This window comes from Salmo salar, unplaced genomic scaffold (genome assembly GCF_905237065.1).
Source record: "Salmo salar unplaced genomic scaffold, Ssal_v3.1, whole genome shotgun sequence".
Lineage (NCBI taxonomy): Eukaryota > Metazoa > Chordata > Actinopteri > Salmoniformes > Salmonidae > Salmo > Salmo salar.
Window position 1 is genome coordinate 17,129 of NW_025550267.1, and position 61,364 is coordinate 78,492.

The window sequence follows — 61,364 nt, forward strand, 5'->3', positions numbered from 1 at the left end:
TGAATAAGGATGAGAGCGAAGCCACACCCGATCACGAAGCTGGAACTGCATGTCTCGTCTCTTCTTATCATAATTTCTCTTCTGCCTGAGTCGAGCCTGGATCATGTTCTTTGAGACAAGAGCTCTCAAGTCGTGGAGATGGACTACCTGGTCATAGCAAGCAGCGTCTGGAGTAACCTGCTGGGGCTGTAGCACCATCTCCAAGGGTCCTCGGAGGGGACGACTCAGGTTCAGCTCTGCAGGTGTGACTCCAGTGGACTCTTGCACAGCAGAATTCAGGGCAAATCGAAACTCGTGAAGGTGCTTGTCCCAGTGTTTGTGCTGGGTCCCTACATAGGAAGCAACCATTGTCTTCAAGGTTCGATTAACTCTCTCAGTGAGGTTGGTCTGTGGGTGATAAGCCGTGGTCAACTTCTGTCTCAGGTTCCATCTTTGGCAGGTCTCCTCAAAGAGATCAGAGACGAATTGGGAACCTCGATCAGACAGGATGTAATCAGGCACTCCCCAGCGAGTCAGGATCTCTTTCGTAAGGATGTTAGAGACTGTCCTTGCTGTGGCCTGACGCAGGGCAAAGAGCTCCACCCACTTGGAATAGTAATCAACAAAAACAAGCATGTACACATTCTGATTGGAGCTTCTAGGAAATGGACCCATCAAATCCACTCCTAACATTTCCCAAGGTCGGGTAATCACAGTTTGCTGCAACTTGCCAGCAGGCTTTCTACCTTCTGGTTTGTACATTTGACAAACCTGACAGTTTCGGATGTGTGACTTTACATCCATGCTCAGATGTGGCCAGTACAGTAATGCTTGCAACCGCTTGTAGGTTTTGAACCTGCCCAAATGACCAGCTAACGGGTCTTCATGGAAATGTTGAAGCAGTTGAAGGCGTAGAGTTTCAGGTATGTACATTTGGTATAGTGTTCTGTGAGGTAGTTGTACAACTCGGTAGACTTTGTCTTCAATGATGGTCAGCTTGGTGGTAGGATTGACCATCTTTTCTCTATCTTCCAGGATAGTCTGGTACAAAGCCTGTACTTCTGGATCATCCTGTTGGGCTTTCCAAATGGCCTCATCAGAGATGGGAAAGTCAGTTTTGGGTGAGTCTCGACTGCTTGACAGGACAGTAGCACATGTAAGATGAGGGCCACCATTACCACCAGCAGGAGCTCTGGATAAGGCATCTGGAATCATCATCATCTCACTTGGCTCTGTCATATCCTCACATGGTCTCTCCTATCATTGCTATGCAGACGACACACAATTAATCTTCTCCTTTCCCCCTTCTGATAACCAGGCGGCGAATCGCATCTCTGCATGTCTGTCAGACATATCAGTGTGGATGACGGATCACCAGCTCAAGCTGAACCTCGGCAAGACGGAGCTGCTCTTCCTCCCGGGGAAGGACTGCCCGTTCCATGATCTCGCCATCACGGTTGACAACTCCCTTGTGTCCTCCTCTGTTACGTTCCCCAGTTTCTGTGTTGTAGTTTGTATATTTGTTAGTGTGTTTCAGGTAATGGCTTCCTGAAGTTCTCCAAGCAGCTGATTGGTCGGCCCCATTGCTGATTGGAGAGCTGACCCCGCCCCCTCGTCAGGACGCAGCTGTCTCAATTAACAACCCCAATATAAGCCAGTGTGCTGTTGCTCAGGGAGAGGAGAGAGAGAGATTTTTGCTGAGAGAGGAGGTTGATGGCAGAGAGATATATATAATATATATATATGTATATGTTGGTTGTTTCTCAGAAAGAGAAAGGGGTATGTACTTAGTTAGTTGTTGCTGAATAAGCTTATTGTTCTGTGTTTAGTGCTCAGAGCTTCTTTAATGTCCTGGGTTAGTGTTTTCTCAGGTTTTGTTGTGAAGTAGTTTGTACATTTGTGTTATTCTGTTTCCTTTGTTCCCAGGGGGGAAGGGGAAGGCACCTAGGGAGTGTTTAGGCAAGAGGCCCGCGGGCATACATATACCCGTAGTAGTTTACTGTCTATGCACACTAGGAAAGACCTGGGCGGACCATCCCCTGTATTTTGGTTAGTGCACCAGGTGGTGCTAGTTAGGTAAGTAGTGGGTAGGCAGGTAAGGTAGGAGAGGGGGTTTTGATATTTAGTTTCTTTACTTTGGTTCCGTCCAGCCCCTTTTCCCCAACCTTACCGCGTGAAGGAATAAATTCCCTGTTAACGGTATTCTCTGCCTTTGTGTCATCCTTGCTCACGCCTACACTTCCATACCTCTTTCACAACACGGAGAGTTAAGTTGTAGCAGGGTGTTGCGTTCCCTCTTTCTAGAGGCGTGCGTAACATCCTCCCAGAGTGCTAAGAACCTTGGCGTGATCCTGGACAACACCCTGTCGTTCTCCACTAACATCAAGGCGGTGACCCGATCCTGTAGGTTCATGCTCTACAACATTCGCAGAGTACGACCCTGCCTCACACAGGAAGCGGCGCAGGTCCTAATCCAGGCACTTGTCATCTCCCGTCTGGATTACTGCAACTCGCTGTTGGCTGGGCTCCCTGCCTGTGCCATTAAACCCCTACAACTCATCCAGAACGCCGCAGCCCGTCTGGTGTTCAACCTTCCCAAGTTCTCTCACGTCACCCCGCTCCTCCGCTCTCTCCACTGGCTTCCAGTTGAAGCTCGCATCCGCTACAAGACCATGGTGATTGCCTACGGAGCTGTGAAGGGAACGGCACCTCCATACCTTCAGGCTCTGATCAGGCCCTACACCCAAACAAGGGCACTGCGTTCATCCACCACTGGCCTGCTGGCCCCCCTACCTCTGAGGAAGCACAGTTCCCGCTCAGCCCAGTCAAAACTGTTCGCTGCTCTGGCACCCCAATGGTGGAACAAGCTCCCTCACGACGCCAGGACAGCGGAGTCAATCACCACCTTCCGGAGACACCTGAAACCCCACCTCTTTAACCTGTTAGGGCTAGGGGGCAGCATTTGCACGTCTGGATAAAAAAAATGTACCCGATTTAACCTCTCTAGGCTAGGCGGGACGAATTCGTCCCACCTACGTAACAGCCAGTGTAATCCAGTGGCGCGATTTTCAAAACGTTAAAAATCCTATTACTTCAATTTCTCAAACATATGACTATTTTACAGCCATTTAAAGATAAGACTCTCGTTAATCTAACCACACTGTCCGATTTCAAAAAGGCTTTACAACGAAAGCAAAACATTAGATTATGTCAGCAGAGTACCAAGCCAGAAATAATCAGACACCCATTTTTCAAGCCAGCATATAATGTCACCAAAACCCAGAAGACAGCTAAATGCAGCACTCACCTTTGATGATCTTCATCAGATGACAACCCTAGGACATTGTTATACAATACATGCATGTTTTGTTCAATCAAGTTCATATTTATATCAAAAACCAGCTTTTTACATTAGCATGTGACGTTCAGAACTAGCATACCCCCGCAAACTTCCGGGGAATTCGCTAACATTTTACTAAATTACTCACGATAAACGTTCACAAAAAGCATAACAATTATTTTAAGAATTATAGATACAGACCTCCTCTATGCACTCGATATGTCCGATTTTAAAATAGCTTTTTGGTGAAAGCACATTTTGCAATATTCTAAGTACATAGCCCAGGCATCACGGGCTCGCTTATTTAGACACCCGGCAAGTTTAGCACTCACCATAATCATATTTACTATTATAAAAATGTCATTACCTTTTGTTGTCTTCGTCAGAATGCACACCCAGGACAGCTACTTCAATAACAAATGTTGGTTTGGTCCAAAATAATCCATCGTTATATCCGAATAGCGGCGTTTTGTTCGTATGCGTTCCAGACACTATCCGAAATAGTAAAGAAGTGTCACGCGCTTGGCGCAATTCCTGACAATAAAATTCAAAGTATTCCATTACCGTACGTCGAAGCATGTCAACCGCTGTTTAAAATCAATTTTTACGTCATTTGTCTCGTAGAAAAGCGATAATATTCCGACAGGGAATCTCCTTTTCGGCAAACAGAGGAAAAAATCCCAAAGGCGGGGCGGTCGGGGTCACGCGCATAAGCTAGTGTCTCTTGATGGGCCACTTGAGAAAGGCGATAATGTGTTTCAGCCTGGGGCTGGAATGACGACATTCTGTTTTTTCCCGGGCTCTGAGAGCCTATGGAAGACGTGGGAAGTGTCACGTTAGAGCAGAGATCCTTAGTAAATGATAGAGATGGAAAAGAAGTTCAACAAATGGTCAGACAGGCCACTTCCTGTAAAGGAATCTCTCAGGTTTTGACCTGCCATTTGAGTTCTGTTATACTCACAGACACCATTCAAACAGTTTTAGAAAATTTAGGGTGTTTTCTATCCATATGTAATAAGTATATGCATATTCTAGTTACTGAGTAGGAGTGGTAACCAGATTAAATCGGGTATGTTTTTTATCCAGCCGTGTCAATGCTGCCCCCTAGCCCTAACAGGTTAATCTGGTTACTAATCCTACCCAGTAACTAGAATATGCATATACTTATTATATATGGATAGAAAACACTCTAAAGTTTCTAAAACTGTTTGAATGGTGTCTGTGAGTATAACAGAACTCATTTGGCAGGCAAAACCCTGAGACATTTTCTGACAGGAAGTGGATACCTGATGTGTTGTATTGACTTTAAACCTATCCCATTGAAAAACACAGGGGCTGAGGAATATTTTGGCACTTCCTATTGCTTCCACTAGATGTCACCAGCCTTTACAAAGTGTTTTGAGTCTTCTGGAGGGAGATCTGACCGAACAAGAGCCATGGAACGATGATGTCCCATTAGACACCTGGCGACGCGAGTTCATGTTGGGTACCCTCGTTCCAATACGTTATAAAAGAGTATGCATTCGTCCACCTTGAATATTATTCATGTTCTGGTTAAAAAAGGCCCTAATGATTTATGCTATACAACGTTTGACATGTTTGAACGAACGGAAATATATTTTTTCCCCTCGTTCATGACGAGAAGTCCGGCTGGCTTAGATCATGTGCTAACAAGACGGAGATTTTTGGACATAAATGATGAGCTTTTTTGAACAAAACTACATTCGTTATGGACCTGTGATACCTGGAAGTGACATCTGATGAAGAGAATCAAAGGTAATGGATTATTTACATAGTATTTTCGATTTTAGATCTCCCCAACATGACGTCTAGTCTGTATCGCAACGCGTATTTTTCTGGGCGCAGTGCTCAGATTATTGCAAAGTGTGATTTCCCAGTAAGGTTATTTTTAAATCTGGCAAGTTGATTGCGTTCAAGAGATGTAAATCTATAATTCTTTAAATGACAATATAATATTTTACCAATGTTTTCTAATTTTAATTATTTAATTTGTGACGCTGACTTGACTGCCGGTTATTGGAGGGAAACGATTTCCTCAACATCAATGCCATAGTAAAACGCTGTTTTTGGATATAAATATGAACTTGATAGAACTAAAAATGCATGCATTGTCTAACATAATGTCCTAGGAGTGTCATCTGATGGAGATTGTAAAAGGTTAGTGCATCATTTTAGCTGGTTTTATGGTTTTGGTGACCCTGTCTTTGAATTGACAAAACATTACACACAACTCTTGTAAATGTACTGTCCTAACATACTCTAAATTTATGCTTTCGCCGTAAAACCTTTTTGAAATCGTAAAACGTGGTTAGATTAAGGAGATGTTTATCTTTCAAAGGGTGTAAAATAGTTGTATTTTTGAAAAATTTGAATTTTGACATTTATTTGGATTCAAATTTGCCGCTCTTGAAATGCACCTGCTGTTGATGGAGTGCACCACGGGTGGCACGCTAGCGTCCCACCTAGCCCATAGAGGTTAAGGAATACCTAGGATAGGATAAAGTAATCCTTCTAACCCCCCCTTAAAATATTTAGATGCACTATTGTAAAGTGGTTGTTCCACTGGATATCATAAGGTGAATGCACCATTTTGTAAGTCGCTCTGGATAAGAGCGTCTGCTAAATGACTTAAATGTAATTGTAATGTAATCTGGAACAGTGTTGTATTTTCCTTTCCTGTATTCTACTGCAAAGGTGAACTCTTGCAACCGTAGAGCCCATCTGATAAGTCTGGTGCTTGGTTTGTTGGTCTTGAACACCCACACAAGGGAGGAATGGTCAGTGACCACAGTGAAGTGTCTTCCCTCCAGGTAGTACCTCCACTTTTCCAAAGCCCAGACAACTGCGAGGCACTCTTGCTCGGTTGTGGAGTAGTTCCGTTCTGCTCCATTCAATGTTCGACTGGCGAACGCTAGCACTTCTTCAATGCCAAGTCCAGTCTGTTGGACTAGAACAGCACCAAGTCCAACATCACTTGCATCAGTGTAAACAACAAAAGGGCAATCAAAGTTGGGATGACCCAAAATGGGAGGTGTGACGAGGTGTCGTTTCAGGGTTTCAAAAGAGGTCTGGCACTCTGCCGTCCATCGGAATTTCGCACCTTTTCGCTTCAATGCGTTGAGGGGTTCTGCCACCTGGGAGAAGTTCAACACAAACCGATGGTACCATCCAGCCATCCCAAGGAACCGTTGAAGGGCCTTGAGTGTGGTTGGGACAGGGAAATCTTGTACCGCCTTGGTCTTTTCGGGATCCACATGAGTGCCGTCAAAAGACACAATATGGCCAAGGAACTTCAGGGAGGTTTGGCAGAAGTTGCTCTTCTTCATGTTCAATGTCAGACCAGCTTCCCTTAGCTTGTCCAACACTGCTTGAAGATCTTGAAAATGTTGTTCTCTGGTCTGGGAGTAGATAATTATATCGTCCAGGTAGACGAAACAGATCTTCCCTTTGAGCTCACCTAACGCAATCTCCATGAGTCTTTGGAAAGTGGCAGGTGCATTCTTTAATCCAAAAGGCATCACCTTAAAGGAAAACAAGCCCTCAGCACAGACAAAAGCAGTCTTGTCCTTGCTTTCCTGGTCCATCTCAACCTGCCAATAGCCACTATTGAGGTCAAGGGTAGTGAACACAACCGCGCCAGACAATGACTCCAGGATCTCTTGGATGGTGGGAAGAGGATAGGCATCAGTCTGGGAAACCTTGTTGGTCTTCCTATAGTCCACACAAAATCTAAGACCACCGGTCTTTTTTGGGATGAGGACAACAGGAGCAGCCCAGGGAGAGGATGAACGTTCAATTATATTTTGTGTCAACAATCATTAATGAGTCCTTTTTGGATGATTAGCTTTGCTGGGGACAAACGATATGGCTTCTGCTTGATCGGCATTTCCTGTGTAAGGAATATTTTGTGCTTCAGGAGCCCGGTACGTCCCAGCTTTGAAGTACATACATCAGCGTTATTCTGCAGCTGTTCCAACAGCCTTAACTCCTCTGGCTGTTCCAGCTGAGCTCTTCTCACAGCCTGTAAAAGGAGATCATCAGAAGGATTATCGAGGGTTAGTGGTACCGGAGCAATGGCAGAGAAGACTGCCACATTTGGACCCCAATCATGTAACTTTGTAGCTTCTGACTGGAAGAAATGCTTCTTGCTCGGATTGTATGGAAACCAGTAGCAATTGTGTGCGATATCAATCTGGACACCACTGAAGTACATGAAATCAATTCCCAACACAACAGGAAAAGCAAGGTTCTTGGTTTGTAGGATAACAGAAGGAATCATATAGGAGTGGTTACACAGGTGGAACTCTACCTCACTCCATCCAAGTGGTCGTTTAGCCTCACCATCAGCCAGATAGAGTGGACCTTCTGTCCACGGCTTCAAGTTGTAGTGTAGACCTTTAACCTCCTTCCACAGTTTCTCATTGAGCAGTGTGTAGGATGACCCGGTGTCCAGGATGGCTCTTCCTGTCCATGGACCTATGGACAGGGGTAACACCAATTGGTGCGGTATTAACTGAAAGGAAGGGGATGTCGATGGGGCGGCGTAGGCAGTGACACTTGGGGTTTCATCTCTGGTCAAAGCACCCAGAGTAGGATGGTCGTTCCTGCGAAGGGAGTTAGGTGTGTTTGCCTGTTGTGATTTGTGGTTTCTGGAAGGGTTTACTTGATATGGTCTTGGACATGTAGCTGAAGAATGTCCCTTTTGGCTACATCTCCAACAGAACATGGGAGGGGTTTTGGCTGGAGACTGTGGCTGTTGTTGATGGTCTGGCTTGGGTAACGGTTTGGGTGTCTGTTTCTTTCTCTGTTCATATTGCTGTTGGCATTCTCTGTCCTTCTCGAACTGCTGTCCCAGGCGAACCAGTCCATCAACAGTGGTGACTCTTTCTCTGAGTTGACTGGCTAGTAGTGGGTTGATGTTCTTCAAGATCAATTTAATGACCTCTTCCTCCTCAATACCAGGTTTCCACCTTCTGCACAGGGAGTGGTAACCGTATGCAAAGTCACGGATACTCTCCTTCTCTCTTTGCACTCGATTAAAGACTCTGTCTGCCAGCTCATCTGTGTAGTCCTCAGACAGAAATGCAGAGGAAAACTTGGCCTCAAAGTCAGCCCAGGAGGTAGTGGTGAGACGTGCCACATCCCACCAGTCTCGAGCTGTACCATGCAACACATTCCTCAATGTGGCAAGGAGTTCTTCGTCAGCCAGGGGATTGAGGGCAAGAAAGTCACGACATCTTTCCAGATACATTAGCGGATCAGGACTGTCATCTTTTTTCCCAAAGGTGGGAAATTGCAATTTAATGGGCATCGCCCCCACATGACGTCTACTCAAATCACCATGAACAAAAGAGCTAGGAGGGATTGAGGAAGTAGAGGGTGAGGGAGTTATCGGACCATGAAAATGAACACCAGGATGCATGGTGGATTGCATCCTGTAAGGGGTGGCTGCAGCATGGCCTTGTCTTAGCTGTTCTGAGGTGCCAGCTTGGCCCTCAGTGGTCTGAACAGAAGTGGACACCAGAGAAGCTCTGTGCAAGGAGTTGTGCCTAATGGAGGCCATGTCAACAGACACGTCAGCCAACATTTTAACACAATTAGAAAGCTCTTTCTGCAAGTGGTCTACAGTGTTAACCAGAGGAGAAAAAACTGAATTAACGTCCTTGAGAACCTCAGTGTGATGATGTTGCAAGCGCCACTGGAGAGTGGCAGTGAGTTGGGTTTGTTGGTAGTCAAACTGCCTGTCCATGGCACCAGTAACATCCCGTCTTCCACTCTCACTGAGCTCTGTCAGTGTGTGGGTTAGAGTGCTCAGTGAGTTTCTGAATTCCATGGCACTCTGTTGTTGCTCTTCACTCAGACATTTGAATTTATGGTGGATTAGAGTTTGGAGATGTTGTTGAGTCCGACGAATATCAAGGATGTCACCTTGAAGTTGTAAGACTACAACCTCTGGAGATAAACCAGACAATGGAGGAAGGTTGGGCGTCAGAGGGAAGGCTAGCTCAGTACTTCCACACAGATCCATGTCAATAAGGGAGTAGCTGGTTAGACCTCCTGTGGCCTGTGGTCCAGACCGAGCCTTCAGATTCCCAGGGCTCTGGCCCAAATCAACTCCATTGACATTATGATTTGTATTGTCGGCTCGATGGTCAGACTGGCCCTGTGTATTCCCATTGACAGGTATGATATGGATGAGCACATTTTCTTGGGGTGAATCCATTGTTTTAATTCCACACAAAAGATTTGCTTTGGTTATTTCTCAATGTTGAGGTCCCATCTGGGGTGCCATTTTTTATGTAACGGTTTTGACTTGAGGTTATAATTTATAGGGGTGCCAGGTAGGTTGTGCCTACCAGAGAAAATATTAGTTTCTCCTTTTAGTTTGATAGGGAATGAGTCCCATCTGGTCCGTCAAGTCTACACCAATACAAAGGACTCATGTAAAAGTCAGGATGGAAATACACTTTTCATAAACCCTTAAAACAATGGAAATAACTTCAAAACAACTGTATTCTTTTGCGTGGTTGTATTAACAACCTAAATGATCACACACACACACACACACACAACAATATAACAATAATGAGCTTTAAACAGCTCTGGTTCCTCCAGAAATGTCCTGTACCTCGGGCCTAAAAAGAGTCCAGCCCGGTAAACAAGTTCAGGGAACTCAAGTGACCTTAGTCACGCAATGGTTGTCCGTTCATACAGTGTAGCGTAAACCCAGTGTCAATCATACAATGAAAAGAACAAATATTTTACCACACATTTCAATAAATCCTCAACTACAACTAACTACCTAAATCATCACAGTATACATCACACCAAAACAAATGAAATACCGTATACAAAAAAGGTTGTAGTCCGTCGGTCAGTCAGAGAAGCCAATCCGCCGACAGATCTCCAGCGGAGAAAGGCCACGAAAACCAACGGAGAGGTGTAGTCCACAGATGCAAGAGTGGAGCCGACCTTGGGTAGATTTTCTATTAGGCTACACAAAGCACACTTTTAAAGCAGCACAACAAACGGAAGAGAGACGCTTCAGAACTGAGGGTCGAACACATCCTCATTCATGTTTCCATCACAACTCCTCTTTTGCACAGCTGATGCTGGCTATTTAATTGGGAATTAAAGGGGAAGCGCCCTATTGGAAGAAGCACTAATTAATTGAGAATTAAAGGGAAAGCGCCCTATTGGAAGGAGAAGCACTGAGACGGTTCAGAAACATTCAGGGCCGTCACAACGTGTAGGTGTCACAGAAAACAAACCTGGAATTTTCCGAATCAGACCAACCAGCTCTTTCCGCCCATCAACAGGTAGCTGAGTAAAAGGGCTATCCAAAATATCCAGTGTCTCTGAATTTTTCAATCTACCCTGCAGTATGCAATCATCGGGACCAGGAACATTTTCGTCCTCATGCACAGACCTAGTATTACAAGAACCAAGGGAAGTAACGGTATCAGCCAAACGAACAGTTTTACCATCCTCTGTAGACTCCCACTTTCTCATCAGAACATCCTCTTGGAGAAAATAACCATGTGCGACATCTCCCAACTGTTCCACAGGCACAATTTGGTCACGCAACTCTTCTAATGTGGGGTCAGTCCGTGGCGCATTGATTAGATCGGAGCGGAATACAGATAACGGGATAACAGGGAAAACAGTGAGAGACTTCTTTGTGGTATTCTCATTTACCGGAGCAGGGACCGGGTCACCATGGCTCATAGACCGCGTCACTGCACCCGCAGAGAACACCGCTGGGAAACTCTGCGCACTCTCATCAGGAATCCCTACAATTGACGGTTTAGTGGAAACCACTAGAGATGGAAACACGACAGGCCACACACGCTCACCAGCCAAGTTATTCCCAAGGATAACGTCGATACCCTCAATAGGCAACGAAGGACGCACCCCCACAACAACGTCACCTTTCACCAGTCCACAATCCAATATCAGTTTATGCAATGGAACTGACAGATTGTTCAAACCTATTCCCCTAATTAGAACACTATTCCCAGAATCAGTCTCAGCAGAGAAAGGTAACACAGATTCCAACACAAACGATTCCGAGGCACCTGTGTCTCGTAGGATCTTCACTGGCACTAGGTTCTTACTTCCTAACATAGACACAAAACCCTCCGTAATGAAAGGTAAATAGCCTGGGTCAATATGGACTTTCACATGCCCCTGGGCCTGAGACAATGTGTCAGGAGTAAACTGATGTGGAACAGACGCAGCTAACGCCGTAGGCCTAGATTTAACGTTAACCTGTTAGGGCTAGGGGGCAGTATTGACACGGCTGGATAAAAAACATACCCGATTTAATCTGGTTACCACTCCTACCCAGTAACTAGAATATGCATATACTTATTACATATGGATAGAAAACACCCTAAATTTTCTAAAACTGTTTGAATGGTGTCTGTGAGTATAACAGAACTCAAATGGCAGGTCAAAACCTGAGAGATTCCTTTACAGGAAGTGGCCTGTCTGACCATTTCTTGAACTTCTTTTCCATCTCTATCATTTACTAAGGATCTCTGCTCTAACGTGACACTTCCCACGTCTTCCATAGGCTCTCAGAGCCCGGGAAAAAACAGAATGTCGTCATTCCAGCCCCAGGCTGAAACACATTATCGCCTTTCTCAAGTGGCCGATCAAGGGACACTGGGCTTATGCGCGTGACCCCGACCGCCCCGCCTTTGGGATTTTTTCCTCTGTTTGCCGAAAAGGAGATTCCCTGTCGGAATATTATCGCTTTTCTACGAGAAAAATGTCGTAAAAATTGATTTTAAACAGCGGTTGACATGCTTCGAAGTACGGTAATGGAATATTTAGAATTTTATTGTCACGAATTGCGCCATGCGCGCGACACTTCTTTACTATTTCGGATAGTGTCTGGAACGCACGAACAAAACGCCGCTATTCGGATATAACGATGGATTATTTTGGACCAAACCAACATTTGTTATTGAAGTAGCAGTCCTGGGTGTGCATTCTGACGAAGACAACAAAAGGTAATCAAACTTTTATAATAGTAAATATGATTATGGTGAGTGCTAAACTTGCCGGGTGTCTAAATAGCGAGCCCGTGATGCCTGGGCTATGTACTTAGAATATTGCAAAATGTGCTTTCACCAAAAAGCTATTTTAAAATCGGACATATCGAGTGCATAGAGGAGGTCTGTATCTATAATTCTTAAAATAATTGTTATGCTTTTTGTGAACGTTTATCGTGAGTAATTTAGTAAAATGTTAGCGAATTCCCCGGAAGTTTGCGGGGGGTATGCTAGTTCTGAACGTCACATGCTAATGTAAAAAGCTGTTTTTTGATATAAATATGAACTTGATTGAACAAAACATGCATGTATTGTATAACATAATGTCCTAGGGTTGTCATCTGATGAAGATCATCAAAGGTGAGTGCTGCATTTAGCTGTCTTCTGGGTTTTGGTGACATTATATGCTGGCTTGAAAAATGGGTGTCTGATTATTTCTGGCTTGGTACTCTGCTGACATAATCTAATGTTTTGCTTTCGTTGTAAAGCCTTTTTGAAATCGGACAGTGTGGTTAGATTAACGAGAGTCTTGTCTTTAAATGGCTGTAAAATAGTCATATGTTTGAGAAATTGAAGTAATAGGATTTTTAAGGTTTTGAAAATCGCGCCACAGGCTGGCAGTGGCTGTTACGTAGGTGGGACGCAAGCGTCCCACCTAGCCCATAGAGGTTAACACACGTACTGAATTTACCCCTAGACCTGAGAACCGGACATTCGTTTTTCCAATGACCTGAGCCTTGACAGTAGTGACACTCTTGACCAAAGTCAGTTTTACCACGGGAGTCAGGCTCAACCCTAGTTGAATAAAACTCTGCCCGTGAACCAGAGTATCTCGGTGAGCGAGGCCCAAATCTCTCCGAACGCCCCCACTCACTCCAAGTACGGGGTTCTACAAAAATACTTTTGTGAGTCAAAACATATTCGTCCGCCAAAACCGCAGCTTCAGCGACAGTCTGTACTTTTCGTTCGTTAATATACGTCGCTATATGATCAGGGATTGTGTCCTTAAATTGCTCTAGCATAATCAGATCACACAGCCCTTGAAAAGTCATAACCGCAGAGGCGGAACACCAGCGATTAAACTGTGAAGATAATTTTCGCGCAAACTCAACATGAGTCTGCCTATCATCCCTTTCTAAAGTTCTAAATCGTTGGCAGTAAGCCTCAGGAACCAATTCGTAAATCTGTAACACCGCCCTTTTAACCTTATCATAACTGACACTGTCGGCTACACTAAGAGCTGAATATGCTTCCTGCGCTTTACCAGTCAGCACACACTGCAACATTAAAGTGCGGTCAGAATCAGGCCAACTCCTAGCGTCAGCAACACGCTCAAACAACGAAAATAATGTCTCAGGGTCCTTTTCATTAAACTGAGGCAACAACCGTAAATTCCCAACAATGTCAAATGTGTCCGGGGCACACCCAAAAGAGGAACGACTCCTAAGTAAATCTGCGTCACCTTCCCAGAGCAAACTCTCCCCTGAGAGCTTTCCTTCCCTAACCAACTCTAGTCGCTCTTGTTGCAGCTTGATTTTAGCACGCTCCATATCCTGTTTAAATTCCAATTCCTTCTCATATTTTACACGATCGTGCTCTAGCTGTAACAGAAGCAGCTCTTTCTGCTGTTCAAAAAGAAGACTACTAGGACTAACCGATGGAGCGGTAATTGTAACATATCGGGGAGACGGCGAGTCCTCAGCAGAGGCTGCCCCAGTGGTATCTTCAAGAATACCACTCTCCATCAGATTGGCCTTCAATATTAATCTAATAGAATTTTTTTTTACATTTATCACTAATTTCAACCTTGTAGTGTTCAGCAACCTTCAACAGCTGTTCTTTAGTACATACATCTAACAGTTCCTTTGATGGAAAGCGAATGAACTCGTCTACATTAGACGCCATAGTCAAAAAAATTCTCACTCAACCCCTCTACTGAGCACACCAGACCACAACAAGAGAAAATACAAATCACACCGGGCACCACAGAAAAGAGATGAGAAATGGAGCTTCCCCAAAATCTACAATAACTCAACCCTAGTCTTCATGCAGATTTGCGGTGGGTAATTATGCACTGTAGCCCGCTGGCAAGGAAGTAACCCCCCCAGCACGCTGGTAGATTCCACCAAGCCACGGATGTGCCCCCGAGACAACTGCTCAGTCCACAGACACCACACAAAAATAACAAACATTAACAATGCCCAACATATTCCAAAATGAAACACGTCACTAAGCCTATCAGGGGAAAAAGGTTATAGCTCCGGGTAGTAAGTTTCACTACCCTATCCAAATCTCCCACCAAGGTACACAGCTGATTGTACTCACCTCAGACCAACGTCCCAACAGCAAGTAGAACAAGCGTTTCCAGGCTAGGCAGGGGCCTGGAAACTAACCAATGTATTCTCTCCAACACAGCACACAAACCAAACAAACAAAGGCAACCAATACTGAGCACCAAACTCAAACTAACAAACAAAGCACCTCAATTTAACATACCGCCACGTTTTCTCCCAAACACAAGTTCAAGATCCCGGATGAGCCCCCACTTGTTACGAACCTGTAAGGGCTGTCTTCAGGAAAGGACCAAAATGCAGCAGAGTTAGTATTCATCCTTCAATTTAATTGGAAAGAACACTATACAAAAACAAAAACAAGGAAACTGACAGCCAACAGTCCTGTCAGGTGCAACCACACTAAACAAGAAACAATTACCCACAAAACCCAAAGGAAAAACATGCTCCTTATGTGTGACTCCCAATCAGCAGCAACGAGCACCACCTGTGCCTGATTGGGAGCCACACACATGGCCCAAAACAAAGAAATACCAAAACATAGAAAAAGGAACATAGAACGCCCACCCAATGTAACACCCTGGCCTAACCAAAATAAAGAACAAAAACCCCTCTCTATGGCCAGAGCGTTACAGAACCGGCTCTGAGTTCACAACAAAAGGGAGACAACGTGGAGACAAGGAGTATCAAAATATATATTTATTAACTAAAATAACTAAATAATTAACAATGGCGTGTGTGTAATCAGTAGTGTAAGTGAGTGTTTTGCATACCTGAATGTAATAATGCAGGGTGTTGAAAGGTGCCAAAGGAAATAACCAAAAAGCCACAAAACTACACAACCAAAATCAAAAAAGTGTCTGCATGGAGAGAGTCCTCTCAATAACTGTGGAAGAGGTCTCTTTATCCTGGGACACAGCTGGGCCCAGGTGCTTCCCATTTAGCTGACGACCCTTCCAACTCCGCCCACCGGCATCCTAACAAGGAAACAAGAACAGAGAGAATACGGCAGACAGAGTGGGAGGGTCGTCACACACCCCCCCATAAAACCGGGGACCAACAAGGGCCCCGGAACAACGTACCAGCCTCTGCGTCCCAAATTGACACAGGCCTCTGCGTCCCAAATTGACACAGGCCTCTGCGTCCCAAATTGACACAGGCCTCTGCGTCCCAAATTGACACAGGCCTCTGCGTCCCAAATTGACACAGGCCTCTGCGTCCCAAATTGACACAGGCCTCTGCGTCCCAAATTGACACAGGCCTCTGCGTCCCAAATTGACACAGGCCTCTGCGTCCCAAATTGACACAGGCCTCTGCGTCCCAAATTGACACAGGCCTCTGCGTCCCAAATTGACACAGGCCTCTGCGTCCCAAATTGACGAGAGGTTACATGTTCACCTTCCACTTGCCCCAGCCAACCTCCTTCTCCCCAGACCTCAGCAACCTTTGTGCACAGGAAGCAACATTTAAGAGGAAAGGAGAACACAAGACCAGGAGGGAACAGACAGGAAAGTTAGAACATGATAAAACCAAACAATGGTCAGTCACATAACATTCAGGAACAGGGCGCACAAGAGACCACATCAGCTACAAACGCAAACAACATCTTCCAACGGTTCATAGTCACTTCTCAACGGTTGTCATTTCCCAACGATTCATAGTCACTCCAATGATTCATAGTGACTCCAACGATTCATAGTGACTCCAACGATTCATAGTGACTCCAACGATTCATAGTGACTCCAACGATTCATAGTGACTCCAACGATTCATAGTCACTAAACTCATAACCGAATACGAGTACAGACCAGAGGGTGTAATAAAGGCAAAAATGTCATGTGCCCTACTCGTCAGTGGCACCTGCCAATAGCACAATAACAGGTCAAATTTGCACAAACAGCTGCGCCGACTTGATCAACGCAGTCCTCCATCCGAGGAAGAGGAAATTAATCTGGCTTAGTGACTCCGTTTACCTTACGGTGGTCCGTTCCATCCGGTTTACTGACCAAGATACAGGGAGAAGCCCAACTGGAGAAAGAAGGCTCTGCTATCTTACTCTCCAGCATGTACCTGACCTCAGCATCCAGACAACGCAGTTTCTCTACAGAGACTCTATAGAACCGCTGACGAATGGGGTCAGCATCTCCAATGTCAATATTATGCTCTATCAAGTTTGTACGTTGTAACGGTTTTGACTTGAGGTTATAATTTATAGGGGTGCCAGGTAGGTTGTGCCTACCAGAGAAAATATTAGTTTCTCCTTTTAGTTTGATAGGGAATGAGTCCCATCTGGTCCGTCAAGTCTACACCAATACAAAGGACTCATGTAAAAGTCAGGATGGAAATACACTTTTCATAAACCCTTAAAACAATGGAAATAACTTCAAAACAACTGTATTCTTTTGCGTGGTTGTATTAACCTCTTGGGGCTAGGTGGGACGCTAGCGTGCCACCCGTGGTGCACTCCATCAACAGCAGGTGCATTTCAAGAGCGGCAAATTTGAATCCAAATAAATGTCAAAATTCAAATTTTTCAAAAATACAACTATGTTACACCATTTGAAAGATAAACATCTCCTTAATCTAACCACGTTTTACGATTTCAAAAAGGTTTTACGGCGAAAGCATAAATTTAGAGTATGTTAGGACAGTACATTTACAAGAGTTGTGTGTAATGTTTTGTCAAGTCAAAGACAGGGTCACCAAAACCATAAAACCAGCTAAAATGATACACTAACCTTTTACAATCTCCATCAGATGACACTCCTAGGACATTATGTTAGACAATGCATGCATTTTTAGTTCTATCAAGTTGATATTTATATCCAAAAACAGCGTTTTACTATGGCATTGATGTTGAGGAAATCGTTTCCCTCCAATAACCGGCAGTCAAGTCAGCGTCACAAATTAAATAATTAAAATTAGAAAACATTGGTAAAATATTATATTGTCATTTAAAGAATTATAGATTTACATCTTTTGAACGCAATCAACTTGCCAGATTTAAAAATAACCTTACTGGGAAATCACACTTTGCAATAATCTGAGCACTGTGCCCAGAAAAATACGCGTTGCGATACAGACTAGACGTCATGTTGGGGAGATCTAAAATCGAAAATACTATGTAAATAATCCATTACCTTTGATTCTCTTCATCAGATGTCACTTCCAGGTATCACAGGTCCATAACGAATGTAGTTTTGTTCAAAAAAGCTCATCATTTATGTCCAAAAATCTCCGTCTCGTTAGCACATGATGTAAGCCAGCCGGACTTCTCGTCATGAACGAGGGGAAAAAATATATTTCCGTTCGTTCAAACATGTCAAACGTTGTATAGCATAAATCATTAGGGCCTTTTTTAACCAGAACATGAATAATATTCAAGGTGGACGAATGCATAGTCTTTTATAACGTATTGGAACGAGGGTACCCAACATGAAGTAGCGCGCCAGGTGTCTAATGGGACATCACCGTTCCATGGCTCTTGTTCGGTCAGATCTCCCTCCAGAAGACTCAAAACACTTTGTAAAGGCTGGTGACATCTAGTGGAAGCAATAGGAAGTGCCAAAATATTCCTAAACCCCTGTGTTTTTCAATGGGATAGGTTTAAAGTCAATACAACACATCAGGTATCCACTTCCTGTCAGAAAATGTCTCAGGGTTTTGCCTGCCAAATGAGTTCTGTTATACTCACAGACACCATTCAAACAGTTTTGGAAACTTTAGAGTGTTTTCTATCCATATATAATAAGTATATGCATATTCTAGTTACTGGGTAGGATTAGTAACCAGATTAAATCGGGTACATTTTTTTTATCCAGACGTGCAAATGCTGCCCCCTAGACCCAACAGGTTAACAACCTAAATGATCACACACACACACACACAACAATATAACAATAATGAGCTTTAAACAGCTCTGGTTCCTCCAGAAATGTCCTGTACCTCGGGCCTAAAAAGAGTCCAGCCCGGTAAACAAGTTCAGGGAACTCAAGTGACCTTAGTCACGCAATGGTTGTCCGTTCATACAGTGTAGCGTAAACCCAGTGTCAATCATACAATGAAAAGAACAAATATTTTACCACACATTTCAATAAATCCTCAACTACAACTAACTACCTAAATCATCACAGTATACATCACACCAAAACAAATGAAATACCGTATACAAAAAAGGTTGTAGTCCGTCGGTCAGTCAGAGAAGCCAATCCGCCGACAGATCTCCAGCGGAGAAAGGCCACGAAAACCAACGGAGAGGTGTAGTCCACAGATGCAAGAGTGGAGCCGACCTTGGGTAGATTTTCTATTAGGCTACACAAAGCACACTTTTAAAGCAGCACAACAAACGGAAGAGAGACGCTTCAGAACTGAGGGTCGAACACATCCTCATTCATGTTTCCATCACAACTCCTCTTTTGCACAGCTGATGCTGGCTATTTAATTGGGAATTAAAGGGGAAGCGCCCTATTGGAAGAAGCACTAATTAATTGAGAATTAAAGGGAAATGGGAAATATTGGAAGGAGAAGCACTGAGACGGTTCAGAAACATTCAGGGCCGTCACAACGTGTAGGTGTCACAGAAAACAAACCTGGAATTTTCCGAATCAGACCAACCAGCTCTTTCCGCCCATCAACAGGTAGCTGAGTAAAAGGGCTATCCAAAATATCCAGTGTCTCTGAATTTTTCAATCTACCCTGCAGTATGCAATCATCGGGACCAGGAACATTTTCGTCCTCATGCACAGACCTAGTATTACAAGAACCAAGGGAAGTAACGGTATCAGCCAAACGAACAGTTTTACCATCCTCTGTAGACTCCCACTTTCTCATCAGAACATCCTCTTGGAGAAAATAACCATGTGCGACATCTCCCAACTGTTCCACAGGCACAATTTGGTCACGCAACTCTTCTAATGTGGGGTCAGTCCGTGGCGCATTGATTAGATCGGAGCGGAATACAGATAACGGGATAACAGGGAAAACAGTGAGAGACTTCTTTGTGGTATTCTCATTTACCGGAGCAGGGACCGGGTCACCATGGCTCATAGACCGCGTCACTGCACCCGCAGAGAACACCGCTGGGAAACTCTGCGCACTCTCATCAGGAATCCCTACAATTGACGGTTTAGTGGAAACCACTAGAGATGGAAACACGACAGGCCACACACGCTCACCAGCCAAGTTATTCCCAAGGATAACGTCGATACCCTCAATAGGCAACGAAGGACGCACCCCCACAACAACGTCACCTTTCACCAGTCCACAATCCAATATCAGTTTATGCAATGGAACTGACAGATTGTTCAAACCTATTCCCCTAATTAGAACACTATTCCCAGAATCAGTCTCAGCAGAGAAAGGTAACACAGATTCCAACACAAACGATTCCGAGGCACCTGTGTCTCGTAGGATCTTCACTGGCACTAGGTTCTTACTTCCTAACATAGACACAAAACCCTCCGTAATGAAAGGTAAATAGCCTGGGTCAATATGGACTTTCACATGCCCCTGGGCCTGAGACAATGTGTCAGGAGTAAACTGATGTGGAACAGACGCAGCTAACGCCGTAGGCCTAGATTTAACGTTAACCTGTTAGGGCTAGGGGGCAGTATTGACACGGCTGGATAAAAAACATACCCGATTTAATCTGGTTACCACTCCTACCCAGTAACTAGAATATGCATATACTTATTACATATGGATAGAAAACACCCTAAATTTTCTAAAACTGTTTGAATGGTGTCTGAGTATAACAGAACTCAAATGGCAGGTCAAAACCTGAGAGATTCCTTTACAGGAAGTGGCCTGTCTGACCATTTCTTGAACTTCTTTTCCATCTCTATCATTTACTAAGGATCTCTGCTCTAACGTGACACTTCCCACGTCTTCCATAGGCTCTCAGAGCCCGGGAAAAAACAGAATGTCGTCATTCCAGCCCCAGGCTGAAACACATTATCGCCTTTCTCAAGTGGCCGATCAAGGGACACTGGGCTTATGCGCGTGACCCCGACCGCCCCCGCCTTTGGGATTTTTTCCTCTGTTTGCCGAAAAGGAGATTCCCTGTCGGAATATTATCGCTTTTCTACGAGAAAAATGTCGTAAAAATTGATTTTAAACAGCGGTTGACATGCTTCGAAGTACGGTAATGGAATATTTAGAATTTTATTGTCACGAATTGCGCCATGCGCGCGACACTTCTTTACTATTTCGGATAGTGTCTGGAACGCATACGAACAAAACGCCGCTATTCGGATATAACGATGGATTATTTTGGACCAAACCAACATTTGTTATTGAAGTAGCAGTCCTGGGTGTGCATTCTGACGAAGACAACAAAAGGTAATCAAACTTTTATAATAGTAAATATGATTATGGTGAGTGCTAAACTTGCCGGGTGTCTAAATAGCGAGCCCGTGATGCCTGGGCTATGTACTTAGAATATTGCAAAATGTGCTTTCACCAAAAAGCTATTTTAAAATCGGACATATCGAGTGCATAGAGGAGGTCTGTATCTATAATTCTTAAAATAATTGTTATGCTTTTTGTGAACGTTTATCGTGAGTAATTTAGTAAAATGTTAGCGAATTCCCCGGAAGTTTGCGGGGGGTATGCTAGTTCTGAACGTCACATGCTAATGTAAAAAGCTGGTTTTTGATATAAATATGAACTTGATTGAACAAAACATGCATGTATTGTATAACATAATGTCCTAGGGTTGTCATCTGATGAAGATCATCAAAGGTGAGTGCTGCATTTAGCTGTCTTCTGGGTTTTGGTGACATTATATGCTGGCTTGAAAAATGGGTGTCTGATTATTTCTGGCTTGGTACTCTGCTGACATAATCTAATGTTTTGCTTTCGTTGTAAAGCCTTTTTGAAATCGGACAGTGTGGTTAGATTAACGAGAGTCTTGTCTTTAAATGGCTGTAAAATAGTCATATGTTTGAGAAATTGAAGTAATAGGATTTTTAAGGTTTTGAAAATCGCGCCACAGGATAGCAGTGGCTGTTACGTAGGTGGGACGAATTCGTCCCGCCTAGCCTAGAGAGGTTAACATACCGCCACGTTTTCTCCCAAACACAAGTTCAAGATCCCGGATGAGCCCCCACTTGTTACGAACCGGCTCTGAGTTCGCAACAAAAGGGAGACAACGTGGAGACAAGGAGTATCAAAATATATATTTATTAACTAAAATAACTAAATAATTAACAATGGCGTGTGTGTAATCAGTAATCAGTAGTGTAAGTGAGTGTTTTGCATACCTGAATGTAATAATGCAGGGTCTTGAAAGGTGCCAAAGGAAATAACCAAAAAGCCACAAAACTACACAACCAAAATCAACAAAGTGTCTGCATGGAGAGAGTCTTCTCAATAACTGTGGAAGAGGTCTCTTTATCCTGGGACACAGCTGGGCCCACGTGCTTCCCATTTAGCTGACGACCCTTCCAACTCCGCCCACCGGCATCCTAACAAGGAAACAAGAACAGAGAGAATACGGCAGACAGAGTGGGAGGGTCGTCACACACCCCCCCATAAATCTTTAAGAGATACCCAGACCGGACAAAGAAATATTACAACTATTAGAAATCAGCCTTACTAGCAATCACTTTTTATTTAACGATCACTATTACCTGCAGGTGGAGGGAACAGCTATGGGCAAAAAATTCGCACCTGCTTACGCCAACATATACATGGCTGAATGGGAGAGAGAGGCACTGGCCAAGTGTTCATATCAACCCACTTTTTATTACCGGTTTTTAGACGACATAATAGGAGCCTGGCCCCACGACATCCAATTATTCACAGACTTTATGAACATTCTCAACAGCCATCATTCATCAATTAAGGTTAAATACACAATTCATCCGCAAGAAGTCAACTTCTTAGACACAACAGTGTTTTTCAGTAATAACAATCAACCACAGAAAACACTACACACTAGAGTCTACTTCAAACCAACAGACACACATGCTTTACTTCATAAACACAGTTACCATCCTAAACATACATTTAAGGGAATAATAAAATCACAAATCATACGGTTCTACAGGATATCATCTTGCAAGCAAGACCTGGATTATGCAATAAATACACTATTCAATGCACTCAGAAGAAGAGGATATTCAAAACGATTTTTAAGAACCATTAAAAACAACACATTGGCAGCCCTCTCTCCCATTCATCCAACCCTCACAGACCACATCAAACCATCCACCTCTCTTAATCTCAACCTCAATCCTACTCCTAACCTTAACCTGTTGGGGCTACAGGTTAGCAATGAACCCCGAGCCTGTAGCTCAGTTGGTAGAGCATGGTGTTTGCAACACCAGGGTTGTGGGTTCGATTCCCACGGGGGGCCAGCACAGAAAAAATGTATGAAATTGTATGAAATGTATGCATTCACTACTGTAAGTCGCTCTGGATAAGAGCGTCTGCTAAATGACTAAAATGTAAAAAAAAAAAAATGTAAAAATGATTGCTAACAAGGCTGGAAATTCAAAACATCAAAAATCTAATAATTTCAATTTCTCAAACAATCAACTATTTTACACAATTTAAATGATAAACATCTCCTTAATCTAACCACATTGTTCGATTTTCAAAGAGGCTTTACGGCAAAAGCATAAAGTTAGATTATGTTAGGACAGTACATAGCCACAAAAGTACAAACATCCATTTTCAATTCAAGGTCAGGCATCACCAAAAGCAGAAACCAGCTTGAATTATGCACTAACTTTTGTCAATCTCCATCAGATGACACTCCTAGGACATTATGTTATACAATACATGCATTTTTTGTTCCATCAAGTTCATATTTATATCCAAAAACAGCATTTTACAGTAGCGTGAAATTCAGATTTTTTCTTCTCTGAAATGCTTCCGGTGAACATAACAAAATTACTATTCGAAAACATTGGTAAATTATAATATTGTCATTCAAAGAATAATATATTATCATCTCGTAATTGCTACCGAATGGCCAGATCTCAAAATAACTTTACTGGGAAATCACATTTTGCAATAAACGGGGTGCTATGCTAAGAACAACAGGCTATGCTATACAGTTAGCATCATCTAAAATCGATAATAACATTGTAAATACCCCCTTACCTTTGATTATCTCCATCAGAAGGCAGGATCCCAGGTCCGGAAGGCATTCCAGGTCCGGAACAAATGTGGTTTCTTTTGACAAAGTTCATAATTTATGTCCAAATAACACCAAGTACTTAGCGTTCATTATGCTCCCACAAAACGTGGTGTGGGGCTGGTAAAATCACGCCGAAAAGCTAAAAAAAACTAGTAAATTATCTATTTATGTTCGTTCAAACATGTCAAATGTTGTTTAGCATTAATCTTTTGGTCCATTTTTAACGTTAAACATCAGTAATATTTTCACACAACCTATCCTATGTCTAGATAAAAAATGATGACAAACTCACGTCTCTCAGATTTATGCGCAGGCGCAAAAAAATGAAGTGATGACATGTCAACTTCCTTGGATTCTAATTTGCTCTCTGTTTATCATAGACGCTTCAAACAACTTTATAAAGATCGTTGACATCTAGTGGAAGCCGTAGGTGTTGCGAAATGAATCCTTTCTCACTATGGTATCTATAAAACAATGACACTAAATAGTACAGTCACAAAATCCAAATTTTTTGGGATCTATTTTTCACAGGTTTTTGCCTGCAATATGAGTTTTGTTATACTTACAGACACCATTCAAACTGTTTTAGAAAATTCAGAGTGTTTTCTATCCGAATGTGTTAATAATATGCATATCCTAGCTTCTGAGTTGGTGTAGGAGGCAGTTAAAAATGGGCACATATTTTTTTCAAAATGTCTCAATACTGCCCCCGAGCCCCAACAGGTTAACATCTCCCCAAACCCCACGCCTAACCTTAACCTCTCCCCAAACCCCACGCCTAACCTTAACCTCTCCCCAAACCCCACGCCTAACCTTAACCTCTATGGGCTAGGTGGGACGCTAGCGTGCCACCCGTGGTGCACTCCATCAACAGCAGGTGCATTTCAAGAGCGGCAAATTTGAATCCAAATAAATGTCAAAATTCAATTTTTTATAACAGAACTCATTTGGCAGGCAAAACCCTGAGACATTTTCTGACAGGAAGTGGATACCTGATGTGTTGTATTACCTTTAAACCTATCCCATTGAAAAACACAGGGGCTGAGGAATATTTTGGCACTTCCTATTGCTTCCACTAGATGTCACCAGCCTTTACAAAGTGTTTTGAGTCTTCTGGAGGGAGATCTGACCGAACAAGAGCCATGGAACGATGATGTCCCATTAGACACCTGGCGCGCGAGTTCATGTTGGGTACCCTCGTTCCAATACGTTATAAAAGAGTATGCATTCGTCCACCTTGAATATTATTCATGTTCTGGTTAAAAAGGCCCTAATGATTTATGCTATACAACGTTTGACATGTTTGAACGAACGGAAATATATTTTTTCCCCTCGTTCATGACGAGAAGTCCGGCTGGCTTAGATCATGTGCTAACAAGACGGAGATTTTTGGACATAAATGATGAGCTTTTTTGAACAAAACTACATTCGTTATGGACCTGTGATACCTGGAAGTGACATCTGATGAAGAGAATCAAAGGTAATGGATTATTTACATAGTATTTTCGATTTTAGATCTCCCCAACATGACGTCTAGTCTGTATCGCAACGCGTATTTTTCTGGGCGCAGTGCTCAGATTATTGCAAAGTGTGATTTCCCAGTAAGGTTATTTTTAAATCTGGCAAGTTGATTGCGTTCAAGAGATGTAAATCTATAATTCTTTAAATGACAATATAATATTTTACCAATGTTTTCTAATTTTAATTATTTAATTTGTGACGCTGACTTGACTGCCGGTTATTGGAGGGAAACGATTTCCTCAACATCAATGCCATAGTAAAACGCTGTTTTTGGATATAAATATGAACTTGATAGAACTAAAAATGCATGCATTGTCTAACATAATGTCCTAGGAGTGTCATCTGATGGAGATTGTAAAAGGTTAGTGCATCATTTTAGCTGGTTTTATGGTTTTGGTGACCCTGTCTTTGAATTGACAAAACATTACACACAACTCTTGTAAATGTACTGTCCTAACATACTCTAAATTTATGCTTTCGCCGTAAAACCTTTTTGAAATCGTAAAACGTGGTTAGATTAAGGAGATGTTTATCTTTCAAAGGGTGTAAAATAGTTGTATTTTTGAAAAATTTGAATTTTGACATTTATTTGGATTCAAATTTGCCGCTCTTGAAATGCACCTGCTGTTGATGGAGTGCACCACGGGTGGCACGCTAGCGTCCCACCTAGCCCATAGAGGTTAAGGAATACCTAGGATAGGATAAAGTAATCCTTCTAACCCCCCCCTTAAAATATTTAGATGCACTATTGTAAAGTGGTTGTTCCACTGGATATCATAAGGTGAATGCACCATTTTGTAAGTCGCTCTGGATAAGAGCGTCTGCTAAATGACTTAAATGTAATTGTAATGTAATCTGGAACAGTGTTGTATTTTCCTTTCCTGTATTCTACTGCAAAGGTGAACTCTTGCAACCGTAGAGCCCATCTGATAAGTCTGGTGCTTGGTTTGTTGGTCTTGAACACCCACACAAGGGAGGAATGGTCAGTGACCACAGTGAAGTGTCTTCCCTCCAGGTAGTACCTCCACTTTTCCAAAGCCCAGACAACTGCGAGGCACTCTTGCTCGGTTGTGGAGTAGTTCCGTTCTGCTCCATTCAATGTTCGACTGGCGAACGCTAGCACTTCTTCAATGCCAAGTCCAGTCTGTTGGACTAGAACAGCACCAAGTCCAACATCACTTGCATCAGTGTAAACAACAAAAGGGCAATCAAAGTTGGGATGACCCAAAATGGGAGGTGTGACGAGGTGTCGTTTCAGGGTTTCAAAAGAGGTCTGGCACTCTGCCGTCCATCGGAATTTCGCACCTTTTCGCTTCAATGCGTTGAGGGGTTCTGCCACCTGGGAGAAGTTCAACACAAACCGATGGTACCATCCAGCCATCCCAAGGAACCGTTGAAGGGCCTTGAGTGTGGTTGGGACAGGGAAATCTTGTACCGCCTTGGTCTTTTCGGGATCCACATGAGTGCCGTCAAAAGACACAATATGGCCAAGGAACTTCAGGGAGGTTTGGCAGAAGTTGCTCTTCTTCATGTTCAATGTCAGACCAGCTTCCCTTAGCTTGTCCAACACTGCTTGAAGATCTTGAAAATGTTGTTCTCTGGTCTGGGAGTAGATAATTATATCGTCCAGGTAGACGAAACAGATCTTCCCTTTGAGCTCACCTAACGCAATCTCCATGAGTCTTTGGAAAGTGGCAGGTGCATTCTTTAATCCAAAAGGCATCACCTTAAAGGAAAACAAGCCCTCAGCACAGACAAAAGCAGTCTTGTCCTTGCTTTCCTGGTCCATCTCAACCTGCCAATAGCCACTATTGAGGTCAAGGGTAGTGAACACAACCGCGCCAGACAATGACTCCAGGATCTCTTGGATGGTGGGAAGAGGATAGGCATCAGTCTGGGAAACCTTGTTGGTCTTCCTATAGTCCACACAAAATCTAAGACCACCGGTCTTTTTTGGGATGAGGACAACAGGAGCAGCCCAGGGAGAGGATGAACGTTCAATTATATTTTGTGTCAACATATCATTAATGAGTCCTTTTTGGATGATTAGCTTTGCTGGGGACAAACGATATGGCTTCTGCTTGATCGGCATTTCCTGTGTAAGGAATATTTTGTGCTTCAGGAGCCCGGTACGTCCCAGCTTTGAAGTACATACATCAGCGTTATTCTGCAGCTGTTCCAACAGCCTTAACTCCTCTGGCTGTTCCAGCTGAGCTCTTCTCACAGCCTGTAAAAGGAGATCATCAGAAGGATTATCGAGGGTTAGTGGTACCGGAGCAATGGCAGAGAAGACTGCCACATTTGGACCCCAATCATGTAACTTTGTAGCTTCTGACTGGAAGAAATGCTTCTTGCTCGGATTGTATGGAAACCAGTAGCAATTGTGTGCGATATCAATCTGGACACCACTGAAGTACATGAAATCAATTCCCAACACAACAGGAAAAGCAAGGTTCTTGGTTTGTAGGATAACAGAAGGAATCATATAGGAGTGGTTACACAGGTGGAACTCTACCTCACTCCATCCAAGTGGTCGTTTAGCCTCACCATCAGCCAGATAGAGTGGACCTTCTGTCCACGGCTTCAAGTTGTAGTGTAGACCTTTAACCTCCTTCCACAGTTTCTCATTGAGCAGTGTGTAGGATGACCCGGTGTCCAGGATGGCTCTTCCTGTCCATGGACCTATGGACAGGGGTAACACCAATTGGTGCGGTATTAACTGAAAGGAAGGGGATGTCGATGGGGCGGCGTAGGCAGTGACACTTGGGGTTTCATCTCTGGTCAAAGCACCCAGAGTAGGATGGTCGTTCCTGCGAAGGGAGTTAGGTGTGTTTGCCTGTTGTGATTTGTGGTTTCTGGAAGGGTTTACTTGATATGGTCTTGGACATGTAGCTGAAGAATGTCCCTTTTGGCTACATCTCCAACAGAACATGGGAGGGGTTTTGGCTGGAGACTGTGGCTGTTGTTGATGGTCTGGCTTGGGTAACGGTTTGGGTGTCTGTTTCTTTCTCTGTTCATATTGCTGTTGGCATTCTCTGTCCTTCTCGAACTGCTGTCCCAGGCGAACCAGTCCATCAACAGTGGTGACTCTTTCTCTGAGTTGACTGGCTAGTAGTGGGTTGATGTTCTTCAAGATCAATTTAATGACCTCTTCCTCCTCAATACCAGGTTTCCACCTTCTGCACAGGGAGTGGTAACCGTATGCAAAGTCACGGATACTCTCCTTCTCTCTTTGCACTCGATTAAAGACTCTGTCTGCCAGCTCATCTGTGTAGTCCTCAGACAGAAATGCAGAGGAAAACTTGGCCTCAAAGTCAGCCCAGGAGGTAGTGGTGAGACGTGCCACATCCCACCAGTCTCGAGCTGTACCATGCAACACATTCCTCAATGTGGCAAGGAGTTCTTCGTCAGCCAGGGGATTGAGGGCAAGAAAGTCACGACATCTTTCCAGATACATTAGCGGATCAGGACTGTCATCTTTTTTCCCAAAGGTGGGAAATTGCAATTTAATGGGCATCGCCCCCACATGACGTCTACTCAAATCACCATGAACAAAAGAGCTAGGAGGGATTGAGGAAGTAGAGGGTGAGGGAGTTATCGGACCATGAAAATGAACACCAGGATGCATGGTGGATTGCATCCTGTAAGGGGTGGCTGCAGCATGGCCTTGTCTTAGCTGTTCTGAGGTGCCAGCTTGGCCCTCAGTGGTCTGAACAGAAGTGGACACCAGAGAAGCTCTGTGCAAGGAGTTGTGCCTAATGGAGGCCATGTCAACAGACACGTCAGCCAACATTTTAACACAATTAGAAAGCTCTTTCTGCAAGTGGTCTACAGTGTTAACCAGAGGAGAAAAAACTGAATTAACGTCCTTGAGAACCTCAGTGTGATGATGTTGCAAGCGCCACTGGAGAGTGGCAGTGAGTTGGGTTTGTTGGTAGTCAAACTGCCTGTCCATGGCACCAGTAACATCCCGTCTTCCACTCTCACTGAGCTCTGTCAGTGTGTGGGTTAGAGTGCTCAGTGAGTTTCTGAATTCCATGGCACTCTGTTGTTGCTCTTCACTCAGACATTTGAATTTATGGTGGATTAGAGTTTGGAGATGTTGTTGAGTCCGACGAATATCAAGGATGTCACCTTGAAGTTGTAAGACTACAACCTCTGGAGATAAACCAGACAATGGAGGAAGGTTGGGCGTCAGAGGGAAGGCTAGCTCAGTACTTCCACACAGATCCATGTCAATAAGGGAGTAGCTGGTTAGACCTCCTGTGGCCTGTGGTCCAGACCGAGCCTTCAGATTCCCAGGGCTCTGGCCCAAATCAACTCCATTGACATTATGATTTGTATTGTCGGCTCGATGGTCAGACTGGCCCTGTGTATTCCCATTGACAGGTATGATATGGATGAGCACATTTTCTTGGGGTGAATCCATTGTTTTAATTCCACACAAAAGATTTGCTTTGGTTATTTCTCAATGTTGAGGTCCCATCTGGGGTGCCATATTTTATGTAACGGTTTTGACTTGAGGTTATAATTTATAGGGGTGCCAGGTAGGTTGTGCCTACCAGAGAAAATATTAGTTTCTCCTTTTAGTTTGATAGGGAATGAGTCCCATCTGGTCCGTCAAGTCTACACCAATACAAAGGACTCATGTAAAAGTCAGGATGGAAATACACTTTTCATAAACCCTTAAAACAATGGAAATAACTTCAAAACAACTGTATTCTTTTGCGTGGTTGTATTAACAACCTAAATGATCACACACACACACACACACAACAATATAACAATAATGAGCTTTAAACAGCTCTGGTTCCTCCAGAAATGTCCTGTACCTCGGGCCTAAAAAGAGTCCAGCCCGGTAAACAAGTTCAGGGAACTCAAGTGACCTTAGTCACGCAATGGTTGTCCGTTCATACAGTGTAGCGTAAACCCAGTGTCAATCATACAATGAAAAGAACAAATATTTTACCACACATTTCAATAAATCCTCAACTACAACTAACTACCTAAATCATCACAGTATACATCACACCAAAACAAATGAAATACCGTATACAAAAAAGGTTGTAGTCCGTCGGTCAGTCAGAGAAGCCAATCCGCCGACAGATCTCCAGCGGAGAAAGGCCACGAAAACCAACGGAGAGGTGTAGTCCACAGATGCAAGAGTGGAGCCGACCTTGGGTAGATTTTCTATTAGGCTACACAAAGCACACTTTTAAAGCAGCACAACAAACGGAAGAGAGACGCTTCAGAACTGAGGGTCGAACACATCCTCATTCATGTTTCCATCACAACTCCTCTTTTGCACAGCTGATGCTGGCTATTTAATTGGGAATTAAAGGGGAAGCGCCCTATTGGAAGAAGCAGTAATTAATTGAGAATTAAAGGGAAAGCGCCCTATTGGAAGGAGAAGCACTGAGACGGTTCAGAAACATTCAGGGCCGTCACAACGTGTAGGTGTCACAGAAAACAAACCTGGAATTTTCCGAATCAGACCAACCAGCTCTTTCCGCCCATCAACAGGTAGCTGAGTAAAAGGGCTATCCAAAATATCCAGTGTCTCTGAATTTTTCAATCTACCCTGCAGTATGCAATCATCGGGACCAGGAACATTTTCGTCCTCATGCACAGACCTAGTATTACAAGAACCAAGGGAAGTAACGGTATCAGCCAAACGAACAGTTTTACCATCCTCTGTAGACTCCCACTTTCTCATCAGAACATCCTCTTGGAGAAAATAACCATGTGCGACATCTCCCAACTGTTCCACAGGCACAATTTGGTCACGCAACTCTTCTAATGTGGGGTCAGTCCGTGGCGCATTGATTAGATCGGAGCGGAATACAGATAACGGGATAACAGGGAAAACAGTGAGAGACTTCTTTGTGGTATTCTCATTTACCGGAGCAGGGACCGGGTCACCATGGCTCATAGACCGCGTCACTGCACCCGCAGAGAACACCGCTGGGAAACTCTGCGCACTCTCATCAGGAATCCCTACAATTGACGGTTTAGTGGAAACCACTAGAGATGGAAACACGACAGGCCACACACGCTCACCAGCCAAGTTATTCCCAAGGATAACGTCGATACCCTCAATAGGCAACGAAGGACGCACCCCCACAACAACGTCACCTTTCACCAGTCCACAATCCAATATCAGTTTATGCAATGGAACTGACAGATTGTTCAAACCTATTCCCCTAATTAGAACACTATTCCCAGAATCAGTCTCAGCAGAGAAAGGTAACACAGATTCCAACACAAACGATTCCGAGGCACCTGTGTCTCGTAGGATCTTCACTGGCACTAGGTTCTTACTTCCTAACATAGACACAAAACCCTCCGTAATGAAAGGTAAATAGCCTGGGTCAATATGGACTTTCACATGCCCCTGGGCCTGAGACAATGTGTCAGGAGTAAACTGATGTGGAACAGACGCAGCTAACGCCGTAGGCCTAGATTTAACGTTAACCTGTTAGGGCTAGGGGGCAGTATTGACACGGCTGGATAAAAAACATACCCGATTTAATCTGGTTACCACTCCTACCCAGTAACTAGAATATGCATATACTTATTACATATGGATAGAAAACACCCTAAATTTTCTAAAACTGTTTGAATGGTGTCTGTGAGTATAACAGAACTCAAATGGCAGGTCAAAACCTGAGAGATTCCTTTACAGGAAGTGGCCTGTCTGACCATTTCTTGAACTTCTTTTCCATCTCTATCATTTACTAAGGATCTCTGCTCTAACGTGACACTTCCCACGTCTTCCATAGGCTCTCAGAGCCCGGGAAAAAACAGAATGTCGTCATTCCAGCCCCAGGCTGAAACACATTATCGCCTTTCTCAAGTGGCCGATCAAGGGACACTGGGCTTATGCGCGTGACCCCGACCGCCCCGCCTTTGGGATTTTTTTCCTCTGTTTGCCGAAAAGGAGATTCCCTGTCGGAATATTATCGCTTTTCTACGAGAAAAATGTCGTAAAAATTGATTTTAAACAGCGGTTGACATGCTTCGAAGTACGGTAATGGAATATTTAGAATTTTATTGTCACGAATTGCGCCATGCGCGCGACACTTCTTTACTATTTCGGATAGTGTCTGGAACGCATACGAACAAAACGCCGCTATTCGGATATAACGATGGATTATTTTGGACCAAACCAACATTTGTTATTGAAGTAGCAGTCCTGGGTGTGCATTCTGACGAAGACAACAAAAGGTAATCAAACTTTTATAATAGTAAATATGATTATGGTGAGTGCTAAACTTGCCGGGTGTCTAAATAGCGAGCCCGTGATGCCTGGGCTATGTACTTAGAATATTGCAAAATGTGCTTTCACCAAAAAGCTATTTTAAAATCGGACATATCGAGTGCATAGAGGAGGTCTGTATCTATAATTCTTAAAATAATTGTTATGCTTTTTGTGAACGTTTATCGTGAGTAATTTAGTAAAATGTTAGCGAATTCCCGGAAGTTTGCGGGGGTATGCTAGTTCTGAACGTCACATGCTAATGTAAAAAGCAGGTTTTTGATATAAATATGAACTTGATTGAACAAAACATGCATGTATTGTATAACATAATGTCCTAGGGTTGTCATCTGATGAAGATCATCAAAGGTGAGTGCTGCATTTAGCTGTCTTCTGGGTTTTGGTGACATTATATGCTGGCTTGAAAAATGGGTGTCTGATTATTTCTGGCTTGGTACTCTGCTGACATAATCTAATGTTTTGCTTTCGTTGTAAAGCCTTTTTGAAATCGGACAGTGTGGTTAGATTAACGAGAGTCTTGTCTTTAAATGGCTGTAAAATAGTCATATGTTTGAGAAATTGAAGTAATAGGATTTTTAAGGTTTTGAAAATCGCGCCACAGGATAGCAGTGGCTGTTACGTAGGTGGGACGAATTCGTCCCGCCTAGCCTAGAGAGGTTAACATACCGCCACGTTTTCTCCCAAACACAAGTTCAAGATCCCGGATGAGCCCCCACTTGTTACGAACCGGCTCTGAGTTCGCAACAAAAGGGAGACAACGTGGAGACAAGGAGTATCAAAATATATATTTATTAACTAAAATAACTAAATAATTAACAATGGCGTGTGTGTAATCAGTAATCAGTAGTGTAAGTGAGTGTTTTGCATACCTGAATGTAATAATGCAGGGTCTTGAAAGGTGCCAAAGGAAATAACCAAAAAGCCACAAAACTACACAACCAAAATCAACAAAGTGTCTGCATGGAGAGAGTCTTCTCAATAACTGTGGAAGAGGTCTCTTTATCCTGGGACACAGCTGGGCCCACGTGCTTCCCATTTAGCTGACGACCCTTCCAACTCCGCCCACCGGCATCCTAACAAGGAAACAAGAACAGAGAGAATACGGCAGACAGAGTGGGAGGGTCGTCACACACCCCCCCATAAATCTTTAAGAGATACCCAGACCGGACAAAGAAATATTACAACTATTAGAAATCAGCCTTACTAGCAATCACTTTTTATTTAACGATCACTATTACCTGCAGGTGGAGGGAACAGCTATGGGCAAAAAATTCGCACCTGCTTACGCCAACATATACATGGCTGAATGGGAGAGAGAGGCACTGGCCAAGTGTTCATATCAACCCACTTTTTATTACCGGTTTTTAGACGACATAATAGGAGCCTGGCCCCACGACATCCAATTATTCACAGACTTTATGAACATTCTCAACAGCCATCATTCATCAATTAAGGTTAAATACACAATTCATCCGCAAGAAGTCAACTTCTTAGACACAACAGTGTTTTTCAGTAATAACAATCAACCACAGAAAACACTACACACTAGAGTCTACTTCAAACCAACAGACACACATGCTTTACTTCATAAACACAGTTACCATCCTAAACATACATTTAAGGGAATAATAAAATCACAAATCATACGGTTCTACAGGATATCATCTTGCAAGCAAGACCTGGATTATGCAATAAATACACTATTCAATGCACTCAGAAGAAGAGGATATTCAAAACGATTTTTAAGAACCATTAAAAACAACACATTGGCAGCCCTCTCTCCCATTCATCCAACCCTCACAGACCACATCAAACCATCCACCTCTCTTAATCTCAACCTCAATCCTACTCCTAACCTTAACCTGTTGGGGCTACAGGTTAGCAATGAACCCCGAGCCTGTAGCTCAGTTGGTAGAGCATGGTGTTTGCAACACCAGGGTTGTGGGTTCGATTCCCACGGGGGGCCAGCACAGAAAAAAATGTATGAAATTGTATGAAATGTATGCATTCACTACTGTAAGTCGCTCTGGATAAGAGCGTCTGCTAAATGACTAAAATGTAAAAAAAAAAATGTAAAAATGATTGCTAACAAGGCTGGAAATTCAAAACATCAAAAATCTAATAATTTCAATTTCTCAAACAATCAACTATTTTACACAATTTAAATGATAAACATCTCCTTAATCTAACCACATTGTTCGATTTTCAAAGAGGCTTTACGGCAAAAGCATAAAGTTAGATTATGTTAGGACAGTACATAGCCACAAAAGTACAAACATCCATTTTCAATTCAAGGTCAGGCATCACCAAAAGCAGAAACCAGCTTGAATTATGCACTAACTTTTGTCAATCTCCATCAGATGACACTCCTAGGACATTATGTTATACAATACATGCATTTTTTGTTCCATCAAGTTCATATTTATATCCAAAAACAGCATTTTACAGTAGCGTGAAATTCAGATTTTTTTCTTCTCTGAAATGCTTCCGGTGAACATAACAAAATTACTATTCGAAAACATTGGTAAATTATAATATTGTCATTCAAAGAATAATATATTATCATCTCGTAATTGCTACCGAATGGCCAGATCTCAAAATAACTTTACTGGGAAATCACATTTTGCAATAAACGGGGTGCTATGCTAAGAACAACAGGCTATGCTATACAGTTAGCATCATCTAAAATCGATAATAACATTGTAAATACCCCCTTACCTTTGATTATCTCCATCAGAAGGCAGGATCCCAGGTCCGGAAGGCATTCCAGGTCCGGAACAAATGTGGTTTCTTTTGACAAAGTTCATAATTTATGTCCAAATAACACCAAGTACTTAGCGTTCATTATGCTCCCACAAAACGTGGTGTGGGGCTGGTAAAATCACGCCGAAAAGCTAAAAAAAACTAGTAAATTATCTATTTATGTTCGTTCAAACATGTCAAATGTTGTTTAGCATTAATCTTTTGGTCCATTTTTAACGTTAAACATCAGTAATATTTTCACACAACCTATCCTATGTCTAGATAAAAAATGATGACAAACTCACGTCTCTCAGATTTATGCGCAGGCGCAAAAAAATGAAGTGATGACATGTCAACTTCCTTGGATTCTAATTTGCTCTCTGTTTATCATAGACGCTTCAAACAACTTTATAAAGATCGTTGACATCTAGTGGAAGCCGTAGGTGTTGCGAAATGAATCCTTTCTCACTATGGTATCTATAAAACAATGACACTAAATAGTACAGTCACAAAATCCAAATTTTTTTGGATCTATTTTTCACAGGTTTTTGCCTGCAATATGAGTTTTGTTATACTTACAGACACCATTCAAACAGTTTTAGAAAATTCAGAGTGTTTTCTATCCGAATGTGTTAATAATATGCATATCCTAGCTTCTGAGTTGGTGTAGGAGGCAGTTAAAAATGGGCACATATTTTTTTCAAAATGTCTCAATACTGCCCCGAGCCCCAACAGGTTAACATCTCCCCAAACCCCACGCCTAACCTTAACCTCTCCCCAAACCCCACGCCTAACCTTAACCTCTCCCCAAACCCCACGCCTAACCTTAACCTCTATGGGCTAGGTGGGACGCTAGCGTGCCACCCGTGGTGCACTCCATCAACAGCAGGTGCATTTCAAGAGCGGCAAATTTGAATCCAAATAAATGTCAAAATTCAAATTTTTTATAACAGAACTCATTTGGCAGGCAAAACCCTGAGACATTTTCTGACAGGAAGTGGATACCTGATGTGTTGTATTACCTTTAAACCTATCCCATTGAAAAACACAGGGGCTGAGGAATATTTTGGCACTTCCTATTGCTTCCACTAGATGTCACCAGCCTTTACAAAGTGTTTTGAGTCTTCTGGAGGGAGATCTGACCGAACAAGAGCCATGGAACGATGATGTCCCATTAGACACCTGGCGCGCGAGTTCATGTTGGGTACCCTCGTTCCAATACGTTATAAAAGAGTATGCATTCGTCCACCTTGAATATTATTCATGTTCTGGTTAAAAAAGGCCCTAATGATTTATGCTATACAACGTTTGACATGTTTGAACGAACGGAAATATATTTTTTCCCCTCGTTCATGACGAGAAGTCCGGCTGGCTTAGATCATGTGCTAACAAGACGGAGATTTTTGGACATAAATGATGAGCTTTTTTGAACAAAACTACATTCGTTATGGACCTGTGATACCTGGAAGTGACATCTGATGAAGAGAATCAAAGGTAATGGATTATTTACATAGTATTTTCGATTTTAGATCTCCCCAACATGACGTCCCATCTGTATCGCAACGCGTATTTTTCTGGGCGCAGTGCTCAGATTATTGCAAAGTGTGATTTCCCAGTAAGGTTATTTTTAAATCTGGCAAGTTGATTGCGTTCAAGAGATGTAAATCTATAATTCTTTAAATGACAATATAATATTTTACCAATGTTTTCTAATTTTAATTATTTAATTTGTGACGCTGACTTGACTGCCGGTTATTGGAGGGAAACGATTTCCTCAACATCAATGCCATAGTAAAACGCTGTTTTTGGATATAAATATGAACTTGATAGAACTAAAAATGCATGCATTGTCTAACATAATGTCCTAGGAGTGTCATCTGATGGAGATTGTAAAAGGTTAGTGCATCATTTTAGCTGGTTTTATGGTTTTGGTGACCCTGTCTTTGAATTGACAAAACATTACACACAACTCTTGTAAATGTACTGTCCTAACATACTCTAAATTTATGCTTTCGCCGTAAAACCTTTTTGAAATCGTAAAACGTGGTTAGATTAAGGAGATGTTTATCTTTCAAAGGGTGTAAAATAGTTGTATTTTTGAAAAATTTGAATTTTGACATTTATTTGGATTCAAATTTGCCGCTCTTGAAATGCACCTGCTGTTGATGGAGTGCACCACGGGTGGCACGCTAGCGTCCCACCTAGCCCATAGAGGTTAAGGAATACCTAGGATAGGATAAAGTAATCCTTCTAACCCCCCCTTAAAATATTTAGATGCACTATTGTAAAGTGGTTGTTCCACTGGATATCATAAGGTGAATGCACCATTTTGTAAGTCGCTCTGGATAAGAGCGTCTGCTAAATGACTTAAATGTAATTGTAATGTAATCTGGAACAGTGTTGTATTTTCCTTTCCTGTATTCTACTGCAAAGGTGAACTCTTGCAACCGTAGAGCCCATCTGATAAGTCTGGTGCTTGGTTTGTTGGTCTTGAACACCCACACAAGGGAGGAATGGTCAGTGACCACAGTGAAGTGTCTTCCCTCCAGGTAGTACCTCCACTTTTCCAAAGCCCAGACAACTGCGAGGCACTCTTGCTCGGTTGTGGAGTAGTTCCGTTCTGCTCCATTCAATGTTCGACTGGCGAACGCTAGCACTTCTTCAATGCCAAGTCCAGTCTGTTGGACTAGAACAGCACCAAGTCCAACATCACTTGCATCAGTGTAAACAACAAAAGGGCAATCAAAGTTGGGATGACCCAAAATGGGAGGTGTGACGAGGTGTTGTTTCAGGGTTTCAAAAGAGGTCTGGCACTCTGCCGTCCATCGGAATTTCGCACCTTTTCGCTTCAATGCGTTGAGGGGTTCTGCCACCTGGGAGAAGTTCAACACAAACCGATGGTACCATCCAGCCATCCCAAGGAACCGTTGAAGGGCCTTGAGTGTGGTTGGGACAGGGAAATCTTGTACCGCCTTGGTCTTTTCGGGATCCACATGAGTGCCGTCAAAAGACACAATATGGCCAAGGAACTTCAGGGAGGTTTGGCAGAAGTTGCTCTTCTTCATGTTCAATGTCAGACCAGCTTCCCTTAGCTTGTCCAACACTGCTTGAAGATCTTGAAAATGTTGTTCTCTGGTCTGGGAGTAGATAATTATATCGTCCAGGTAGACGAAACAGATCTTCCCTTTGAGCTCACCTAACGCAATCTCCATGAGTCTTTGGAAAGTGGCAGGTGCATTCTTTAATCCAAAAGGCATCACCTTAAAGGAAAACAAGCCCTCAGCACAGACAAAAGCAGTCTTGTCCTTGCTTTCCTGGTCCATCTCAACCTGCCAATAGCCACTATTGAGGTCAAGGGTAGTGAACACAACCGCGCCAGACAATGACTCCAGGATCTCTTGGATGGTGGGAAGAGGATAGGCATCAGTCTGGGAAACCTTGTTGGTCTTCCTATAGTCCACACAAAATCTAAGACCACCGGTCTTTTTTGGGATGAGGACAACAGGAGCAGCCCAGGGAGAGGATGAACGTTCAATTATATTTTGTGTCAACATATCATTAATGAGTCCTTTTTGGATGATTAGCTTTGCTGGGGACAAACGATATGGCTTCTGCTTGATCGGCATTTCCTGTGTAAGGAATATTTTGTGCTTCAGGAGCCCGGTACGTCCCAGCTTTGAAGTACATACATCAGCGTTATTCTGCAGCTGTTCCAACAGCCTTAACTCCTCTGGCTGTTCCAGCTGAGCTCTTCTCACAGCCTGTAAAAGGAGATCATCAGAAGGATTATCGAGGGTTAGTGGTACCGGAGCAATGGCAGAGAAGACTGCCACATTTGGACCCCAATCATGTAACTTTGTAGCTTCTGACTGGAAGAAATGCTTCTTGCTCGGATTGTATGGAAACCAGTAGCAATTGTGTGCGATATCAATCTGGACACCACTGAAGTACATGAAATCAATTCCCAACACAACAGGAAAAGCAAGGTTCTTGGTTTGTAGGATAACAGAAGGAATCATATAGGAGTGGTTACACAGGTGGAACTCTACCTCACTCCATCCAAGTGGTCGTTTAGCCTCACCATCAGCCAGATAGAGTGGACCTTCTGTCCACGGCTTCAAGTTGTAGTGTAGACCTTTAACCTCCTTCCACAGTTTCTCATTGAGCAGTGTGTAGGATGACCCGGTGTCCAGGATGGCTCTTCCTGTCCATGGACCTATGGACAGGGGTAACACCAATTGGTGCGGTATTAACTGAAAGGAAGGGGATGTCGATGGGGCGGCGTAGGCAGTGACACTTGGGGTTTCATCTCTGGTCAAAGCACCCAGAGTAGGATGGTCGTTCCTGCGAAGGGAGTTAGGTGTGTTTGCCTGTTGTGATTTGTGGTTTCTGGAAGGGTTTACTTGATATGGTCTTGGACATGTAGCTGAAGAATGTCCCTTTTGGCTACATCTCCAACAGAACATGGGAGGGGTTTTGGCTGGAGACTGTGGCTGTTGTTGATGGTCTGGCTTGGGTAACGGTTTGGGTGTCTGTTTCTTTCTCTGTTCATATTGCTGTTGGCATTCTCTGTCCTTCTCGAACTGCTGTCCCAGGCGAACCAGTCCATCAACAGTGGTGACTCTTTCTCTGAGTTGACTGGCTAGTAGTGGGTTGATGTTCTTCAAGATCAATTTAATGACCTCTTCCTCCTCAATACCAGGTTTCCACCTTCTGCACAGGGAGTGGTAACCGTATGCAAAGTCACGGATACTCTCCTTCTCTCTTTGCACTCGATTAAAGACTCTGTCTGCCAGCTCATCTGTGTAGTCCTCAGACAGAAATGCAGAGGAAAACTTGGCCTCAAAGTCAGCCCAGGAGGTAGTGGTGAGACGTGCCACATCCCACCAGTCTCGAGCTGTACCATGCAACACATTCCTCAATGTGGCAAGGAGTTCTTCGTCAGCCAGGGGATTGAGGGCAAGAAAGTCACGACATCTTTCCAGATACATTAGCGGATCAGGACTGTCATCTTTTTTCCCAAAGGTGGGAAATTGCAATTTAATGGGCATCGCCCCCACATGACGTCTACTCAAATCACCATGAACAAAAGAGCTAGGAGGGATTGAGGAAGTAGAGGGTGAGGGAGTTATCGGACCATGAAAATGAACACCAGGATGCATGGCCTTGTCTTAGCTGTTCTGAGGTGCCAGCTTGGCCCTCAGTGGTCTGAACAGAAGTGGACACCAGAGAAGCTCTGTGCAAGGAGTTGTGCCTAATGGAGGCCATGTCAACAGACACGTCAGCCAACATTTTAACACAATTAGAAAGCTCTTTCTGCAAGTGGTCTACAGTGTTAACCAGAGGAGAAAAAACTGAATTAACGTCCTTGAGAACCTCAGTGTGATGATGTTGCAAGCGCCACTGGAGAGTGGCAGTGAGTTGGGTTTGTTGGTAGTCAAACTGCCTGTCCATGGCACCAGTAACATCCCGTCTTCCACTCTCACTGAGCTCTGTCAGTGTGTGGGTTAGAGTGCTCAGTGAGTTTCTGAATTCCATGGCACTCTGTTGTTGCTCTTCACTCAGACATTTGAATTTATGGTGGATTAGAGTTTGGAGATGTTGTTGAGTCCGACGAATATCAAGGATGTCACCTTGAAGTTGTAAGACTACAACCTCTGGAGATAAACCAGACAATGGAGGAAGGTTGGGCGTCAGAGGGAAGGCTAGCTCAGTACTTCCACACAGATCCATGTCAATAAGGGAGTAGCTGGTTAGACCTCCTGTGGCCTGTGGTCCAGACCGAGCCTTCAGATTCCCAGGGCTCTGGCCCAAATCAACTCCATTGACATTATGATTTGTATTGTCGGCTCGATGGTCAGACTGGCCCTGTGTATTCCCATTGACAGGTATGATATGGATGAGCACATTTTCTTGGGGTGAATCCATTGTTTTAATTCCACACAAAAGATTTGCTTTGGTTATTTCTCAATGTTGAGGTCCCATCTGGGGTGCCATTTTTTATGTAACGGTTTTGACTTGAGGTTATAATTTATAGGGGTGCCAGGTAGGTTGTGCCTACCAGAGAAAATATTAGTTTCTCCTTTTAGTTTGATAGGGAATGAGTCCCATCTGGTCCGTCAAGTCTACACCAATACAAAGGACTCATGTAAAAGTCAGGATGGAAATACACTTTTCATAAACCCTTAAAACAATGGAAATAACTTCAAAACAACTGTATTCTTTTGCGTGGTTGTATTAACAACCTAAATGATCACACACACACACACAACAATATAACAATAATGAGCTTTAAACAGCTCTGGTTCCTCCAGAAATGTCCTGTACCTCGGGCCTAAAAAGAGTCCAGCCCGGTAAACAAGTTCAGGGAACTCAAGTGACCTTAGTCACGCAATGGTTGTCCGTTCATACAGTGTAGCGTAAACCCAGTGTCAATCATACAATGAAAAGAACAAATATTTTACCACACATTTCAATAAATCCTCAACTACAACTAACTACCTAAATCATCACAGTATACATCACACCAAAACAAATGAAATACCGTATACAAAAAAGGTTGTAGTCCGTCGGTCAGTCAGAGAAGCCAATCCGCCGACAGATCTCCAGCGGAGAAAGGCCACGAAAACCAACGGAGAGGTGTAGTCCACAGATGCAAGAGTGGAGCCGACCTTGGGTAGATTTTCTATTAGGCTACACAAAGCACACTTTTAAAGCAGCACAACAAACGGAAGAGAGACGCTTCAGAACTGAGGGTCGAACACATCCTCATTCATGTTTCCATCACAACTCCTCTTTTGCACAGCTGATGCTGGCTATTTAATTGGGAATTAAAGGGGAAGCGCCCTATTGGAAGAAGCACTAATTAATTGAGAATTAAAGGGAAAGCGCCCTATTGGACGGTTCAGAAACATTCAGGGCCGTCACACACCCCCCTCCCCTGGAAAAAGCCGACCATTGCCCTGGAAGGCACATCTTGGTCGGGGAAACCGAGAAAGGTCTCTTCATCACTTTCCTCTACAAAAATATTCGTTACATTTTGGCGCTCATGCTCCTCAGCCGAGGGGTCACAGTTCTTAAAGCGTGAGACTTCTAGATCTGGGAATCCGAGAAAAGTCTCCTCACTTTCCTCTTCAAAGATCTCCAGGACCTTGCGGCGCTCAATCTCCTCCAATTCGTCAGCTGAGGGGTAACAGGCCTTAAGGCGTGAGACATGGACAACGCGCATATCTTCACCTGTGTCCTCTTTCACCACTCGATAGTTCAAAGGGCCTCTCTGCTCCACAATCCTATATGGTCCTTGCCATTTAGGAGCGAGCTTGGCCGAGAAGAATTGTTCAGCTTTTGAATAAGGATGAGAGCGAAGCCACACCCGATCACGAAGCTGGAACTGCATGTCTCGTCTCTTCTTATCATAATTTCTCTTCTGCCTGAGTCGAGCCTGGATCATGTTCTTTGAGACAAGAGCTCTCAAGTCGTGGAGATGGACTACCTGGTCATAGCAAGCAGCGTCTGGAGTAACCTGCTGGGGCTGTAGCACCATCTCCAAGGGTCCTCGGAGGGGACGACTCAGGTTCAGCTCTGCAGGTGTGACTCCAGTGGACTCTTGCACAGCAGAATTCAGGGCAAATCGAAACTCGTGAAGGTGCTTGTCCCAGTGTTTGTGCTGGGTCCCTACATAGGAAGCAACCATTGTCTTCAAGGTTCGATTAACTCTCTCAGTGAGGTTGGTCTGTGGGTGATAAGCCGTGGTCAACTTCTGTCTCAGGTTCCATCTTTGGCAGGTCTCCTCAAAGAGATCAGAGACGAATTGGGAACCTCGATCAGACAGGATGTAATCAGGCACTCCCCAGCGAGTCAGGATCTCTTTCGTAAGGATGTTAGAGACTGTCCTTGCTGTGGCCTGACGCAGGGCAAAGAGCTCCACCCACTTGGAATAGTAATCAACAAAAACAAGCATGTACACATTCTGATTGGAGCTTCTAGGAAATGGACCCATCAAATCCACTCCTAACATTTCCCAAGGTCGGGTAATCACAGTTTGCTGCAACTTGCCAGCAGGCTTTCTACCTTCTGGTTTGTACATTTGACAAACCTGACAGTTTCGGATGTGTGACTTTACATCCATGCTCAGATGTGGCCAGTACAGTAATGCTTGCAACCGCTTGTAGGTTTTGAACCTGCCCAAATGACCAGCTAACGGGTCTTCATGGAAATGTTGAAGCAGTTGAAGGCGTAGAGTTTCAGGTATGTACATTTGGTATAGTGTTCTGTGAGGTAGTTGTACAACTCGGTAGACTTTGTCTTCAATGATGGTCAGCTTGGTGGTAGGATTGACCATCTTTTCTCTATCTTCCAGGATAGTCTGGTACAAAGCCTGTACTTCTGGATCATCCTGTTGGGCTTTCCAAATGGCCTCATCAGAGATGGGAAAGTCAGTTTTGGGTGAGTCTCGACTGCTTGACAGGACAGTAGCACATGTAAGATGAGGGCCACCATTACCACCAGCAGGAGCTCTGGATAAGGCATCTGGAATCATCATCATCTCACTTGGCTCTGTCATATCCTCACATGGTCTCTCCTATCATTGCTATGCAGACGACACACAATTAATCTTCTCCTTTCCCCCTTCTGATAACCAGGCGGCGAATCGCATCTCTGCATGTCTGTCAGACATATCAGTGTGGATGACGGATCACCAGCTCAAGCTGAACCTCGGCAAGACGGAGCTGCTCTTCCTCCCGGGGAAGGACTGCCCGTTCCATGATCTCGCCATCACGGTTGACAACTCCCTTGTGTCCTCCTCTGTTACGTTCCCCAGTTTCTGTGTTGTAGTTTGTATATTTGTTAGTGTGTTTCAGGTAATGGCTTCCTGAAGTTCTCCAAGCAGCTGATTGGTCGGCCCCATTGCTGATTGGAGAGCTGACCCCGCCCCCTCGTCAGGACGCAGCTGTCTCAATTAACAACCCCAATATAAGCCAGTGTGCTGTTGCTCAGGGAGAGGAGAGAGAGAGATTTTTGCTGAGAGAGGAGGTTGATGGCAGAGAGATATATATATGTATATGTTGGTTGTTTCTCAGAAAGAGAAAGGGGTATGTACTTAGTTAGTTGTTGCTGAATAAGCTTATTGTTCTGTGTTTAGTGCTCAGAGCTTCTTTAATGTCCTGGGTTAGTGTTTTCTCAGGTTTTGTTGTGAAGTAGTTTGTACATTTGTGTTATTCTGTTTCCTTTGTTCCCAGGGGGGAAGGGGAAGGCACCTAGGGAGTGTTTAGGCAAGAGGCCCGCGGGCATACATATACCCGTAGTAGTTTACTGTCTATGCACACTAGGAAAGACCTGGGCGGACCATCCCCTGTATTTTGGTTAGTGCACCAGGTGGTGCTAGTTAGGTAAGTAGTGGGTAGGCAGGTAAGGTAGGAGAGGGGGTTTTGATATTTAGTTTCTTTACTTTGGTTCCGTCCAGCCCCTTTTCCCCAACCTTACCGCGTGAAGGAATAAATTCCCTGTTAACGGTATTCTCTGCCTTTGTGTCATCCTTGCTCACGCCTACACTTCCATACCTCTTTCACAACACGGAGAGTTAAGTTGTAGCAGGGTGTTGCGTTCCCTCTTTCTAGAGGCGTGCGTAACATAATGGGGGCTCATCCGGGATACCATTAAACCCCCCGGTCCCTGCTGCACTGAGCTTTCTGTGATTTGTGAGAAAAGGGTGACTAGTTTAGTTTGTGGTTAGTTCAGTGTTGAGCGTCATAGCATTAGCTATTTGTTGGCTCTTGTGTTTGGTGTAGTAGTTTACAATGGCTACTTTTGATGTACAATCCTTTTTGGATAACCCGTCGTGGGAGGTGTTTAATAAGTGTCGTAAAAGTGATTTAATGACCTTGGCTGACCATTATTCATTGTCTATTTCGCACAATTTAGTTAAGGCTGAGGTTAAGAAACTAGTGTTAAATGTATTGTTAGAAGAGGAGGTGCTTGAGTTACCGCTGCCTGAACCTACTACCCCTGTAGGGGATGTTGCTGCTCCTGTAAGCCCGTCGGTTTCTGAGACCGAAGGCGAGGCTAAAGCTCCAGCCACATTTCCCCGTTTTGATCCGCTCTCCCCACTGTCAACTGGTGATGCCAGAAGGGATGTCCGTTCTATACAGTTTCAACTGGAAGCGGAAGAGAGAGCCCAAATTAGGCGAGAAAATCTCCAGTTAGAAATCTGTAAAATAGAGGCTGAAAAAGAAAGAGAACAGCGGCATTTGGAAATCTGTAAAATAGAGGCTGAAAAAGAAAGAGAACAGCGGCAGATGGATTTCAAAATGCGCCAAATGGAATTGGAGGCAGAGACAGCGAGGCTAGCCTTTGTTCCTACTGTGCCTGTTAGTGAGTCGTCCTCACCAGCTGGAGTTTCCAACACGTTTGACATTAGTAGGCAGATTGCCTTAGTACCTTTGTTTAGAGAATCAGAGGTTGACTCCTATTTTTGTGTGTTTGAACGTATAGCCGTAGCCTTGAAATGGCCTGAAGAAGTATGGTGCTTATTACTTCAGTGTAAATTAACTGGAAAAGCCCAAGAGGTTTTATCAGCGCTACCTTTGGAAGATAGTTTGAACTATGAAGTGGTAAAAGCTACCGTTCTTCGTGCTTATGAGCTTGTGCCTGAGGCATACCGACAGAGATTTAGGTCTCATAGAAAGTCTCCTAGTAAGACTTATGTGGAATTTGCTAGAGACAAGTGAAATCTGTTTGATAAATGGCATGCTGCTAGTAAGGTAACTGATTTCAACTCTCTCCGGGAGTTAATTTTATTGGAAGAGTTTAAAAATTGCTTACCCGAACGCATTGTAGTATACCTAAATGAACAGAAAGTATCCTCCCTGTCAGAAGCGTCTGTGTTGGCAGACGAGTTTGTGTTGACGCACAAGAGTGTGTTTTCGGCTCATACTGAGAGTAGAGCTACTGAGTTGCCTACTTTTAGTCCCAGTCGGCCGTTCATTTTTGAGGGGTTTGTGTCCATTGCGAATGACGAAGCATCTCAGCGTCCTGTTAAAATCCTTAGAGATACAGGGGCGGCGCAGTCATTTATATTGGTTGATGTGTTGCCCTTATCCGACAATACATACTGTGGTTCCAGTGTGTTAGTTCAGGGTATTGAAATGGGTTTTGTCCCAGTGCCGTTGCACTTTGTGAATGTACACTCTGAGTTAATCAGTGGAATATTCAGAGTAGGGGTACGTCCTAAGTTGCCAGTAAAAGGTGTGACCTTTATAATGGGTAACGATATTGCTGGAGGAAAGGTAGTACCCGTATTGGAAGTGTTGGATAAAAGTGACCACTCTCTCTCCAATGAGTTGGCACAGAGTTATCCCCATGTGTTCCCCGCTTGTGCTGTCACTCGTGCTCAGGCAAGACAAATGGGTGACGTGATAGATTTGTCAAAAACTGTTTTGTTTAAAGAAGTTGATCAAGAGGATGGGTTGTGTACTACCTCTAAGAAGCTGATCACCTCTGACAAACAGCCCAGGGGAAGTGAAATCGCGCCCCAATTACATGACATTCTTTTGACTGTCACCCCCGAGAAGGTGATTGAATGTCAAAAGGGAGACAGTCTTCGCAAGTGTTTTGCTTCGGTAACTTCCATTGAGGAAGCTAAAACTAAAGAGACTGCCTACTTTATGGAAGCAGGAGTTTTGATGCGTAAATGGGCAGCTCATGACACCGTTAGTGACTGGAGTGAAGTGTGTCAAGTGGTTGTTCCTACACCATTCCGACAGCAGGTGCTGTCACTCGCCCATGACCAGGCGTGGTCCGGACACTTAGGGATCACGAAGACTTATAACCGAGTCCTTCGACATTTTTTTTGGCCAGGTTTGAAGTCTGACGTTGTCCAATTCTGTAAGACATGCCACGTATGTCAACTCACTGGGAAAGCGAATCAAACAGTTCCACGTGCGCCGCTCTGCCCGATTCCTGTGGTGGGGGAACCGTTTGAAAAAGTGATAATTGATTGTGTAGGTCCATTGCCGAAAACCAGGTCAGGTAACCAGTTCTTACTAACAATAATGTGCAGTGCTACTCGATACCCAGAGGCTATTCCTCTACGGACAATAACAGCACCTGCTACTTTTCAGCGGTTAGTTAACATTGTTTTTGCCGATGTACCAAATTGTACTGCTTATCTTGACGATGTGGTAATACATTCGTCTACTTGGTCTGATCATTTCGCCACCTTGAAAAGTGTGTTTCAGCGGTTGGCGAATGCTTCTTTAACCCTCAATTTGGCCAAGTGTGAGTTTGGGAAGGCTACAGTGACTTACTTAGGGAAACAAGTGGGACGAGGTCAAGTGCGCCCAGTAACTGGCAAAGTGGAAGCAATTGTTGCTTTTCCTGCTCCCACGACTCGCCGCCAGTTGCGCAGATTCCTGGGGATGGTAGGTTACTATCGTACTTTCTGTAAGAATTTCTCGACGGTAGTAGCTCCCCTTTCATCTCTGCTTAGTCCGAAGGTACCATTTAAGTGGTCCCAGGACTGTAACTATGCTTTTGAGTCCGCTAAAGCGCTACTTTGTAGTGCCCCAGTGCTTGCCGCCCCCAACTTTGACAAACCTTTTAAGTTGGAGGTAGACGCTAGTATAGTGGGGGTGGGTGCGGTTCTCTTGCAGGAAGATGAAGATGGAGTGGATCGACCCGTCAGTTTCTTCTCCCGTAAGTTCAACTCGTGTCAGTCAAGGTACTCCACAATTGAACAGGAAACGCTGGCTTTATTGCTAGCATTACAGTTCTTTGAGGTATATGTGGGTTCCAGTGCCTTGCCTGTAATGGTCTTCACGGACCATAATCCTTTGGTGTTCTTAAAGCAAATGTACAATCAGAACCGCCGCCTTATGCGGTGGGCTCTGATTGTACAAGGATATAATGTACAGATAGCCTATGTGAAGGGCTCGGCAAATGTGGTTGCCGACGCTCTATCACGGGTTTAGTAACTGGGGAAGCGTTGATTTTTGTTATTGCAAACTGTATGTTTGCATTTTTTTGTGGTGGGCGTGTTACGTTCCCCAGTTTCTGTGTTGTAGTTTGTATATTTGTTAGTGTGTTTCAGGTAATGGCTTCCTGAAGTTCTCCAAGCAGCTGATTGGTCGGCCCCATTGCTGATTGGAGAGCTGACCCCGCCCCCTCGTCAGGACGCAGCTGTCTCAATTAACAACCCCAATATAAGCCAGTGTGCTGTTGCTCAGGGAGAGGAGAGAGAGAGATTTTTGCTGAGAGAGGAGGTTGATGGCAGAGATATATATATATATATATATATATGTATATGTTGGTTGTTTCTCAGAAAGAGAAAGGGGTATGTACTTAGTTAGTTGTTGCTGAATAAGCTTATTGTTCTGTGTTTAGTGCTCAGAGCTTCTTTAATGTCCTGGGTTAGTGTTTTCTCAGGTTTTGTTGTGAAGTAGTTTGTACATTTGTGTTATTCTGTTTCCTTTGTTCCCAGGGGGGAAGGGGAAGGCACCTAGGGAGTGTTTAGGCAAGAGGCCCGCGGGCATACATATACCCGTAGTAGTTTACTGTCTATGCACACTAGGAAAGACCTGGGCGGACCATCCCCTGTATTTTGGTTAGTGCACCAGGTGGTGCTAGTTAGGTAAGTAGTGGGTAGGCAGGTAAGGTAGGAGAGGGGGTTTTGATATTTAGTTTCTTTACTTTGGTTCCGTCCAGCCCCTTTTCCCCAACCTTACCGCGTGAAGGAATAAATTCCCTGTTAACGGTATTCTCTGCCTTTGTGTCATCCTTGCTCACGCCTACACTTCCATACCTCTTTCACAACACGGAGAGTTAAGTTGTAGCAGGGTGTTGCGTTCCCTCTTTCTAGAGGCGTGCGTAACATCCTCCCAGAGTGCTAAGAACCTTGGCGTGATCCTGGACAACACCCTGTCGTTCTCCACTAACATCAAGGCGGTGACCCGATCCTGTAGGTTCATGCTCTACAACATTCGCAGAGTACGACCCTGCCTCACACAGGAAGCGGCGCAGGTCCTAATCCAGGCACTTGTCATCTCCCGTCTGGATTACTGCAACTCGCTGTTGGCTGGGCTCCCTGCCTGTGCCATTAAACCCCTACAACTCATCCAGAACGCCGCAGCCCGTCTGGTGTTCAACCTTCCCAAGTTCTCTCACGTCACCCCGCTCCTCCGCTCTCTCCACTGGCTTCCAGTTGAAGCTCGCATCCGCTACAAGACCATGGTGATTGCCTACGGAGCTGTGAAGGGAACGGCACCTCCATACCTTCAGGCTCTGATCAGGCCCTACACCCAAACAAGGGCACTGCGTTCATCCACCACTGGCCTGCTGGCCCCCCTACCTCTGAGGAAGCACAGTTCCCGCTCAGCCCAGTCAAAACTGTTCGCTGCTCTGGCACCCCAATGGTGGAACAAGCTCCCTCACGACGCCAGGACAGCGGAGTCAATCACCACCTTCCGGAGACACCTGAAACCCCACCTCTTTAACCTGTTAGGGCTAGGGGGCAGCATTTGCACGTCTGGATAAAAAAAATGTACCCGATTTAATCTGGTTACTAATCCTACCCAGTAACTAGAATATGCATATACTTATTATATATGGATAGAAAACACTCTAAAGTTTCTAAAACTGTTTGAATGGTGTCTGTGAGTATAACAGAACTCATTTGGCAGGCAAAACCCTGAGACATTTTCTGACAGGAAGTGGATACCTGATGTGTTGTATTGACTTTAAACCTATCCCATTGAAAAACACAGGGGCTTAGGAATATTTTGGCACTTCCTATTGCTTCCACTAGATGTCACCAGCCTTTACAAAGTGTTTTGAGTCTTCTGGAGGGAGATCTGACCGAACAAGAGCCATGGAACGATGATGTCCCATTAGACACCTGGCGCGCGAGTTCATGTTGGGTACCCTCGTTCCAATACGTTATAAAAGAGTATGCATTCGTCCACCTTGAATATTATTCATGTTCTGGTTAAAAAAGGCCCTAATGATTTATGCTATACAACGTTTGACATGTTTGAACGAACGGAAATATATTTTTTCCCCTCGTTCATGACGAGAAGTCCGGCTGGCTTAGATCATGTGCTAACAAGACGGAGATTTTTGGACATAAATGATGAGCTTTTTTGAACAAAACTACATTCGTTATGGACCTGTGATACCTGGAAGTGACATCTGATGAAGAGAATCAAAGGTAATGGATTATTTACATAGTATTTTCGATTTTAGATCTCCCCAACATGACGTCTAGTCTGTATCGCAACGCGTATTTTTCTGGGCGCAGTGCTCAGATTATTGCAAAGTGTGATTTCCCAGTAAGGTTATTTTTAAATCTGGCAAGTTGATTGCGTTCAAGAGATGTAAATCTATAATTCTTTAAATGACAATATAATATTTTACCAATGTTTTCTAATTTTAATTATTTAATTTGTGACGCTGACTTGACTGCCGGTTATTGGAGGGAAACGATTTCCTCAACATCAATGCCATAGTAAAACGCTGTTTTTGGATATAAATATGAACTTGATAGAACTAAAAATGCATGCATTGTCTAACATAATGTCCTAGGAGTGTCATCTGATGGAGATTGTAAAAGGTTAGTGCATCATTTTAGCTGGTTTTATGGTTTTGGTGACCCTGTCTTTGAATTGACAAAACATTACACACAACTCTTGTAAATGTACTGTCCTAACATACTCTAAATTTATGCTTTCGCCGTAAAACCTTTTTGAAATCGTAAAACGTGGTTAGATTAAGGAGATGTTTATCTTTCAAAGGGTGTAAAATAGTTGTATTTTTGAAAAATTTGAATTTTGACATTTATTTGGATTCAAATTTGCCGCTCTTGAAATGCACCTGCTGTTGATGGAGTGCACCACGGGTGGCACGCTAGCGTCCCACCTAGCCCATAGAGGTTAAGGAATACCTAGGATAGGATAAAGTAATCCTTCTAACCCCCCCCCCTTAAAATATTTAGATGCACTATTGTAAAGTGGTTGTTCCACTGGATATCATAAGGTGAATGCACCATTTTGTAAGTCGCTCTGGATAAGAGCGTCTGCTAAATGACTTAAATGTAATTGTAATGTAATCTGGAACAGTGTTGTATTTTCCTTTCCTGTATTCTACTGCAAAGGTGAACTCTTGCAACCGTAGAGCCCATCTGATAAGTCTGGTGCTTGGTTTGTTGGTCTTGAACACCCACACAAGGGAGGAATGGTCAGTGACCACAGTGAAGTGTCTTCCCTCCAGGTAGTACCTCCACTTTTCCAAAGCCCAGACAACTGCGAGGCACTCTTGCTCGGTTGTGGAGTAGTTCCGTTCTGCTCCATTCAATGTTCGACTGGCGAACGCTAGCACTTCTTCAATGCCAAGTCCAGTCTGTTGGACTAGAACAGCACCAAGTCCAACATCACTTGCATCAGTGTAAACAACAAAAGGGCAATCAAAGTTGGGATGACCCAAAATGGGAGGTGTGACGAGGTGTCGTTTCAGGGTTTCAAAAGAGGTCTGGCACTCTGCCGTCCATCGGAATTTCGCACCTTTTCGCTTCAATGCGTTGAGGGGTTCTGCCACCTGGGAGAAGTTCAACACAAACCGATGGTACCATCCAGCCATCCCAAGGAACCGTTGAAGGGCCTTGAGTGTGGTTGGGACAGGGAAATCTTGTACCGCCTTGGTCTTTTCGGGATCCACATGAGTGCCGTCAAAAGACACAATATGGCCAAGGAACTTCAGGGAGGTTTGGCAGAAGTTGCTCTTCTTCATGTTCAATGTCAGACCAGCTTCCCTTAGCTTGTCCAACACTGCTTGAAGATCTTGAAAATGTTGTTCTCTGGTCTGGGAGTAGATAATTATATCGTCCAGGTAGACGAAACAGATCTTCCCTTTGAGCTCACCTAACGCAATCTCCATGAGTCTTTGGAAAGTGGCAGGTGCATTCTTTAATCCAAAAGGCATCACCTTAAAGGAAAACAAGCCCTCAGCACAGACAAAAGCAGTCTTGTCCTTGCTTTCCTGGTCCATCTCAACCTGCCAATAGCCACTATTGAGGTCAAGGGTAGTGAACACAACCGCGCCAGACAATGACTCCAGGATCTCTTGGATGGTGGGAAGAGGATAGGCATCAGTCTGGGAAACCTTGTTGGTCTTCCTATAGTCCACACAAAATCTAAGACCACCGGTCTTTTTTGGGATGAGGACAACAGGAGCAGCCCAGGGAGAGGATGAACGTTCAATTATATTTTGTCATTAATGAGTCCTTTTTGGATGATTAGCTTTGCTGGGGACAAACGATATGGCTTCTGCTTGATCGGCATTTCCTGTGTAAGGAATATTTTGTGCTTCAGGAGCCCGGTACGTCCCAGCTTTGAAGTACATACATCAGCGTTATTCTGCAGCTGTTCCAACAGCCTTAACTCCTCTGGCTGTTCCAGCTGAGCTCTTCTCACAGCCTGTAAAAGGAGATCATCAGAAGGATTATCGAGGGTTAGTGGTACCGGAGCAATGGCAGAGAAGACTGCCACATTTGGACCCCAATCATGTAACTTTGTAGCTTCTGACTGGAAGAAATGCTTCTTGCTCGGATTGTATGGAAACCAGTAGCAATTGTGTGCGATATCAATCTGGACACCACTGAAGTACATGAAATCAATTCCCAACACAACAGGAAAAGCAAGGTTCTTGGTTTGTAGGATAACAGAAGGAATCATATAGGAGTGGTTACACAGGTGGAACTCTACCTCACTCCATCCAAGTGGTCGTTTAGCCTCACCATCAGCCAGATAGAGTGGACCTTCTGTCCACGGCTTCAAGTTGTAGTGTAGACCTTTAACCTCCTTCCACAGTTTCTCATTGAGCAGTGTGTAGGATGACCCGGTGTCCAGGATGGCTCTTCCTGTCCATGGACCTATGGACAGGGGTAACACCAATTGGTGCGGTATTAACTGAAAGGAAGGGGATGTCGATGGGGCGGCGTAGGCAGTGACACTTGGGGTTTCATCTCTGGTCAAAGCACCCAGAGTAGGATGGTCGTTCCTGCGAAGGGAGTTAGGTGTGTTTGCCTGTTGTGATTTGTGGTTTCTGGAAGGGTTTACTTGATATGGTCTTGGACATGTAGCTGAAGAATGTCCCTTTTGGCTACATCTCCAACAGAACATGGGAGGGGTTTTGGCTGGAGACTGTGGCTGTTGTTGATGGTCTGGCTTGGGTAACGGTTTGGGTGTCTGTTTCTTTCTCTGTTCATATTGCTGTTGGCATTCTCTGTCCTTCTCGAACTGCTGTCCCAGGCGAACCAGTCCATCAACAGTGGTGACTCTTTCTCTGAGTTGACTGGCTAGTAGTGGGTTGATGTTCTTCAAGATCAATTTAATGACCTCTTCCTCCTCAATACCAGGTTTCCACCTTCTGCACAGGGAGTGGTAACCGTATGCAAAGTCACGGATACTCTCCTTCTCTCTTTGCACTCGATTAAAGACTCTGTCTGCCAGCTCATCTGTGTAGTCCTCAGACAGAAATGCAGAGGAAAACTTGGCCTCAAAGTCAGCCCAGGAGGTAGTGGTGAGACGTGCCACATCCCACCAGTCTCGAGCTGTACCATGCAACACATTCCTCAATGTGGCAAGGAGTTCTTCGTCAGCCAGGGGATTGAGGGCAAGAAAGTCACGACATCTTTCCAGATACATTAGCGGATCAGGACTGTCATCTTTTTTCCCCAAAGGTGGGAAATTGCAATTTAATGGGCATCGCCCCCACATGACGTCTACTCAAATCACCATGAACAAAAGAGCTAGGAGGGATTGAGGAAGTAGAGGGTGAGGGAGTTATCGGACCATGAAAATGAACACCAGGATGCATGGTGGATTGCATCCTGTAAGGGGTGGCTGCAGCATGGCCTTGTCTTAGCTGTTCTGAGGTGCCAGCTTGGCCCTCAGTGGTCTGAACAGAAGTGGACACCAGAGAAGCTCTGTGCAAGGAGTTGTGCCTAATGGAGGCCATGTCAACAGACACGTCAGCCAACATTTTAACACAATTAGAAAGCTCTTTCTGCAAGTGGTCTACAGTGTTAACCAGAGGAGAAAAAACTGAATTAACGTCCTTGAGAACCTCAGTGTGATGATGTTGCAAGCGCCACTGGAGAGTGGCAGTGAGTTGGGTTTGTTGGTAGTCAAACTGCCTGTCCATGGCACCAGTAACATCCCGTCTTCCACTCTCACTGAGCTCTGTCAGTGTGTGGGTTAGAGTGCTCAGTGAGTTTCTGAATTCCATGGCACTCTGTTGTTGCTCTTCACTCAGACATTTGAATTTATGGTGGATTAGAGTTTGGAGATGTTGTTGAGTCCGACGAATATCAAGGATGTCACCTTGAAGTTGTAAGACTACAACCTCTGGAGATAAACCAGACAATGGAGGAAGGTTGGGCGTCAGAGGGAAGGCTAGCTCAGTACTTCCACACAGATCCATGTCAATAAGGGAGTAGCTGGTTAGACCTCCTGTGGCCTGTGGTCCAGACCGAGCCTTCAGATTCCCAGGGCTCTGGCCCAAATCAACTCCATTGACATTATGATTTGTATTGTCGGCTCGATGGTCAGACTGGCCCTGTGTATTCCCATTGACAGGTATGATATGGATGAGCACATTTTCTTGGGGTGAATCCATTGTTTTAATTCCACACAAAAGATTTGCTTTGGTTATTTCTCAATGTTGAGGTCCCATCTGGGGTGCCATATTTTATGTAACGGTTTTGACTTGAGGTTATAATTTATAGGGGTGCCAGGTAGGTTGTGCCTACCAGAGAAAATATTAGTTTCTCCTTTTAGTTTGATAGGGAATGAGTCCCATCTGGTCCGTCAAGTCTACACCAATACAAAGGACTCATGTAAAAGTCAGGATGGAAATACACTTTTCATAAACCCTTAAAACAATGGAAATAACTTCAAAACAACTGTATTCTTTTGCGTGGTTGTATTAACAACCTAAATGATCACACACACACACACAACAATATAACAATAATGAGCTTTAAACAGCTCTGGTTCCTCCAGAAATGTCCTGTACCTCGGGCCTAAAAAGAGTCCAGCCCGGTAAACAAGTTCAGGGAACTCAAGTGACCTTAGTCACGCAATGGTTGTCCGTTCATACAGTGTAGCGTAAACCCTGTGTCAATCATACAATGAAAAGAACAAATATTTTACCACACATTTCAATAAATCCTCAACTACAACTAACTACCTAAATCATCACAGTATACATCACACCAAAACAAATGAAATACCGTATACAAAAAAGGTTGTAGTCCGTCGGTCAGTCAGAGAAGCCAATCCGCCGACAGATCTCCAGCGGAGAAAGGCCACGAAAACCAACGGAGAGGTGTAGTCCACAGATGCAAGAGTGGAGCCGACCTTGGGTAGATTTTCTATTAGGCTACACAAAGCACACTTTTAAAGCAGCACAACAAACGGAAGAGAGACGCTTCAGAACTGAGGGTCGAACACATCCTCATTCATGTTTCCATCACAACTCCTCTTTTGCACAGCTGATGCTGGCTATTTAATTGGGAATTAAAGGGGAAGCGCCCTATTGGAAGAAGCACTAATTAATTGAGAATTAAAGGGAAAGCGCCCTATTGGAAGGAGAAGCACTGAGACGGTTCAGAAACATTCAGGGCCGTCACAACGTGTAGGTGTCACAGAAAACAAACCTGGAATTTTCCGAATCAGACCAACCAGCTCTTTCCGCCCATCAACAGGTAGCTGAGTAAAAGGGCTATCCAAAATATCCAGTGTCTCTGAATTTTTCAATCTACCCTGCAGTATGCAATCATCGGGACCAGGAACATTTTCGTCCTCATGCACAGACCTAGTATTACAAGAACCAAGGGAAGTAACGGTATCAGCCAAACGAACAGTTTTACCATCCTCTGTAGACTCCCACTTTCTCATCAGAACATCCTCTTGGAGAAAATAACCATGTGCGACATCTCCCAACTGTTCCACAGGCACAATTTGGTCACGCAACTCTTCTAATGTGGGGTCAGTCCGTGGCGCATTGATTAGATCGGAGCGGAATACAGATAACGGGATAACAGGGAAAACAGTGAGAGACTTCTTTGTGGTATTCTCATTTACCGGAGCAGGGACCGGGTCACCATGGCTCATAGACCGCGTCACTGCACCCGCAGAGAACACCGCTGGGAAACTCTGCGCACTCTCATCAGGAATCCCTACAATTGACGGTTTAGTGGAAACCACTAGAGATGGAAACACGACAGGCCACACACGCTCACCAGCCAAGTTATTCCCAAGGATAACGTCGATACCCTCAATAGGCAACGAAGGACGCACCCCCACAACAACGTCACCTTTCACCAGTCCACAATCCAATATCAGTTTATGCAATGGAACTGACAGATTGTTCAAACCTATTCCCCTAATTAGAACACTATTCCCAGAATCAGTCTCAGCAGAGAAAGGTAACACAGATTCCAACACAAACGATTCCGAGGCACCTGTGTCTCGTAGGATCTTCACTGGCACTAGGTTCTTACTTCCTAACATAGACACAAAACCCTCCGTAATGAAAGGTAAATAGCCTGGGTCAATATGGACTTTCACATGCCCCTGGGCCTGAGACAATGTGTCAGGAGTAAACTGATGTGGAACAGACGCAGCTAACGCCGTAGGCCTAGATTTAACGTTAACCTGTTAGGGCTAGGGGGCAGTATTGACACGGCTGGATAAAAAACATACCCGATTTAATCTGGTTACCACTCCTACCCAGTAACTAGAATATGCATATACTTATTACATATGGATAGAAAACACCCTAAATTTTCTAAAACTGTTTGAATGGTGTCGTGAGTATAACAGAACTCAAATGGCAGGTCAAAACCTGAGAGATTCCTTTACAGGAAGTGGCCTGTCTGACCATTTCTTGAACTTCTTTTCCATCTCTATCATTTACTAAGGATCTCTGCTCTAACGTGACACTTCCCACGTCTTCCATAGGCTCTCAGAGCCCGGGGAAAAAACAGAATGTCGTCATTCCAGCCCCAGGCTGAAACACATTATCGCCTTTCTCAAGTGGCCGATCAAGGGACACTGGGCTTATGCGCGTGACCCCGACCGCCCCGCCTTTGGGATTTTTTTCCTCTGTTTGCCGAAAAGGAGATTCCCTGTCGGAATATTATCGCTTTTCTACGAGAAAAATGTCGTAAAAATTGATTTTAAACAGCGGTTGACATGCTTCGAAGTACGGTAATGGAATATTTAGAATTTTATTGTCACGAATTGCGCCATGCGCGCGACACTTCTTTACTATTTCGGATAGTGTCTGGAACGCATCGAACAAAACGCCGCTATTCGGATATAACGATGGATTATTTTGGACCAAACCAACATTTGTTATTGAAGTAGCAGTCCTGGGTGTGCATTCTGACGAAGACAACAAAAGGTAATCAAACTTTTATAATAGTAAATATGATTATGGTGAGTGCTAAACTTGCCGGGTGTCTAAATAGCGAGCCCGTGATGCCTGGGCTATGTACTTAGAATATTGCAAAATGTGCTTTCACCAAAAAGCTATTTTAAAATCGGACATATCGAGTGCATAGAGGAGGTCTGTATCTATAATTCTTAAAATAATTGTTATGCTTTTTGTGAACGTTTATCGTGAGTAATTTAGTAAAATGTTAGCGAATTCCCCGGAAGTTTGCGGGGGTATGCTAGTTCTGAACGTCACATGCTAATGTAAAAAGCAGGTTTTTGATATAAATATGAACTTGATTGAACAAAACATGCATGTATTGTATAACATAATGTCCTAGGGTTGTCATCTGATGAAGATCATCAAAGGTGAGTGCTGCATTTAGCTGTCTTCTGGGTTTTGGTGACATTATATGCTGGCTTGAAAAATGGGTGTCTGATTATTTCTGGCTTGGTACTCTGCTGACATAATCTAATGTTTTGCTTTCGTTGTAAAGCCTTTTTGAAATCGGACAGTGTGGTTAGATTAACGAGAGTCTTGTCTTTAAATGGCTGTAAAATAGTCATATGTTTGAGAAATTGAAGTAATAGGATTTTTAAGGTTTTGAAAATCGCGCCACAGGATAGCAGTGGCTGTTACGTAGGTGGGACGAATTCGTCCCGCCTAGCCTAGAGAGGTTAACATACCGCCACGTTTTCTCCCAAACACAAGTTCAAGATCCCGGATGAGCCCCCACTTGTTACGAACCGGCTCTGAGTTCGCAACAAAAGGGAGACAACGTGGAGACAAGGAGTATCAAAATATATATTTATTAACTAAAATAACTAAATAATTAACAATGGCGTGTGTGTAATCAGTAATCAGTAGTGTAAGTGAGTGTTTTGCATACCTGAATGTAATAATGCAGGGTCTTGAAAGGTGCCAAAGGAAATAACCAAAAAGCCACAAAACTACACAACCAAAATCAACAAAGTGTCTGCATGGAGAGAGTCTTCTCAATAACTGTGGAAGAGGTCTCTTTATCCTGGGACACAGCTGGGCCCACGTGCTTCCCATTTAGCTGACGACCCTTCCAACTCCGCCCACCGGCATCCTAACAAGGAAACAAGAACAGAGAGAATACGGCAGACAGAGTGGGAGGGTCGTCACACACCCCCCCATAAATCTTTAAGAGATACCCAGACCGGACAAAGAAATATTACAACTATTAGAAATCAGCCTTACTAGCAATCACTTTTTATTTAACGATCACTATTACCTGCAGGTGGAGGGAACAGCTATGGGCAAAAAATTCGCACCTGCTTACGCCAACATATACATGGCTGAATGGGAGAGAGAGGCACTGGCCAAGTGTTCATATCAACCCACTTTTTATTACCGGTTTTTAGACGACATAATAGGAGCCTGGCCCCACGACATCCAATTATTCACAGACTTTATGAACATTCTCAACAGCCATCATTCATCAATTAAGGTTAAATACACAATTCATCCGCAAGAAGTCAACTTCTTAGACACAACAGTGTTTTTCAGTAATAACAATCAACCACAGAAAACACTACACACTAGAGTCTACTTCAAACCAACAGACACACATGCTTTACTTCATAAACACAGTTACCATCCTAAACATACATTTAAGGGAATAATAAAATCACAAATCATACGGTTCTACAGGATATCATCTTGCAAGCAAGACCTGGATTATGCAATAAATACACTATTCAATGCACTCAGAAGAAGAGGATATTCAAAACGATTTTTAAGAACCATTAAAAACAACACATTGGCAGCCCTCTCTCCCATTCATCCAACCCTCACAGACCACATCAAACCATCCACCTCTCTTAATCTCAACCTCAATCCTACTCCTAACCTTAACCTGTTGGGGCTACAGGTTAGCAATGAACCCCGAGCCTGTAGCTCAGTTGGTAGAGCATGGTGTTTGCAACACCAGGGTTGTGGGTTCGATTCCCACGGGGGGCCAGCACAGAAAAAAATGTATGAAATTGTATGAAATGTATGCATTCACTACTGTAAGTCGCTCTGGATAAGAGCGTCTGCTAAATGACTAAAATGTAAAAAAAAAAAAATGTAAAAATGATTGCTAACAAGGCTGGAAATTCAAAACATCAAAAATCTAATAATTTCAATTTCTCAAACAATCAACTATTTTACACAATTTAAATGATAAACATCTCCTTAATCTAACCACATTGTTCGATTTTCAAAGAGGCTTTACGGCAAAAGCATAAAGTTAGATTATGTTAGGACAGTACATAGCCACAAAAGTACAAACATCCATTTTCAATTCAAGGTCAGGCATCACCAAAAGCAGAAACCAGCTTGAATTATGCACTAACTTTTGTCAATCTCCATCAGATGACACTCCTAGGACATTATGTTATACAATACATGCATTTTTTGTTCCATCAAGTTCATATTTATATCCAAAAACAGCATTTTACAGTAGCGTGAAATTCAGATTTTTTCTTCTCTGAAATGCTTCCGGTGAACATAACAAAATTACTATTCGAAAACATTGGTAAATTATAATATTGTCATTCAAAGAATAATATATTATCATCTCGTAATTGCTACCGAATGGCCAGATCTCAAAATAACTTTACTGGGAAATCACATTTTGCAATAAACGGGGTGCTATGCTAAGAACAACAGGCTATGCTATACAGTTAGCATCATCTAAAATCGATAATAACATTGTAAATACCCCCTTACCTTTGATTATCTCCATCAGAAGGCAGGATCCCAGGTCCGGAAGGCATTCCAGGTCCGGAACAAATGTGGTTTCTTTTGACAAAGTTCATAATTTATGTCCAAATAACACCAAGTACTTAGCGTTCATTATGCTCCCACAAAACGTGGTGTGGGGCTGGTAAAATCACGCCGAAAAGCTAAAAAAACTAGTAAATGATCTATTTATGTTCGTTCAAACATGTCAAATGTTGTTTAGCATTAATCTTTTGGTCCATTTTTAACGTTAAACATCAGTAATATTTTCACACAACCTATCCTATGTCTAGATAAAAAATGATGACAAACTCACGTCTCTCAGATTTATGCGCAGGCGCAAAAAAATGAAGTGATGACATGTCAACTTCCTTGGATTCTAATTTGCTCTCTGTTTATCATAGACGCTTCAAACAACTTTATAAAGATCGTTGACATCTAGTGGAAGCCGTAGGTGTTGCGAAATGAATCCTTTCTCACTATGGTATCTATAAAACAATGACACTAAATAGTACAGTCACAAAATCCAAATTTTTTGGGATCTATTTTTCACAGGTTTTTGCCTGCAATATGAGTTTTGTTATACTTACAGACACCATTCAAACTGTTTTAGAAAATTCAGAGTGTTTTCTATCCGAATGTGTTAATAATATGCATATCCTAGCTTCTGAGTTGGTGTAGGAGGCAGTTAAAAATGGGCACATATTTTTTTCAAAATGTCTCAATACTGCCCCCGAGC

At 43.6% G+C, this 61,364-nt stretch overlaps 2 protein-coding genes and 1 long non-coding RNA gene across 4 annotated transcripts; all 3 read right to left on the bottom strand.

Annotated features, from left to right (window-relative positions):
• Positions 1-16,874: 16,874 nt before the first annotated feature.
• Positions 16,875-20,425, bottom strand: LOC123739255 (uncharacterized). Its single transcript, XM_045713710.1, has 2 exons — positions 18,552-20,425; positions 16,875-17,113 (listed from the first exon to the last, which is right to left on the bottom strand). Exon 1 carries the CDS (start codon positions 20,136-20,138, stop codon positions 19,233-19,235), a length of 906 nt encoding a protein of 301 aa, XP_045569666.1. The 5' UTR covers positions 20,139-20,425; the 3' UTR covers positions 16,875-17,113; positions 18,552-19,232.
• Positions 20,426-21,903: 1,478 nt separating this feature from the next.
• Positions 21,904-60,735, bottom strand: LOC123739256 (uncharacterized). Of its 2 annotated transcripts, XR_006767654.1 has the most exons (4): positions 60,614-60,735; positions 58,764-58,967; positions 33,511-33,714; positions 21,906-22,159 (listed from the first exon to the last, which is right to left on the bottom strand). It is a non-coding gene; the product is annotated as an uncharacterized lncRNA (long non-coding RNA). The 2 variants fall into 2 exon arrangements; XR_006767653.1 differs by lacking the exon at positions 60,614-60,735 and having other exon boundaries at positions 21,904-22,159; positions 58,764-59,962.
• LOC123739254 (uncharacterized) lies at positions 37,646-55,048 on the bottom strand. The gene is made up of 2 exons (XM_045713709.1): positions 54,238-55,048; positions 37,646-40,535 (listed from the first exon to the last, which is right to left on the bottom strand). The coding sequence occupies exons 1-2, from the start codon at positions 55,046-55,048 to the stop codon at positions 37,663-37,665; spliced, it is 3,684 nt and encodes a 1,227-aa protein (XP_045569665.1). The 3' UTR covers positions 37,646-37,662.
• Positions 60,736-61,364: the final 629 nt, after the last annotated feature.

What these genes read in the sequence shown, in the direction of transcription:
- LOC123739255 (XM_045713710.1), bottom strand. Translation starts at nt 20,138, where the DNA reads ATGTTAGGAAGTAAGAACCTAGTGCCAGTGAAGATCCTACGAGACACA.
- LOC123739254 (XM_045713709.1), bottom strand. Translation starts at nt 55,048, where the DNA reads ATGGATTCACCCCAAGAAAATGTGCTCATCCATATCATACCTGTCAAT. An exon ending in GCAATCCACCATGCATCCTG is followed by an intron (nt 40,536 to 54,237) that starts GTGTTCATTTTC and finishes CCATGCATCCTG; the next exon opens with GTGTTCATTTTCATGGTCCG.